Here is a 61907-nt window from a genome sequence, read left to right on the forward strand (position 1 = left end):
ATACTTGAGTAAGGATTAAAAATGATTTTTGAAAGATTTGGAGTAATGTTTTGATATTCGAATAGTTATATCGAATATACTTAGAAAATCATTTGAAAAATCTTAAAATTCATTTAACTTAATTTGTTATATCGAAATATCAAAATGTTTTCAACAATCTCCCTCTTTTTGATATAACAAAATATTTTAGTAATTTTAAGATTTTGAAATCAAGTTTTGAAATTACTCCCCCTTACTTTAACACTTCTCCCATTTATCATTTAAAACACATTTAACACTTCTCCCCCTTTTTGTTAAATCAAAAAGACATTTTAAAGAATTTAAACAAGGTTTTGAAATTATTTAGCCAATTGATTATATATAGTTTAAGCTGCTAAGATCACAAGCAAGAGAAACGTTAGCCATTAGTTCCATAATCAATATTCATAATTAATGTGACAAGGCAAAATTGGTCATATTGCTAAAATTATGTAAATGATACAATAATGAATAAATCACACCAAATATATAAGTTCACATCATCCATAAATCCAAACAAATTCAAAATCAATCAATCCACAAATTCAAACATCCAAACAAATCCAAAGTCACAAAATCAAACAATCCAAAAAGTTGAAGCAATAATCGTTTAGTTCAAAGTTTTAAAGCTAAGCACAAAATCACATATTCGGATCAGGAGGAGGAAAACGACCTCGCATAGTGGCCATTTCGTGAGTGAGTTCATTAATACGCGTGTTGGTTGTTTCGTTGTTTGCACACATCTCCCGAAGAATTTCTAATTGTTGAGCTCCCATTGTGGATAAATGAGACTCTATAGAAGTAAAGCACAAATCCATGGTAGTATATCGGAAATCGAATGTCTCCATAAAGGATTGAAAATATGGAGGCATTTGATGCTTTTGTTGTGCTTGCTCCTCGGGCTGCTCAGGCTCATCTTCGGCTTCATCGATGTCTCACATTAATTGCTCAAGCTCGGGATCGTCATCAGCTTCTGGTGGAGCTCGTTAAGAACTAGCTCCCGGAGTATTTGTAGAAGATCGAACCCATTCATCGGTTTCCTTATCCTTTATCCATCCCGCTCTCGTTAAGGAAAGAAGATTAATTAGTTTCTTAAGGGGGAAAATGACATCTAGACCGACTCTAAGCCCAGCTTTGGAAAACAGATTACTCAAAATGCAACCGTAAACTAGAGATGAACATAGTTTCTTGTTAGGAACAAGATTTACGGTTTCAACAATTTCAGCAAAAATAATCTGAGGTAGGTTTATTTTAATATTGTTTTCAAAACAATGTAACCACCAAAGATCTAAGGCTCTAAGAGTAGAATAAAGACCTCCGAATGGTCGAAACCACCAAGAAATCATTAGATGAAGAAAACGTTCATGAAGGTCTAAGACACTTGCACTATCCCTTCTTTTATAACGAGATCCTAAGATTTGTTTTTCATTTGAAATACCATCATTATCTAATCCGAATGTATTGGCTATCTAAGCCGAGTCAATATATAAGAATTGTCCTAGGAGGTAGGAACGAATTATGGTTTCGGTTTCAGTTTGGTTTTTAACACAAACGACATTAAAATAGAAAATACGAACAAATTGATGGTAGACAATGGGTTCAAGATCAAAAAGTTTATCAAATTTCCACTCTTGTAAAAGAGAAGATATTTAAAATTAATATCTAACATAGCTTGACGAGAAGGAATATGTTCTTCTCTAATTTTGTAAGAGTCGAAATATTGATAATACCAAAAACGATGATTTCTAGGACCAGGATGATTGAAGCATGAATTTTGGATAGTCAAATTAGGATCAATGGGATTAGGATTAGGAATTGGATTTTGAGGATTTTGAGGTGGATTTGGTTGACGGTGTGAGCGACTAGATGATGACCTAGCACATTTAGGATTGGACATAGTTTAGGAAATCGGAATAGAATGGATAACCTGCAATTTAGAAAACACATGTATGCAATTCAATCAATCTCAAAACTCAATTGAGTCCTCAATATTTCAAGGTTCTCTAAATCAATCCTAATGGGCAAAGTTTTTGAAAACTTTTGAAAAATAAGGTTTTGAGAAACAATATATGTATAGTTTTCATAACAACATAATTCAATCAAAACACAATAATTTGGAAATCAACATTTTTTTTTATTTCGAAAATTTGGAAAATTCTTGTGTTTTTGATGAAATTAGTTGTAATATCTAGTTTCTAATCACTAAACAATCAATGTCCGATCTAAAGTTCATCCTAGAACTAATTAAAACTAGTTCTATGTTCATAAATGGATGAAATAGAAGTTTTTGAAAAATACCTTGAAGGATTTCGGATTTGAGTGAGATTAGATGAAGTTTGCACGTTTTTGATGATTCCAACAGGTTTAGAAGATGATTTTTGAAGTGAATTACGATTTAAAAACGTTGATTTGAGGCAAAGATGGAGATTTGAGAGTATAGAGGGTGATAGGCGGCAAAGAGAAAAGAAGAGGGTTTTGAGGATTTTTGAGGTTTTGCCCGTGTTATAACCAGTACCGCAGGGGGGTATCGATTCCCCTGTGGGGGGAATCGGTTCCCTCATGGGGGGATCGATTCCCTATGCACCAAAATGCTAAAATCTGATTTTAAACACCCAAAATGCTAAATTAATTTCCTCTAGTGGTATTAGCAACTCATGTATTGAAAATTAATCATGTTCAAACAATTAAATTAATCTTTAAACGATATTTGAACATAAAATTAATTTTTCATCAAGAATCATAAACTCCCCCTAACTAATAGCAATGAATGCAATCAAAAATTACTATTATAAGCATTTTTCATTTATTATTAAAAGTGCTAAAATTATTTTAAACACTAAGTGAAGATAGGTTAGTCAAACCTAATTATCTCCTAAGTGTCCAAAATCTTTCCTTGTCTAAAGGTTTTGTAAAGATATCCGCTAATTGGTGCAAAGTATCAACAAATTCTAGAACTACATCTTCATTAGTGAAATGGTCTCCAATGAAGTGATGTCTTATTTCAATGTGCTTAGTTCTAGAGTGTTGGATGGGATTTTTAGTGAGACAAATAGCACTAGTATTGTCACACTTGATAGGAATGGTACCGACTTCAATTCCATAATCAAAAAGTTGTTGTTTCATCCATAAAACTTGTGCACAACAACTACCAGCTGAAATGAATTCGACTTCAATAGTAGATAATGCAACACAATTTTGTTTCTTTGAAAACCAAGAAATTAGCATATTTCCAAGGAATTGGCAAGTACCGGAGGTGCTTTTCCTATCTAATTTGCATCTTCCATAATTCGTATCAGAAAAAGCATGCAAGCTAAAGCTAGAGTCTCTAGGATACCAAAGTCCTAAACTAGGAGTGTCTTTAAGGTATCTAAAGATTCTCTTAACAGCTAGTAAATGTGATTCCTTAGGGCATGATTGAAATCTAGCACATAAGCAAACACTAAACATAATGTCTGGTCTACTTGCAGTTAGATAAAGTAGAGATCCATTCATTGACCTATATAATTTAATATCTATACATTTACCTCCTTCATCTAAGTCAAGCTTTGTTAAAGAGCTCATTGGAGTGTCACGAGGTTTGCCATTTTCCAGTCCAAACTTCTTGAGCATATCTTTGACGTACTTAGCTTGATTGATGAAGATGCCATCTTTTCTTTGCTTGATTTGAAGTCCCAAGAAAAATGAGAGCTCCCCCATCATGCTCATCTCAAACTCACTTTGCATAAGCTTAGAAAATTCTTGGCAAAGAACATCATTAGTAGAACCAAATATTATATCATCAACATAAATTTGAACTACTAATAAATCTTTACCTTTATGCTTTAAAAACAATGTAGTGTCAACCTTCCCTTTTGAAAAACCTTTTTCAATTAAAAAATTTGACAATCTTTCATATCAAGCTCTAGGAGCTTGTTTTAAACCATAAAGAGCTTTTGTCAATTTAAGAACATGGTCCGGAAATTTTGAATCTTCAAAACCCGGAGGTTGTTCCACATACACTTCTTCCTTTATAAAACCATTTAAAAATGCACTTTTAACATCCATTTGATATAATTTAAATTCATGAAAACATGCAAATGCTAATAACATTCTAATTGCTTCCATCCTAGCTACGGGAGCGTATGTTTCATCATAGTCTATGCCCTCTTCTTGAGTATACCCTTGAGCAACAAGTCTAGCCTTGTTTCTCATTATATTACCACTCTCATCAAGCTTATTCCTAAATACCCATCTAGTACCTACAGTAGATTTATTACTAGGCCTTTCAATTAATGTCCATACTTTACTTCTCTCAAATTGATTTAACTCTTCTTGCATAGTCATAATCCAATGTTCATCATTTAATGCTTCTTTAATATTCTTAGGCTCTATGCATGAGATAAATGCAACATAATTACAAATATTTCTAAGAGAAGATCGAGTTGTTACCCCTTTGGATGGATCACCTATAATTTCACCATCCTTGACATAGTTGTACTCTCTTGGATAAGATACTTCCCTTTCTTCAATGGTTGGATTCTCAAAAGGATCATGAGTTTCCTCATTTTTTGTTTCTTCCTTTGATGATGGTTCTCCAACGTCATGTCTAACGTCATTTGTATTTATAACACCTACATCATCATTCATACAAGAATTCTTCCTCGGAAGGGGATTATTATCGAAAACAACATGTATAGACTCTTCTACAACTAAAGTTATTTTATTAAATACTCGATAAGCTTTAGAATTTAAGGAATAACCCAGAAAAATTCTTTCATCACTTTTAGCATCAAATTTGACAAGGTTCTCTTTACCGTTGTTTAAAACAAAACATTTACATCCAAAAGGATAAAAATAGCTAATGTTAGGCTTTTTATTTTTGAAAATTTCATATGGGGTTTTTTTTAAAATTGGCCTAATCATTACTCAATTTATAACATAACAAGCGGTATTTATGGCTTCCGCCCAAAAAAAATTTGGCAAATTATTTTCACAAAGCATGGTTCTAGCCATTTCTTCTAAAGTTCGATTTTTCCTCTCAACAACTCCATTTTGTTGAGGGGTTCTAGGTGCTGAAAAATTATGGCTAATACCGTTAGAGTTACAAAATTCAGTAAATCCAAGATTTTCAAATTCAGTTCCATGATCACTCCTAACACTAGTTATAGAGTAACCTTTTTCATTTTTGGATTACTTTTGAAAACGTGATGAATTGTTCTAATGCTTCATCTTTAGTACTTAAAAATAGAACCCAAGTATATCTAGAATAGTCATCTACCAAGACAAATGCATATTGTTTTCCACCCAAGCTAGTAGTCCTAGTTGGCCCAAAAAGATCTATATGGATCAATTGTAATACTCTACTAGTTGATACGTCATTAATGGATTTAAAAGAAATTCGCTTTTGTTTTCCTTTAGCACAAGCATCACAGATTTTATCAAATTTAAGCTTAGGCAACCCTCGAACTAAATCACCTTGAATTAGCCGTTGCAAAACACTCATACTAGCATGTCCTAGTCTCCTATGCCATAACCAACTATCATGTTCATCCTTAGCAACTAGGCACAAATTAGTCATATCAATAGAATCTAAATGCACCATGTATATGTTTCCTATTCTATGACCAACAAGCATAATCTGATTAGATGCAATGTCAATGACTTTACAACCATTAATATCAAACATGACATTGAATCCCTTATCACAAAATTGACTAATACTTAATAGATTATGCTTTAATCCATTCACATATAAAACATTCTTAATTTGTATGGAAGAGGTATTACCAATAGTACCAATACCTTCAATGTGACCTTTTGAATCATCACCAAAAGTCACTTCTCCTCCATTTTTGGTGTTAAGCTTAATGAACCGGCTTTTGTCTCCGGTCATGTGTCTTTAGCATCAAACTATCAAGGTACCATGAGTTTGAATTTGTTTCCCGTGCCTTATAGCAATGCTCTTTTTCCTACAAACATAGATTAATTTCTAATTTTTGGTACCCAAATTCTTTTGGGTCCATATTCATTAGTTTCCAAAATTCTAGTCCCCTTAGGTATCTATTTGTGTAGGATATCCTTATCTGTAGTAGTAATGAGCTCTTTAAGAACCCATATACTTCTAACGATTTTTCCATTAAAGGTTCTTTGGGGACCTCTATGATTATAGTTTTTAAAACGTTTTCTAACAAAGTTGGATTTAGAATTTTCTCTCCACATTCAAAACGTTTTGTTCCAACTTTATCAAAAAAAGCTTTAAGATCATCAATTTTCTTTTGATGATCATCACTGACCTTTGAAAGTAAATTTTGTAAATCTAAATTTTTCTTTTCAAACTCTTCTAGTTTGATTTGCAAATCTTTGATCTTACTTTCAAGATCGTTGTTGGTTTTGGATATGAGCTTATTTTCATTTTTCAATTTTGAAACATCTTTTTTATATTTTAAAAATAATTTCTCATAATCCGAAGTCAACCCATTATATTCCTCTAATAGATCATCATAGGATAAATCATCAAAATCAGATGAGTTAGAGGTTACCTTAGAATCTTCCTCGAATGCTATCAAGAACAAGTTTGCTACTTTTTGTTCCTCTTCATCGGAACCTTCTTCGTCGCTCCATGTAGCCATATGAGCCTTGTGCTTATTCTTTGATTGACCATTTCTCTTCAATTGTGGGCAATCATATTTGACATTCCCCGGTTTTTTGCATTCATAGCAAATGATTGGGTCCTTCTCTTTTGGATCATTTTTTAGGCCTTCATTTCGTTTGAATTTTCTTCCTCTGTAAGGTCTCATCATTTTTCTGAACCATTTGGCAAACAATGCCATTTCCTCGTCATCGTCATCTTCATTCGAATCGCTCTCATCTTTTGTGGATTTGAGAGCAACTCCAATATTTTTCTTCTTCTTCTTCTCCTTCTCCTTCTCCTTTGGTGTCTCTTCAATCTTATCAAGGTCCACCTCATCTTCAAGCATCATTTCATGATTGAGGAGTGACCCAATTAGCTCTTCAAGAGTTAAGGACGTTAAGTCCTTAGACTCGATGATTGTCGTCTTCTTTGATTGCCACGATTTTGGGAGGGAGTAGACTAACTTCCTCACAAGCTTTGCATTTGAAATGATCTCTCCATATGACTTGAGACCATTGACAATCGTTGAAAATCTATCCGTCATAGCTTTGATATCTTCATTTGGTTTCATCCTGAAATTTTTATAGCTATGTGTTAGAATACTAATTTTAGATTTCTTTACCTCATCGGTACCTTCATGAGTAACTTGAAGTTTGTCCCATATTTCTTTGGCGGTTGTACACGATGAAACTCTTCCGTATTCATCTGGTCCAAGAGCACAAAAAATGATATGGATGACTTTGGAGTTGAGCTGGAACATTTTTGTCTCTCCTTCACTCCACAATCTTGGATGAGTGAGAGGCTTGATGTATCCTTCTACTACGACATTCCATGCTCCCATGTCACTTGCTTGAATGAAGTACATCATTCTATTCTTCCAATAGGCATAGTTAGCTCCATTGAAGAAAGGAGGCTTGTTGACGAGCATCCAATCGAGACCGCAGTCGAAGTTTGAAGCGGAGGCCATTGATGACTTTGATTATCGATATAACTCTTCCCGAATCGACTCAAGAGGTGATTAAACCTTCAAATGAGTTAGGCTCTGATACCAATTGTTGAGTTAATCGATTGACGGAATCGGCCAAGAGGGGGTGAATTGGCAATTAAAATTTTGGTGGAAGCTTTTGCAGAAAATTGAAAGTAATTGCACAGCGATTTAGAGTGGTTCGACTTTATCAACCAAAGTCTACGTCCACTACCTTAGCTATTCACACTAAGGATTTTCTAACAAATTCACTAATTTGTTCTTTCTTTTGAGGACAAAGAGTAACCTTACAGCTCCCTCAAGAATTATACCCCAAATTCTTGAGCACACTCTTTTTCAAAGAGAAATACACAAATTTGCAAACTTACAAGGAAAACCTCACAAGGTAAGATGTTTGCACAATTCTAGAACAAGAAAAGAACACTCACAAATAATTACAAATGAGAACAAATGGTGTTCTTTGAAAGCAAAATGAATATTGAAAGGAAAATTGGCTTGATTTGCACAAACTTGGTGTTTGATGCTTTCTCTCTTGTTTCTCTATGATTTCTTATTGATCAAAGGCTTCAGAACTTGTTTAAATACACCTTGAATCACTTCTGAATATTGGGGATGATTAGTGAAGATCATATAGCCATTTTAGTGTGAAAACAATTAATAAAACAGGTTGGAGCGTGGGGGGAATCGGTACCCCCTATGGGGAATCGATTCCCTAAGTGTAAAATTCAAATATTTCAACCGTTATACAAGGGGGGAATCGGTACCCCCTCGGGGGGAATCGGTACCCCCTTGGGGGGAATCGGTTCCCTCCGAGCATACTGGAATTCTCGGAGCCAAACCATTCAGGGGGGAATCGGTACCCCCTTGGAGGGGAATCGGTTCCCTCTGAGCAATCTGGAATTTTTGGCTTTGAAATGGTTCGAAATACTTTGTAAAATTATTTTGAAATTATTTTAAGATTAAAACTTAATTTTACACTTGAGTAAGGATTAAAAATGATTTTTGAAAGATTTGGAGTAATGTTTTGATATTCGAATAGTTATATCGAATATACTTAGAAAATCATTTGGAAAATCTTAAAATTCATTTAACTTAATTTGTTATATCGAAATATCAAAATGTTTTCAAAATATGAGAGAGGATATAAGAAATATATGTGTTACGTGATATATGTGGCATATGTGAATATGGGAAATGATATGAAAGAGAATGCTCATGTTATGTGAAATGAGAGCTAGAGGTATAGTTGGTATGCCAAGAGTCGAGGGTTACCTATGTCCTTCGGGATATATGGACAGGTCCTTCGGGACATAGATTTCATATGCCACTCAGTGGAATTATACGAGCTATAGTGACAGCATAAGTGCACAACCTCAATGTACTCACATATCTTTAGTTCTCACATGTGTACATGGGCTAATAAAAAGGTTAACAAGAATACTATATGAAATATGTATATGTGATTTGTATTATGGAATGGATTACAAGATTTATGTAATGATATGTATTGCTTGGTTAATGTAGGATATAGTAATTATTAAATGTTATGTATACGCTTATATTAGTATAAAGATTAATGATAAGATTTGTAATAATGGAAGTGATTATATATGAGCATGCATGAATGGATATATGATTGGGTGTGATATCATAATATTTCATGTTCATGCATGGTTAGAAGTTAGAGTTATATCATAAGTTTTATATGCCTCACTAAGTCGTCGACTTAGCGTGTGAGTGTTTTACACGTAGGTTTCGGAAAGCGAGAAGAGAAGTGAAGAGAAACAAGACAGGTTAGCATATCCTTTAGGAAGTTCATATCAGAAAAGAAACGAGTAATATGCATTTTATTTATTGTAAATATAGTTGGCATGTAATAATAGAATTGAGTTGAATATGCTCTTATATGCTTTGTAAAACTAATTGATTTTAAATAAATGAAAAGTGATCATTTTCTTGAATTGTGAAATTAACTTTTTAGTTATTTCGTAAAGAAAAAAATGTTTGAAAAGTCAATGTGACGCCTTGGTCTCGGACCCGGGTCGGATACGGGTTGAGAGTGTTACACATTCTCTGATTTCCCCAATCCTCTTGCTCTGAGTCTTATATCTTCTCCTTTGTGCATGACAATACTCATTCCATGAAAGGATCCTTGTCCCCAAGGATCAAAACCTAATAATTGTGCTTTAAGCACAATATAGTTTACCTCAATGACGTTTTCCAACCTTAAGTTCATCCACTGCAGGTTATTGTACTTCTTCTCCCTATGTTTGTCAAACTTCATAGTAGATTGAACCTTCAATTGTCCTTTATACCCAAACTTGAAAGGCTCCAATGAGGTAATGTGTTGATCTCCAGATTCCTTTTTAACAAACTATCATAATTCACTGTTTTCACATTCGAGGACTCATATAACAAGTTATATGCTACTAACCCCATGCAAAGTAAAGAAATATAGGTACCATAGACCATTGTTGCCAGCCTTAATCCTTTTCGAAGAGCAAGTGAGGTTTGACGGTAAGACCAAAACTTCAGGTAAATTCTGTCATCTGTCTTTATACCTCTGTCTGTCAATTTTATTTTAGCAAAAAAATTCAGTTTTGCTTGAATCTTCTGAAAAAAATTTAGATTCAAAAGTTGTTGTTTTGGTAACTGATTGTTGTTGCTTTCTTTGTTGACTTCCCATATAGTTATGGCATTCCCCTTCCCTTGAAATGATCATTGTCTCCAAGGATCAAACAATTTCTTCCTTACAATGATGTGCATCCCATTTTGTTCAGTCTTTGTGGAAAAAAATTGCATATAAAACTCACATTTCTCGAGCAATGCCCTTTCCAGTTTAAGCACCCACTTGGTACCAGTTTGATTTGTTGCCTCGGATTCTAAAGATAAATCACTTGGCTCCTTGAAACCATGATTAATCCCAACAGACCTTGAATCAAGTTTTGAATAAAGAAACTTGTTCAAAGCATGAACTTCAATGCATGCTGCTCCAATATCATCCAAGTCTCTTCTTACATCACCATTTGGAAGCACATCTCCAGAAAACCTAGGAAGTGTGATCTCTAACAAGACCTCGATAATCTGATTTGAATAGCCATCTCTAAATGCATAATGACGGGCCATTATGCCAGAGAGTAAAGTAAATTTGGTGACAACAACAGTAGCAAAATCTGACATGGCAAGAGATGCGACCTCCTTAATAATCATAAGCATATCTTCTTCAACTCCAAAGTTCACGCTTAGTTTGCAAACCATGTTTTCAACTCACATAATCTTGTCCAACATTGTTCCTAACTTTTCATGGAAAATATTCCCCTTCAGTTGACTACAAAAAACCTTAAATTTTTTAATTTGTATTTAGCTCATAGAAAAATTTGGCATTTTCATATCGAGCTCTAAGAACAACTTCATTTCCTTTTATCACCACCATCTCATTTAATTGCTCCATTTGCCACTGCAATGAAATAGGGCAACAACTTTCTATTATCATCATTAATAGGAAAATACTTTTGGTGTTTATGCATAACCATAGTCAATTGATCGCCCAGAAACTCTAAGAAAGGCTCTTTAAACTTTCCAAGAACTGAAATAGGTGCTTCAACAAGATTTACAACCTCATTGAACAAGCTTTCCTGGAAGACAATGTTCCCTTTGACACTGTTTGTTAATAAATGTGAGTGCTCCAAAATTATTTTCTTTCCATCCTTAATATCAATTCCAACACTCTTTATTATACTAGGATAAGATTTTGCACTTTCTACTATAATAGCAACTTTTGGAGTATTACGAAGACCATAAGATAAGTTTCCACTCAAAATCCAAACAAGTGCAAATGGAACCACTGCATCTCCGTGGAGGGACATGATCCAACGAATATGTCTACTGAAAAAGACCTGTGAGTTCCAGCGCATGGACTTCAAGAAAGATATTTTAGCAAGCATTCCAGGTAACTCGTCAGATAAAACCTCCAAAGCAATTCGGGAAAATTCTTTTACACAAGCATTAATATACTTTGTTTTACCATTTGTCTTTCTGAACATAGAGTCTAGTGGAATAACATATCTGTGACAAAAACCTTCAGCAACCTTTGTAGAATTTCCCTGTAGGTCAAAGGCTTTCAAAATAGGAGGTTCCCGAACCTCAAGTTCATTCTCGGCTTGCTTAAGAAATAGATTTTCAACAGATATAATTACTCTCCTATGAGTGCCAAAAGAATGTATGCCACCATGATTCAATCTACGTTTATCCAGAAGTTATGACACTATATATTTAAGTTGCTGACCCGCACTAGCTATAACATAAGGTGGCATCTCTTCAGTCCCAATTTCAGGTACAAATAATCTTGGATCATGGTGTACATTTCTCAATTGATGATGATTTCTCCTCCATCCTGTATCATAGTATGTGGCAATTCTATTTCTTAGTGCATCTGGAATCTTCATTTGATTTTGAAGTTGATGTCCCTGTTCAAAATTTAACTCAACCCTCATAACAACCTTGTCATCTTTTATGGTTTATTTCTGCTACAGCCGTGAATCAACCTTCATGGAACCGGTGATGGATGGGAATACCACATGATCTACTTTCGCTGACATTTTATCGAACACTTGTGAAACATCATATGTTTCTTCTGTTGTCACTGATAATATTTTTTTAGGAAGAAGGGTTTAGACTCACCAAGTGAAAGCTGACCCATTTTTTTCTCTCCGTGAATTTGCTCAGTTTTAGGGCTTAGTGGTTATTGATCATCTGTCCTTCCTGTCAAGTCCCTTAGAATCTGTTCCAAACAACACTTGTTCATTGCAATCCTTATCTCCCGTACTGATTTTGCTTCACTGGCTTTAATAAGTCTTCAATTTGTTGTTGAATCGCAGAAAAAACAGAGGATGCAACCATTGCTTTCCAGGAGTTGTGCCTTTGATACCAATTGTTATTATCTTAAGAGAAATAGATAATTATCGAGGGAAAATAGAGAAGAGAAGAGAGAATTCATAAAAGAAACGTTCATTCAATACTTTCCTAAAAATCATCTCCTTAGTACATGGTCTTATTTGTTTACAATGTACCCATAACTAACCCTACAGCTGGAGTCCTTGTTGTACTGGGTATAATAACCTGGATGAATAAGCAAATTGTTTCCTATCCTTAGTGGGCTATAGAACGTGTAGCTCATTCCCAATTCTAAATGCTTAACTCATTCTTGATTTCCCTAATTCTCTTGCTCCGAGTCTTATCTCTTCTCCTCTGTGCATGACATGCTACTCCTTGGTAGACTACTTTATGTGAAGCTTCGTACTCAATCCCCATATGACAGATATACATGTTTCATTGGATAAACTAAGTCCAAAATTATTTAATTATAAGTTTAATAATAAATAAAATATTATTTTACAAGTAAATTATACAATTAAAATATTATTGCAAATAAATTATTATGTCGTTAAAATTAAAACGAACATCTAATGTGTCATAGTATAATATTTTTTTAGTCTGTAAAACTTATCCATGGAATACCTTTTGCGATCGAAAACGAGTTGACTAACGCTATTATCGAAGGCGATGCTTTGTCCGTTGTAAACAGATTTACAAACCTGCATGAAGGCGTCTTTGTGATCGGATTAGAGCTCAACGAAGCACACGAGGTTATGACGAACCTGAGTGTATTCAAAACGACATTTAACTCAACGCTATTGGAATTTAAATGAATTCCTAACTTTAAAAAAAAAAACGACACGTGAGAAGGCCAACATCGAATTTCTCACAAAAATTTTGATTGCTAATTGTTTATATGAGAAGTCAAATAGGTTCACCAACAATTGCTTTTAGTCTAATGGTTAGGATAATTGTCTTCCATTAACAGACCTGGGTTTGAATCCTTTTAAACACAATTTTGTGTCTCCATCTTTAGCTTTTTTCTCATATTTGCTGATTTCAAGAATGCTCATTAATCATTTTATCATTCAGTTATAACTGAAAAAATAAACAACTTCATACACTTTCCGCTCAATTATATAAACCCGTAAACTTTTCTAAAATCTCATATCCTGTACCTTTTTAAAATCTCTCGCTCACAGCTTCTCATTCTCGAATCTCATTTAAAGAAGCTTAGAGAGTACCTTGCAGAATATCTTGATGAATATTTTGTTACTTTTCAATAACACTAATGATTATTTTCTTACTTTCGAAATGTCAGTAGCGAAAAGAAAAATTTACTCATACTTCAGTGATCATTTATGTAGTTTATTCTATATAGAACTATAAAAGAAAGGGCTCAATCAAAACTCTTCTTTAAGATCCAATAATTCATAGTAAGTGATAAAAATGGAGAGATATGAAGAAAGTGAGAGTTAAACAATATATCATTTGGTAGGCATTTAGAATCTATTATCCATCATAATGTAATTTCGCGCTTACACCTTAATGGCATGTTTCCTCATTGGAAAGTACATCTCCCTCTCCGTTTTCAAAGATTGCTGCATAAAAAATAACACAAGAGCTCAATGTCAAATTAACCATTGTGGAGTTCGGACTTATGTTGCTGACATGATTAATGCGTAGTAAGATGTAGCACAGAAAATCCAAAACATGGTTTAGGATAAGGCAAAAAACAGAAATAGACAAATGCGTATGGAACACAAACAGATCGACCATTTACAACCCAAAGTTGACAAGCATTAAACATAAATGAAGACAAGATTCATAAAACAGCTTTCCACTTCAACAGTAGACAATATTTGAACATTGCATTATCTATGTAGTTTTTCTGCTTATGCTATTTCATATGTTGCGTCAACCTTATGCTATATAGATCAGTAGGTAAGTCAACTCAAGGACCCTTAATTAAGTTCAATGATTTTATCAGCTTGATCAAGGTCGTAAAAGAAGTTAACTAGCCAAAACAGATTTAATCACATCAAGGAGCAGAAATCACCGATTTTCTTCGGATACAAACAACTACCACAATCAGACACAGTTCAATCTCTGTATGGGAACAGGGGAATAAATTATATCCTATAGGGCATCTTCTCATTCACGCTTTATTGCTCTACAATGTACCAAGCACAAACATAAATAGGAATGGAACTCGTCACAGAACACTAATTACGTTCAACATGCTAAGCCGATGGAAAAATGAAACTACTTGTAGTAAGTTAAGGCTGGAAAAGTTAACCATAGTGCCAATCAAGATTATTTCACTTTCATAGTTTCATACATACACATTAACACAAAATTACTAAAACGAAAGAATCTGGAAATGCCAATAAATTAAACATAAAAGAGCTCTCAAATTACAACAAAAGTTGAATTACGTAATGGAATTTGCCCATAAATAACCTGGTGTTTGGTAAGGCGGCGGCGAATGGCTCTGGTTTTCTTGGGACGGAGATCAAGAGGCAAAAACTTCTTCTTCTTATAGGTTTCCCTCAATGCAGCCTTCTGCTACTGGGATATCACTGTCAACACTTGTGCAATTGATAGTCTCACCACCTTACTAAAAACAAAACACCTAAAGAATCAAAAAAACATACTAAAAGAGAGAGATTTTTCTTAAAAAATGAAAAATCAATAAGTAAAAGGAGGGAGAGGGAATTGACCTACATTTTGGAGAGCTTGTTGGGGGCACCACCAGTGACCTTGGCTACACGAAGTAGAGAAAGTTCAGCCTTCAAGTCCTTGAGCTGGCTCAACAGCTCTGTCTTTGATTTGTTCCTTAATTCGTGAACCTTAATCCTTGCTATAAAACAACAATACCAGAAAAGTTAAAAAGGGATTAGCAAACAATTGATAAAACTAAATCATAAACTGAACAAAAATGGAGTTTTCATAAGCATTATTATCAATACTCATGGTGTCTGCCTCTATTTCTCTCTCTGCGGGGAAGAAGTCCGGAGTAGGGATGGCAAACGGGCAAGTCGGGTGCGGATACCCCATCCCCCATCCCCATACCCACCTAATATTTTTTAATCCACCACCCGCTCACCACCCATGATGGGTACAAATTTTCAAATCCACACCCGCCCACGCGGGTACATTTCCAAATCCATCCCCACACCCACAACCCACTGGTGACGTACCCGTCTAGACTCGCCTGATCTAGTTAAGTGTTAATATAGATCTTAAAGTACATAAAACACCATAATAAAAGACATAATTAAAGTTTAGAAACATAAATGACAAACACATAATGTTTTTGTTCTTTGGCACAACATTCTAAAATTTCAAGCAATACTTATGACATCTGATACTCGAGTATTACAATCATTATTCTCTATTTCCTCCAATAGAGAGCACTCCAATTTAAATTCACTACTGCCTACATATATAATAGAAAGTGGGCGGACGGGTGGATATTTAGGTGGGCGGGCGGATGTGGCGGATGCGGGACGGGTAATGTCTTAAACCCATTACCCGCCCACTACCCGCGACGGGTATCACTTTCTAAATCCACACCCGCCCACTAACCGCTAAATTTATACCCATCCCCGCCCCAATTGGAACGAGTGCGGTGCGGAATCCGCGAAACTGTACCCGTTTGCCATCCCTAGTCCGAAGAGAGTTTAGCGGTTTTAATATAAGTTTGCAAACAAAACCCTAATTAGGTAAAGCGGGAGAAAGGATAATTTCATTTGGGTAATTTACACATATAATCACTTAACTTTTTTATTCATCCTAATTTAGTCATTCAAGTTTAAAACCTTTCAATTTAATAACTAAACTTTATACATTGAATTTTTTAATCACACATCCATTAATTTATTAACAGAGTAATGACGTGACACTTTAGTTCAAACTTTTATCAGTTATTTGAATTTTAAATTTTTTTAGTTTTTCATTTATTTTTTCATTCCATCGCTGATGTATATTGCTCTCCTCAAGCCTCTTTTCCACTTCACTTATTTTGCCATTGTAATTCAACAGAGAACATTTTATACGGTCATTGTTGTTATCCCATCGCTCCTCTTGTATACTTCCACGAAGTCCTCGAAACTGTTAAATCCATCTCCATCAAAATCAACCACCCAAACATCTTGAGCTGTGTTTCCTTGCCCTAGAGCCCTCAACATGGATTTGTCCTCTTGTTTTCTTGTTTGGAGGGTCTCGGAAAGGAATTTACGTTGCGTCAAAGTAAACTCCTCTTGCTTTCGATGCTCATGGACCATACTTTGGAGGTCCCTCTACATTAGGGGATGTCTAGGTTGGAAGCCAGATGGTTCATAGATGCGTACGAGAAGAAAAATGACAAAAAATCCATTATTTTAGAACTTGCTATATTGGATTACAGCATAGTCCAAGCTATTCACCAAGACGATCTAAGACATGCTTCAGCGTAAGTATATGCATACTTGCAGACAAGTTCGAAATATACATCATATTTGATTTTGGTTGTGGACTTCAAAATTCTAATCAGGTGGTGGAAGGATCTCGGTCTTTGCGAAAGGCTGAACTTTTCTAGTGATTCTGCATTGATCAGCGTATGATGTTATCCGCAAGATTAATTCAAAAACTTCAATATTTATACACTTAAATAAAAAAGTTAGAATCTATTTGGTATTATTTTTCTCAAAAAAAAAAATTATGCGAAAAAGTATTTCCAAGAAAAAATGATTCATTCTACTTTGTAAAAATGAGAAAAAGATCTTACTATTTACAGTACTGCCAAAGTGAACCTTAATTCTAATTACTTAATGAGAAAAAATTATGAATTATATTTGAACACACATAACAGTAAGTTCTTCCTATGTTATTTTCTTCATTCATAATATTTGAATCTTATACTTTATTTGATTAGATCCAATAATATATTAGTATTTTTTTAAAACAAAATCCATATATAATTAATTTTTTAAAATATAATATCAATATCAGACAGGTTTTGGTTGAAATCCAAGTAACATTTCGCTTGATTTGTTCAAGAGAGTGAATGAGGTAATTCGATTGGTTGAAGTTTCAAGTAATTCAGTGAATTGCATTCTAGTAGTTAAATTGATGGTGCAAATACTTTATGTACAATTTTTTTAAAAGTAAAATGCATGTGACAATGGAGATTCTTTCTATTATATATTATTAGAGGGAAACTTTACCCAGAAAAAGGTTTAAACATATACAAAAAGAAGTGCTTTGTAAAAGAAGATAAATATACATATATAAAACTGAGTTCTTTTGCAGCACAATGTCGTTCGAGGCAACTGCTTAGAAACATGTACCCACTTCTCTGCTTTTCTTTCGTGTATATACATATATTATATATAAAATTAGTTCCTCTTAATCTGCCAATTAATTAAACCCCCACATCTTTAAACGCATGACTATATATATACACACACACAGGGTTAGGATCCATTTATACTATGTAAAATTCTTTAGTTTATACAAATTCATGACCGTTGGATGAGTTGAAAATAGATGACTGAGATTGACTCATTGTTTTTTTTTTCCAGTGAATATCTTCTCATTTCTTACTGTTAATCTCAGGCATCTATTTTCACTCATCCAACGGTCCTAAATCTATATAAAATTAAAATAATTTTACATTGTATAACATTATCCTATCCCATGACAGAACTGCCATGGATAAATTCTGCTATATGGAAAGTTTGATATCCTCACTCTCCTTCAGCTAAACCAGATTCCTTGTTTTATTGGATAACAATTAACTATGCCTTTTTGTTTCATTAATTGTTTCTAAAAGAGACATCATCATTTCAAAACCCCAAAATGATATGGTAATGATGCAAATTGTGTTGGTGATGAACTGCTCATTCGTATATAATAAGGTCTAGATGAGTCCCCACCAGAAAGCTTTTTGATGATCAAGAAGCTACGTGAAGTTGATCAAAGTGGTCGACACCAAATGCTCTAATCAATTTGCAATCGATGATGGAACTCGGGATTTCAACTCACTGTGTTGTAAAAGGGACCCTTTGACCCACCAGCCTGCCTTCTTCTGATGAAAATTGGAAACACCATGCACATTAATCCTAGCCATAATCATTACAATCAATCTCCATATACAGGAGATGAATATCACAAGCTGTGATTGTTGGCATTCCATGCTTAGGTCCATGATAAATTACACCCTTATTCATGCTCTAAAATAACCCAAGGATATAATGTTAATAAGTTGTAGCCCCATGATACAAGTAGTGGTACTAATCATGTTTGAATACATTAGAATAATGTCAAAAGTTAATCACAACTTTGAAGGTCCAGAATTTAATCACATATTTTTCCGGTGTACGATTAAACAACACTTTTCAAGTGGGACCTAACTGCTGCTTTTTTCTTTCCATGCCCTCTCTCCCTAATCCACCTACTTTAAATGAAGATTTAATTGGCCTCACCTCTATTTGTTTCAGTTTACCTTAAAAACTTGCATCTTCTCCAAACAATGAAAAGAATGGATTTTTTCTGTGCTTCTCAAGCTTCAACAGCCATCTGCTCTAGCCTGGACCATCGTTCCATGGTCCGCCGTGGCCATCGGCCCATCGACCGCCAACGTTCTAAGCCTTATGCACCTTGTTCATCAGAATTGCCCATTATTCCAGGGCTGCCTCACCATGAAAAGAGTAGAAAGAGCTCTGTGAAGCCAAGCGATGTACGTCGAAAAAATTCAGCTGATATCTATGATCTAAGGAGTCCTCCTGCTCCTGGTTCCTCCAGATATCTTCTAGGCGATACACCTTTTATTGATTTGTTATTGGACTCCGACCGCGTCTCACCACCGGTAATGCCAAACCGTTTAAGCTCTGACGAGTCTCCCTCTTTAAAATCGTCTTCATCCGTCCTGTCTCGTCACCAGGTTAGTCTTCACTCTCTCTTCTTTTCTTTGACCACAAGAAAAAACAGTTCACATAAGCTTCCCAAACCCTTCCTGTTCTGGTTCAATGGTTCCGAGAAGGGAAAACAAGGGGCACTTAAAATCTCTTGATTCTTGCTAGCAGGTGGTGGTTTTGAGGGTTTCAATCCATTGCAAAGGATGTGAAGGGAAAGTAAGAAAACACATCTCAAAAATGGAAGGTGAGTTTCCAACAGATAGAAAAATGGCTACATTCATTAGTTATTTTAGCATGAAACAATAACAAGATTAGTGATATGCAGGAGTGACATCATTCAGTATAGATTTGGCCACAAAGAAAGTGACGGTGATTGGAGATGTAACTCCCGCAAATGTTCTAGCAAGCGTTTCCAGGGTGAAGAATGCACAGCTCTGGCCATCTGCAACAGTAGCAAGAGCAGCTCCATCTTCTCCAATGGTGATAAAAAATAGAAAACACTAGGGTTTTAATTTCTTTTTCTTTAAAAGAGTATGAACTATGGCATACCAGCAGATTGCTTGTGTGTTTCCCTTGTCTAGATGCATGCTTAGATCCTAATTCACTGTTCACATTTGAGTTTCTACTGTAGACTAATCAAATGTAAGCTTTTTTGGGGAATGTTGTCAGACATTTGATAAAGATGATGTTTGGTGCTCTTGTGCTTTCTGATGGAATCATCACAAAATATACCCTTTGTCAGAATTAAAAAAATCCTTAGCTTAAGCTGCCATGGAATCTCTAAGATGATATCCTCCAACAGTGGTGGGTTCTTAATTACAAGTTTCCATAATGAAGGGTGAAGGAATCTGAAAATTTTGCAGAAAAAAGTTTGCATGATTGCAATTCAGGATTAGATTACAAGGCCATTGAGTGATACCGATGAACTGGTACTGCTATGATAAGTGCGGTTCGTGAAGATTACTTGAAGAATTTAGGGAGACAAGTAGTGTAAGTGTCTGCAGTTGGTGAAAGAATCAGACCCTTTCCTTTTGTTTTTTCCCATGTCATTAACTGAATTCCTGGTTAAAGTGGTCAAAATTTTGGATCGTTAAATAACAAATGTAAAGCCCTCATTGCCCATCTTTGCGTCTAGAGATCAAATTTGTGATAATAGATTATCCAAAAAAAAAAATTTGATAATATCCACATTTATGTATAATTTGTCAAAGCAGTGAAGTATCACTTATTTGATCATCTTTATTTATAAGATTACTCATATCCTTCAGAAACGAATAGATTTTCTTGGACCTTTGACCTTTCGATTCTCTATTATTGGATTGTTCAATAAAGGTAGAGTGGTGGGCTCGGTTTGTTATGTGTATGAATTTCTCCACTCTGTTTTTATTTTTTATTTATAATATTATTTCTTAAAAAAAAATTGAGGGTAAACATCGATGAAAGTATAAAGTCATGTAATTACTAGAAAAAAATGATTTACAGTTTAAATTTTAAAAAATGAAAAAAAAAATGTTCTTAAAAATAAGAACTGAAATTACCTATGTATTCTATAGTTTTAGAGGAGTGTGTGGCTCAAATTTAATTAAAAAATGGACTTAAACAAAAGAGAAATTAAAGAAACAAATATCATGGAAAGTCGAGAGACTAAATTTTAGAGAGAAAATTTATTTTCAAAATGATGAATAAAAAATGCATAAGTATTCTACAGTGGTTAGGAGCATACAGTTGAAATTTGTTAAAATAAACTAAAATAAATAAGAAATAACGAAATAATGGACTAAATTGTAAAAATAGTCAAATTACTTAATTAAAGATAAAAACGATATTATTTTAATTTTTTAGTTTTTTACATTGATAAATTTTAATTAAATCATTAATTCAAATTAATTTGAATAACACAAGAAATAATAATATATAGCTGCCCTTAGTTCAACCTTGGTGGCATATCATTTTCCAAGTGTTGGACAAATATTGTACATGCCTTCCCCACAAATTAAAGCAAATGATGAAGCCCACTATTGGTTGCAAGTCCATGCCTAATTTTCCCAAGAGTGGGCCCAACTTTTTATGTTTTGTTTCTTTATTCTTTTTGCCTTCTCCTTGTTTTTATTCTATTTTCTTTGTAAAATATCACACTTTAGATTATATAGATATTTCTTTTATAACCATCACTGATTAATTAATTAATTTTATTTTTATATTAAAAACTTATTATAATTTTGATTCTTTTAACCTAATTTGTTCTTCGGCATTAAAATTTTTAATCTGATAAATCAATTGATAATTAATAAAATTAAGTAAATATTATTTTAAATATAATTACATGAATTATTTAAAAAAAATTAAAAATATATTTCTTAAATCAGTTCATTATTTCCTTTTCTTCTTGTTAAGATTTTTCAATTTGTTTGTTTATAATGATAGCGCCATCGGGATGGATCGAGGGAGTGTTGGGGTACGTCACACCCCCTAAAAATTTTAAAACCTCTTATATTTTAAATATTTTCCTTATCCATAGGTTTTATAATTTTACACCTAATGACATAAATTTTGCGTCCGTCCCTGAGTGTCATCAAACTTTGATCAAGTTGTTGTCAATTGGTCACTCACAATTTATCATATCTTTTAATATATTTTCATCTATCTCTATTTTCTTATTTATCAGTTGTTCTGATTTTTATCTTCTCTAATAGTATTTTTTTTAGATTAGATTTAATTCTTTTCTCTTTAGTTGGCCTATATTTGATTATTTTATTGATGTACCTTTGTCTTGGACTCTCGGATTGATTCTTTCATATTTATAGGCGTCCACAATCATCTTAGATAAAACGGTGTATGAGTTGTGCTGAGTCGATTGTCAACGTTCCTTATTGTTATATATATTTATTAGGTTAGAATTGATGGTATTTATCTTTCAATATCGATAATGATGATTTTTTTAAAATCATTTTACCCTATTTTTATTCAAGGATTAGTTTGTATTTTTTAATATTTAAAAGAAAAATGATATATTAATAAGATTAATATAGTTTAATTTTTGTTGATTTTTCTTCTTAAGATTATAATTTTATTACATTTTTTATCAACTCATTAAAATTAATTACTATTATTTATATAAAAAAAACTAACATATTTTCACGTGAAAGTGGGAAATTTTCCAATTTATTTACCTCATTGATGATTTGAATAATTGTATTATCCTTTTCTTTTCTTTGTCTTGAATGAGTTGGTACCTTATCTTTTGACAAATGTTGGACGGCATGATAAAGAAATTCCTATAGAAAAACAAAACAGTTGGAAAGCGTGGGTATTTAGTGATATTATTATAACATCTCCCCATGAAAAATTTGGCCATTTCTGATAGGAGTATACAAAAAATTTCATATGATCGATTTGATCTATTAATTTATTGATTTGATTTAAAAATTTTAATATTTTTTTATTTTGGATAATTTGAATTAAATATGAAAAAATAAATAATTGAATCAGATACATATTGATAAAAATTTAATTTTAAATTATCTAAAATTCTAATAAAAATAAGCCTTTAAAATTTTAATTTTAAATTATCTAAAAATTGATAAAAATGAACCTTTAAAATTTTTTATTCATGCTCAACAATCTCCGTTTACCAAGCCTTCCCTAAAGTAAAAATTGAAATACCTAACACCCAAACCACTCGCCAGCCGGCCTTTTACCTTCCGGTAATAACTTGCAAATTGAATAATAGAATTTGCCAGTGATTTCTTCTCAAATTTAGATATTAACTCAATTTCTAATTGGTAGTTACATTAAATTTTATTATAATTCTAGTAGTTAAAGATTACGTGTTAACTGATCACTTTGACAATAAATATGGATCATGTCTTAATGTTTAGAATGATGAGAGAAAATTATTTTAAAGAAGTGAAGTATCTTTTTTGGGATCTCTATAATTTTTGAGGTTTATCATGCATAGATGATTATATAAAAAAGTTAAAAGAGTATTCTGAGATACATTATCATGTTTTAGAATACACGTATTTGTATTTCTTGATATCTATATTTATAGTAAATTATTATTCTTCTCATATGTGATCTCTATGTTTTTGCATATCTTATTTTACGTTGATTTTGCTTTGATTATTTTTTTTACCTAAATTCTTAATAAATAATTATAGACCTCCTTTCGCCTACATCACCACCTTCTATCGTTCTTTCAATCATCTTCTGTCACTAAGCAATTCCCATCGTACTTAATAACTTCACTATAATATCATTCAAGTCGAGATCAAAAAACTTTAAAGGTGGAGCAATTGTAACAATTTCATCATTCCTTGAATGAGCAAAAAAGTTTTTATTCGAACTAGAATCAGAGTGTCCTCCAATCAAGCTCAGAATTTTTTCAACTACAACCTTCAGTTGGTGGGATTTCATGAATGGGATTCACTAATGAAAAGTGGTGCTCTACATGTATGTTGACTCGCCTATTACAAGCTCTGACTTTTATAAAGCCAGGCTTAAATCATTTTAACAGCTCCATTAGCTTAAAAGTTCCTACAAATGAGAAAAAACACATGTACTGAACCACTCCAAACGCAATTTCCCCTGCTCCACCATTGTTTTAACTCATTCATCCATCATCAACAACTATATATATATATATAAATCCTACAAATTCATGTTTCCTCAAGAAAAAAGCCTTCGATTCTTGTCATTTTCACCAAGTTATAATGGCCAAAGAGCTACGCATTAAGGGCACATTGTACCTCTTGCTCTTAGCCATCACCATGAAATATTATTCCAATGGAGCAAGAGTCGTCACTGACGATGACACACTCCCACCTCTTCCACCGTCCGGAACAATACAAATCTACCCGGTCCTGGCACCCGTAGCTCACACGGCGCCAGTAGTGGGTGCCATGCAGGCTGCGACCACTAGCACAAGTGATCAACCCACACTGTCGTTCTTTATGCATGACATATTCGGTGGCTCAGCTCCATCAGTAAGGGTGGTGAGCGGGATCATTCCCAGTAACCCTCAAGTCAAAGGAATCCCTTTCTCCAAGAAACGCAGTGGCATCGTCGATGGCAAAGCACTCCCAATTGTCACTCAAGGAGCAACCTCACAGAACCTCTTATTAGGAACCGTAACCGTGATCGATGATGAAATGACCAAGGGGAATGAATTAGGATCTTCCATAATCGGGAAAGCTCAGGGATCTTATCTGGCAAGTTCAATGGATGGCAGCAGACGTACCAGAGCTGTCTTGGGCATGAGTGAAACTAAAAAATAGGTCCTTATCAAATGAAAGTATATTCTATTACTCCGAACAATTAATTTAAAATTACATTAATAAATCGTAGAAAAATGATTAAATTAGGGACTTAAATTATAAAAGTATGATTAAAAAATTCTACAGGTACAAGGTGAGATTAAAAAAAATTAGGGGTCTCAATTTTAAAGGTAAAAAGTGAATTAAAAATTTGAGGCCTCAATTATAAATGTAAAAAGTGAGACTGACAAAATTAATGATCCCAATTATAAAGATAAAAAGTGTGATTACAAAATTAAGCCTCAATTATAAATATAAAAAATAAAATTAAAGAAAATGAGAGTACTAAATTATAAAAATAAAAAATATAATAGAAAAATAGGGGCCCTATAAAAAATGGGGGCCCTGAGCGGTTGTTCAGGGTGCACCCCCTAATAGCCGGCCCTAAGTAATGCAATGGCATTCACTGCTATGTCCATGATGAAGATGATCACAATAAAGACGACGCCATCAGTTTCTTTGGGGTGAACCGTACAGCTGCAGTAAAGTATCCGATAGCTATAGTCGGTGAAACAGGAAAATATGGATATGCACAAGGGTTTGCCGTTGTTGAGACCCTTCACCACACGAATCAGTAGAAAAAGCATGTAATATTATGAAAACTTAAAACCTTCTAGTTCTTTCATATTAACATCACTTGCATAAACAGAAAGAAAAAGCCTTTATGGCCTAAACATCGTAGAAACCAGAAACCATGTTTTTGGGGGGGAAAACAAAAAACTGAAACTAGCAGACAACTTAAGAAATTTGTTTCTTCATTGTGACGGTGGGAAGAAGATGGCATCATTGGTTCTCTTAGACCGGAAAAGCTTCTCCGTCTCAGCTGGAACCTTGAAAGCTGCCTGCAATAGCTCAGGGGATATAGCCTTCCATGCCCCAATGCTTCCAGCTAAGTGAGTGAATACAGGGCTGCAAACGAGAATCATAACATTATGCTTCACAATTGGAAAACTATTACAAGCAAGCTTAATTAATGGATTTGAACTCTTGAGTTTTACAACAAGTGGCTTACTTGGGAGTGGTGATGATCGAGAACCACGACAAACCCTCTGGATCAGCAATTTTCGAAACAACAAAGAACCTGGGCACAATCAATAGGTTACCTGGTTTCACAATGGTTTCCAGGACCCTTTTTCCGTTGACACCGACAACTTGGAGACGGCCACTTCCCTTGACAATATAGGTTACCTGCAAAGCTGAATCACAAGAGAATCCAGGAGAGCACATTGCATTACCTTCCAACCTAACCAGATCAGCACCAAGCCCCACCTGACCAACCAAAGGAAGATTTTTTGTGGTCAAGAGTACAACGTTTCCAGCATTCTTAATATCAGTATCCAAAGGAGCTTCCTCGCAATTCAAGGCCATCCCTTTTCGATGATCAGGCTTCGGTTCAGGCATCTTAACCTTGGCATCAAGCTTGACGATACCTTGACCTTGCTGGTTTCCGATGAGGGCCTTAGCAGTGTCATCATCTACATCCCATGCTCTTTTAACAAAATCGGTTGTAAAACCAGTGAAGATGCCATTAGTGCCAGTCAAAAAGAAATCAGTGAACTGGCCTGCCTTGTGGCCTTTAGAGGTATCTCCCATAAAGAGGACCTCCAATTCAGTATCATCCTTGTTATACCACCAGGTGATAACACCAAAAGGGAGTGCAATGGCATCACCCTTCTTGATTGCGACCACTTTCTCCTCGGATTCGGGGAGAATAATTCCAGCTACACCAACCCCTATATCAAGAGATCATACATAGAGAAAAAAAAAGATTACAATTCAACTTGTTGCAAATTGATAATTCAATAAAAACTTATCAAAGCTAAGCTATAACAAGAATGCAGTTCTGGGAAAGAAACCACATACAGTGATTGATCAACAACAATTCATCGCTGTAACATTAAAAGCAAAGGATTGATTTGGACGCAGAACCGATGCTTTCTTTTTATAGAATAAGACAATAGTTACAGAAAAAAAGATTGGTTCTTTCTCTGATAGATAGAAGCAACAACAACAAAAAACACTGAAAGATTAAAGAAAATTACATATTTTGGTAAATAGAAAAACCCAAAACCAGAATTCGTTAGAATAAATCAAGCCTGTCATTTTCACAAACACACACACACACACAAAAATGGATAAAAAAGATGCCTCCGTAGTGCTTGAAAAAGGCCAGAAAAGGAATAAATACCTTGGAGAACATACGCAACCTTAGAAGAATCCGAATACCGAGGAAGGGCAAAGCCGTTCTTTCCAAGGGCCAACTTGGCGGCACCAATGTTGCCTTCACGAAGCATGGGAAGTTCACTGGGGCACCAAGCAGAGTAGCTTCCACCATCGCCACCGTATACTTTCTTAGCCAACTTAGGAGAAAGATCTAGTTCCATCTTCTTCTTTCACAAAACAAATAAATCCCAAAATCCCTTAACACAAAAAGAAGAAGAAAAATTGAAGCAGAGAAAGAATCACTGAAGTGGTGAATTTTTCAAGTGTGGTGGATGGATATTTATAACCATGAGAGCTGAGATGTATATATCCGTATCTATCGTGATAGTCTAATTCTAGAGTTTACGATAATCTAAACTTTTAAAAAAAATCATTGACTTTTCAGGATTTTAATAATTAATTACTTTAATTGATTCAAAACTTTGATTAGTATAGGTAAACAATCAATTATTTTAATTCAGATTTTATTAGTAATTATGTATCTCAACTAATTTAATATTTTAATAATTAGATAATAATGGTTTAATATATTAAAAATTATGGTTATTATTTTTTTATAACAGGAGAAATTATTTAGGATAGAATGTAGGAAGATAATAAACTATCTTATAATTATTTATTTGATTAAATTTGTTGGATTATCATTATCTATTGCTATAAATTATTTGTTCAAAAGATCGGAATTTGTTATCAATCAAAACAGATATTCTTAAAAAATATATATTTTTTAAATTATCAGATGAATATTTAATTATGATCAAATTTGTTTCAAATTAAAATATTACAAAAATCATATATTGAATATCAATTTAATTATTACCAGATTTTTTATTATTGTTATCAATTATTTATAGTTAAATTCATGTTAGGACTCTTATGTATTTTAAATAATTTAGAATTATATTTATTATTTATTTTTTAAAAGAAATTTAGATAAATTCTATTTTATTACTAAGATTTTAAATCATGTAATCATACAACACTGAAACAATCGGTTGTTGTAGTTCGTCTTCCATTGAGATCGAGAAACATTGCCTTATTCTTCGAAATATTTTTCGTCTTTCTCTAACACCATTCGTTAGATGTCGTTGATTATAAAAATCATCAATTTGAAGTCAACTTGATAACTTTATAAATGTGTCAAAAGAGGGGTAGATATTTGAGTAATTGGAAGGGACAAGAGAAAATGGTTCGCATGCGACGGTATATCGAGCTCGAAAAGGCGGTCAAGTCTTTGGCCCTCTGCTCCATTACCGGAAGAGAACAAGAATGAAGTATTGAATGATTTGAAAACAACTGAAGAATGTTTGTAGCATGATGGAGATGATCCGCATATACCGTGAGGCATAACAATGACATTATCTTGGTTGTGTGCATTTGATTAAGGACGAGTACAATTCGATTTTACTCGAAAAATAATTTTTTTAATTTTGGTTTATTCAAGTAAAATTAACTAAATCAACTTGAATTTCAGTTCAGAAAATAAAGTACTAATTAATCTATGTAAAAGATAAAATAGTTGCCTTTATTGATCAAATCAACTAGATTTTGTATGACCGCTACCAACCTAATTCCTATACATTTCGAAATATATAAAACTAAAACTAAATGTTTGATAAAATTAAACGTTTGTGCTGCTCCTCGTGCTGTCCACAAGTTTGAACCACTGGCTCGAAGGGTCACATGTGTTGTCTTTATTTATGCATTTGCAACGATTTGAGATAATAGTGTTGTCTGACGCTACATCGAGACAAACGAAGTTGCCATCTCTGAGTTTAGCCGAGAGATACATCTTGGAATCGGATATCATTTCCCATTTCGAATTCGAGCCACTGCAAAAGATGCCGAGTTTTGCCGATGTCCCGGATTTGTCGGCTTGTAAACATAAATGTGTTCCTGTTACTAGTAAAGCCTTCTTGGGGTTGTAACTCCAAGCATAGGAATCGGTGCAGGGACCTAACCGCAACCGATGGGCGAATGATTTCCTTGTGATACAAAGCACCGTTAAGGGAGGGAAGATCACTTTGTGCATTTTGGCTTCTAACAGACCTGGACCTGCATATGTCATTGCGGAATAATGAAAGATTTGTATCAAATTTTCGGTTAACATCAATCTCAAATAAAAAGAAACTAATGTACGTCGGCTTACCTCGGAAAGGAGCTTGGAGAGCTGAAATTCTTTGTATGAAGCTTGAATTCCTGAGTGCACACCAGTTATAATCCAAGACTCCGTAGTTCTCGTTTAACCAGATTCAAGCTCAGCTGCCACACCCAAGAAGCAGTTCAAGTACCTATTGCCATTGACATTGGTTCCTGTTTGATCAATCCCGAGCTCGCTAATGAACAACGGGTATCCTTGATCAAACAAATACCCAGATGTTTTCATTATGTATGTCGCCACCCTACCACAAACTTCGTTTGGGTTTCCGGCCACCCATGTTTGCGGTCCATCGAAGAGTCCATACCAATGCGCCTCGAATACTAGTTTCCCACTAAACGTGAGTTTTACCGGTTGAGTCTGGATGAATGATAAGTCTCTGTCGAAATCAAATCCAGAAAGTATAACGAGAACATTCGGGTTTACCGAGTGCACTGCTTCGGCTCCTTTTTGCATGTGCTTATACCAATCGTTTACGTTCGGTTTCGGGCCTCTAAGCTCGTTCCTCAAGCTCATGCCGACTACATTAGTGACACCATTGAATAAGGTGGCCATCCGAGTCAGCCTGGTGATCCATTGATCCGGATTGAAGTACTTGTCACCGAAGAAACCATAGTCATCAAGATTACTGCAGCACCAACCGGGTTTGCTTATGTGATTGTCAAGTATGACCATCAAATTGTTTTTCCCTAAGCTTGACACCACTGTCTGAAATACAAATACCAATATTTTTATTCAATTTCAATCAATAAATCAATGTCGTAAAGTTTGAGACATGTTTATTAATCGATGCTAATCGGAGAAAACAGGGAGTTGGAAAATCTGTCATACCTGGTAAGCTTTGATGAGGGGAACATCAATGATCGAAGGGTTGTTGGCTTGGATTTCAGCGATGGATTCAACGAAGCCGAGTCGTTGAAACGATTGTCTAACGGTGAGGGATGCCAACGAGTCATTGGTGACAAGGAAGACTGGCCAAGTGTACCTAACGTAGTTGAACCCCATTGACACAATCCGTTTGGCGATGACATCCATAGGCTGCCTGCTGAGCACTTCGGCAAGCATGAGTTCTGAGTGAGATGACCAGTTCACGCACACAAGCTTCACGCGTCGTCCTCCCTCGCCAACAATTCATCGTGAATTCGTCGACAGAGGGAGGGGTGTGACAATGTTAAAGAATAGGAAGATGAGAGAATAGAGGAGGAAACGAAACTTGCCATGCTTTTGACTTGAAGGAGGAGAATAACTGTTGAATGAGAAGTTACTTGAGTGACTTATTTATATAGTTGTTTACGTGTAATGCATTGTCCATAACAAAAGCAGAGCCCCATTCTAAATATATTTGTTAATTATCTCAACTCTAACATATTTATTTATTTATTAAGATTTATTATTAAAATATTAATTTTGAGAGATTTTGTTCTCCCAATACAGTTCAACTCCGACCTTAGTTAGGACCTTTGTGATTACCAGACACTTGGAATAAAAAACCTGAAGCTGATTGAATTTGAAGACCCAAAACTTGTTCCCTTTAAGAAACTACACTGCCAGTGGAACACATAGTCATGTACAAATTATTCAACCTGAAGCTCCTAGTTTTCTTATTAACTCTAACATATTTATTATTTATAATTATAAAATATTAATTTTGTCCTCCCAAAACGGGATAAAGTACAGTCCAACTCCGACCTTAGTTAGGACCTTTGAAGCTTGGTTGATAAAAGCTTTAATGTTACGTGGAAAGGTGGAAAACAACACAGATTCAACATGAAGTACTAGTTTTACGGCTTGGTTGATAAAAGCATGATTTTTGAAGCTAACCCTTGCTACCTGCAGTGCAGCCATACGGCTTCTTTAATTGCTCATCGGCCATCAATGTTTCCTTGGATCACAAGGACTACATTCTTGGCCCATTTCACCTGTGTATTGTCATTGCAACTCGCATCAGTTTGTATAGCATTAACACAACAGTATTGCCACGCAATTATGCCATTGAGAAGGAAGATATTGATAACAGACAAAAAATGGCAGACTTCCATAAACATATCAAGTTTTGTGCATACACATATCTCAGACATCCATCTATTATTTTTTATATATTTAAACAAAGATAGATAAATTCGACATACTGAAACTAGAGCGAGTCCATTCTCGAATTGAGCTTTGCCATGGCCACCATCAGTTGCTCTCTTCATCCTTGTCGACGACTATGTGATTAACCTTCACCGAATGTATAACAAAGTGAAGCATTATACATACTTGTTTAATTTGCCTGGCTTGAAATATGACCAACTTTTGGTGGTGAAATGTTCAGAGCATGAAATGACCCTGGCCTTTAGTATTCCAGAATGTATTACCACTTTCTTCGAATTTGGTCTATAAATCCTTCCAGAAAGGACCAGTTTGCAACCATTAATTGTCATTCCACACCAAATTTCCCGAAAATTTGTCCAAATTCCATTGAAAGCAAGTATTGGTCCAGAAAGTCGAACAACAGTCGTGTTGAGGGATGTTTCGAATACATAACCAATTGGAAATTTCAATAACCAAATATTATATTTTTGAGATGGCACAATATTTGAAGTTTGTCTTCTTATTTTTAGGGTCTTAAGAAGAAAGGGAATACATGATGTTTATAGTGGATTATTATTCTTCTCATTCGTGATCATTATGTTTTGGCATATCTTATTTTACGTTAATTTTACTTTGATTATTTTGATGTACCTAATTTCTTAACAAACAATCATATACCTCCTTTCGCCTAGACCACCGCCTTCATCGTTCTTTCAATCATCGTCATCACTAAGCACAACACCCATATACTTGATAACTTCACTATCATATCAATCAAGTCTTCATAAAAAATTCTTTAAAGGTGGAGTAATTGTAACAATTTCATCATTCCTTAAACGAGGGAAAAAGTTTTTATTCGAATTAGAATCAAAGAGTGTCCTCCAATCAATCTCAGAATTTTTTCAACTGCAACCTTCAGTTGGTGGGATTTACAGGACTTAGTGATCAATTTAATGATCATAAGTAGAAAAATATCATAGCAAAATTAGGTGAAACCCTTTGGATTCTAGTAGATGACATGACGCATAATGCTTTTTAGCCCTTAGCAACAAGGCCATTCAACAATCTGATGCCTAACATCAATATGACGGAGATCATGAATCAGGCAACGTTCAACAGTAAAAGGATTTATATGAATAGTCAAATGCAGCAAGAGAATTATTGGAAGAAAGCATGTAATATTATGAAAACTTTAAACCTTCTAATTCTTTCATATTAACATCACTTGCATAAACAGAAAGAAAAAGCCTTTATGGCCTAAACATCGTAGAAACTAGAAACCATGTTTTTGGAGAGAGAAAAAACTGAAACTAGCAGACAACTTAGGAGATTTGTTTCTTCATTGTGGCGGTGGGAAGAAGATGGCATCATTGGTTCTCTTAGACCGGAAAAGCTTCTCCGTCTCAGCCGGAACCTTGAAAGCTGACTGCAAAACCTCAGGGGATATAGCCTTCCATGACCCAATGCTTCCAGCTAAGTGAGTGAATACAGGCTGCAAACGAGAATTATAACATTATGCTTCACAATTGGAAAACTATTATAAACTGGTTTAATTAATGAACTTGAACTCTGAGTTTTACAACAAGTGGCTTACTTGGGGGTGGTGATGATCGAGAACCACGACAAACCCTCCGGATCAGCAATCTTCGAAACAACAAAGAACCTGGGCACAATCAATAGGTTACCTGGTTTCACAATGGTTTCCAGGACCCTTTTTCCGTTGACACCGACAACTTGGAGACGGCCACTTCCCTTGACAATATAGGTTACCTGCAAAGCTGAATCACAAGAGAATCCAGGAGAGCACATTGCATTACCTTCCAACCTAACCAGATCAGCACCAAGCCCCACCTGACCAACCAAAGGAAGATTTTTTGTGGTCAAGAGTACAACGTTTCCAGCATTCTTAATATCAGTATCCAAAGGAGCTTCCTCGCAATTCAAGGCCATCCCTTTTCGATGATCAGGCTTCGGTTCAGGCATCTTAACATTGGCATCAAGCTTGACTATACCTTTACCTTGTTGGTTTCCGATGAGGGCCTTAGCAGTGTCATCATCTACATCCCATGCTCTTTTAACAAAATCGGTTGTAAAACCAGTAAGGATGCCATTAGTGCCAGTCAAAAAGAATTCAGTGAACTGGCCTGCCTTGTGGCCTTTAGAGGTATCTCCCATAAAGAGGACCTCCAATTCAGTATCATCCTTGTTATACCACCAGGTGATAACACCAAAAGGGAGTGCAATGGCATCACCCTTCTTGATTGCGACCACTTTCTCCTCGGATTCGGGGAGAATAATTCCAGCTACACCAACCCCTATATCAAGAGATCATACATAGAGAAAAAAAAGAATACAATTCAACTTGTTGCAAATTGATAATTCAATAAAAACTTATCAAAGCTAAGCTATAACAAGAATGCAGTTCTGGGAAAGAAACCACATACAGTGATTGATCAACAACAATTCATCTCTGTAACATTAAAAGCAAAGGATTGATTTGGACGCAGGACCGATGCTTTCTTTTTACAGAATAAGACAGTAGTTACAGAAAAAAAGATGGGTCCTTTCTCTGATAGATAAAAGCAACAAAAAAAAAACTGAAAGATTAAAGAAAATTACATATTTTGGTAAATAGAAAAACCCAAAACCAGAATTTGTTAGAATAAAATCAAGTCTGCCATTTTCACAAACACACACAAAAAGAAATGGATAAAAAAGATGCCTCCGTAGTGCTTGAACAAAGGCCAGAAAAGGGATAAATACCTTGGAGAACATACGCAACCTTCGAAGAATCCGAATATCGAGGAAGGGCAAAGCCGTTCTTTTCAAGGGCCAACTTGGCGGCACCAATGTTGCCCTCACGAAGCATGGGAAGTTCACTGGGGCACCAAGCAGAGTAGCTTCCACCATCGCCACCGTATACTTTCTTAGCCAACTTAGGAGAAAGATCTAGTTCCATCTTCTTCTTTCACAAAACAAATAAATCCCAAAATCCCTTAACACAAAAAGAAGAAGAAAACTTGAAGCAGAGAAAGAATCACTGAAGTGGTGAATTTTTCAAGTGTGGTGGATGGATATTTATAACCATGAGAGCTGAGATGTAAATATCCGTATCTATCGTGATAGTCTAATTCTAGAGTTTAAGATAATCTAAACTTTTAAAACAAATCATTGACTTTTAAGGATTTTAATAATTAATTACCTTAATTGATTCAAAACTTTGATTAGTATAGGTAAACAATCAATTGTTTTAATTCAGATTTTATTAGTAATTATGTATCTTAACTAATTTAATATTTTAATAATTAGATAATAATGGTTTAGTATATTAAAAAACTATGGTTATTTTTTTATAACAGAAGAAATTATTTAGGATAGAATGTAGGAAGATAATAAACTATCTTATAATTATTTATTTGATTAAATTTGTTGGATTATCATTATCTATTGCTATAAATTATTTGTTCAAGAAGATCGGAATTTGTTATCAATCAAAACAGATATTCTTAAAATATATATATATTATTTTTTAAATTTTCTTCAAATTAAAATATTAAAAAAATCATATATTGAATATCAATTTAATTATTATCAGATTTTTTATTATAAAATTTTAAAGTTGTTATCAATTATTTATAGTTAAATTCATGTCAGGACTCTTATGTATTTTAAATAATTTAGAATTATCTTTATTATTTATTTTTTAAAAGAAATTTAGATAAATTATATTTTATTACTAAGATGTTAAACCATGTAATCATACAAGGTCTTTATCGAAATCCCCTCTTGATGCAGTGAAACAATAAGTTGTTGTAGTTCGTCTTCCATTGAGATCGAGAAACATTGCCTTATTCTTCGAAATATTTTTCGTCTTTCTCTAACACCATTCGTTAGGTGTCGTTGATTATAAAAATCATCAATTTGAGGTCAAATTAACTTGAAAATCATCCATTTGAGGTCAACTTGATAACTTTATACATGTGTCAAAGGAGGGGGAGATATTTAACTTAATTTCAAAAATTAAAACAAAGTACACAATCATATAGAAACGTCATGGCATAATATAAATAAAATTAATATACAATTTAACCTAAATATTATTTTTGGCAAGTACAAGTTCAATACTTATTAAAGACTTAAGGGACTGCTTTCTCGGGACTTGAAGCTTTGTTTTCTGTTTGTTGTGGAGGGGGCGATGGTGATGGTTTTTTCCAAAAGTTTTTTGCATACAAGGAGCCAAATACGATGACCTGGTCAAGTCATCGAATATATCATCAAGCCTTTGGAATCAACTAGAATGTAGAATTAATGTAGTTAAAACTTACCGCCCCGATCCACTGTTCCCAGCTAAGGGGGTGGCCGAACCACATGCAAGACAGCAAGATGCTAACCAGCTTGAACAACAAAAAAGAGTTGGAAGAATCTCCATTCAAATCAGAAATATAGCATTAGGAGGAAAAAAAAACTTGACTCTACCTGTCTTGTGGTCATGATGGCAGCAAATGCGAGAGCACCGAAATTACGGATCGTGTAAGAAATGAAGAATTGACTGGTTGTTGCTACCTAAAACAAATAATCCCTAAACTTTAGAGCCCCATGGTAATTCTTGATTAATTGGGGACAGTTATAGAAGAACAAGAGTTGATGACCATCATCGGTTAAAGCCTATTAAAACTAGGAACAGTTTTGGAAAAAGATAACTTACAGTTGAGAGTAATACAATATCAAGAAAACAATCATTGTGGCGATAAACAAAATCTACAGCTGGAAGTAAATGTCCCTGTAATACCAGACCTAAAACATATCGAGAAAAATTAATCTCAAGGAGTGATCGATCGGTACAATACAACGCAAACAAATCAAACATATAGGTAAAACAGAAGATAATTCCTATGTGCAAATATAAGGGATTTTACCACTGAAGCTGAGAACGCAAGAACACAACGTCGTGTAGAATATCTGGTTGTGTATTTCCATATTATAGCCTTTGAATAGTTTATCTTGGAATGTGCTTGTAAAGCCATCAAATCTGTGAAAAATAGAATGAGCATCTAAATGCATTGAAAACTATTTCTCCCAAAAGCACTCAGAAATAGCAATGCTAATTGAATTGACATTAAAGAAATACTTCAGCCTAAAGGATCGTTGGCACGAAAGAGCAGATTTCACTAATACAATTGCAAACAATGTAATAAATGCCACTGAGAAATCGACAATTGAGATTTTAGTCTAAACAAAAAACACATCTCTCTTTATATTTTGAAGATTCAGTTACAAAAAAGGCATCAGTATGTATCTGTTATGGTGAGAGGAATAAGTTTCAGATTGATACCCAAGATAACCAACCATCAGAGAAATGCCCCAAACAGTATTTTCTCTTCCTTTTCCGTAAGGACTTAAGTCAATTCCTGCCTACAGAGAAAGCAGAATTAGTTCACATACAACCAAAGTTATGGCACACAAGAGAATCAGCTAATCTGCAACTCAAAGATAAAAGAAAGGATCATTCACCTATAGCTAATAGAAATGCATCATGTATGAAAGCAACCATCAAATAGAGAAAGCTAACCAATGTCGATTTGTTATACTGTGGTTCAATGCCTCACAATTTTAAATATATATCCTAAAGCGGCCTCTTCCACACACCAATCAAGATCTTATATTAAACCAAAGCTTATCATGTTCATGGAAATGAATACCCGTTCCGAATCATCAATGGCATTCAAAGACAAGGAACAGAGTGAGTGCTCTTGACAAAGACAAGAATTTTACCGGAAATAGTATAAATATTGAACAACCAAGGGTCACCAGAAAAGCTACCAAATAGTCAAAACCCTTGTACGTCTTCTGCATGATGAAAGTGCCCCAAATCTGTGTTGAAAAAAAAATATGATGAAAATTGATCAGAAGACTTTGCCAGTTAAAAACTGATAAGAAGAAATGAGGGGGACTAATAGTTAATAATTAGCACACATTGGATGAAATTTTTAAGAGTCCAAAAACTTGCCCAACCACTACGATAAATATATGCGTAAGTCATGCAAAACTTACCATAACAGGTATCATTTTCGCACACTTAGCAAGGGTCTGAACTGGGAAGCTTACATACTTGAGGGCCTGGAAACAGAAATGTTGACGTTAAAATTATTACCATAACTGCATCTAATGGGGCTTATTCAGCAAACTTATGTTCAAAATACAAACATTGTGCAGATTATAGCATAAGTGTATTTATGTTCCGATTAAGGATAGAGCTTTACCTCATACTGACATGTTGTGGTTAAGATGTTTGTTACTGATATGAGGCAATACTTATAGACGGGAGCAACAGGATCCAATGCCTTCTTACTTGTCTAGAAAAAGACGAGAAACAAAATGAAAATTCGAAGTATGAAAATATGTCAAGCCAATCTTGACATCTTTTGGTGAGATGGTTCATCCGTTGGGAGAATTTCATAGGGTCATAAGGCCTGCAACTCCTATCATTTAGCCGAAAAAGTTACATACCACTAAAGAGCCAGCAGAGACTGCAGAAGTTGTGATGCGGTTGCAGAAAACAAGAAACAACGAGTATTTAAAGTATTCTTTGTTTACCCCATAAGGTACTCTCATGATCTTTTCCTGCATGAGAGTAAAACTTCCATCAACCCGTTGTGAAAAAAGAACAGAAGCATACCATTTTTTTTGACAATAACCACATTCACTAAACATGAAGGAAGATCTTCATGCTGCTACTAATAGATAATCATACATTAACGGCTAAACTGTCATTGTCTACAACTCTTAGTATTAATTTACTTACTCCTAAAACAAGGAAAAACCAAATTCAATTCTAATACGGGCCAACTCATCAAAATAAGAAAATGAACTTGCACTAAAGTGATTACACGTGAATCATTCTAATATGTATAAGAAAATTGACTTACATTTTTGTGAGGAAGTACATAAGAATCATTTTGATATATCTATCACCAAAGCAAACATTCCCACTTTTTTTCTTTTACATACAAATTTCCAAGCAATAGGGCATCAAGAGTATCAAGATCCTCCATTGGCAAATGTTTTACTGGAATCGATAGTTCTAGAAGCTCTGGACAAAGATATTAAAAATCTAGTCTTTCCTTTTATAAACATTTCACATGAGAACAACATTTTGAGTAATATAAAAAAGCCCAAATCTTCAATCTTATTTAGGTACAAACAAACGATGCAATTAAAAATTAATAACATAAATCGTACTAATATGCAGACAAAAACAACAAATAAGGAAAGAACCTGTAGAACTCCATAGATTACAAGCGTAATCATGATTCCACTGACAGCGAAAATTCCTTTCCATGTTTTGCTGTCCTTCACCTCATCCGGATTCGGCAATGGTTCGGCCATGGCCCATTCAGCACTAGATCAAAACAGTTTTAGCTTCTTTTTTATTAATACGAGAAGAAAGAGCTTTAGAATGCGCATAGAAAATCACCTGGAAATGAACGGAGGGGATCGAAGCAAAAAAAACCTTTTTATCGTGGGGACACGTGGAAGAAGGAAAGGAACGGCGTTTTTTTCAAAGAGGAGGAAGAAGCGGAAACTCGGGACTGATAAAACAAAGAGTTGTCGTTTCAAGCTTTGGGCAGATCGGAATTAGTGTCGTTTTAAGCCTTCCGCCGCCTCTCTCTCTCTCTCTCTCTTGGGTCTCTCTCAGTGGAAAGACAAAGCTTTTGGCTTTTTCGATGGATCCTACGGTGGGGTGGAAGAAGAGAGACTAGAGGCGTTTAAAAGCATTTGCCACGTCAGCAGCCGCTAATTTTCCATTGATCATTTTCCCTGTTTATTACATGTTTTCCCATCTTAAAGCATGTGACAATTTCTCGAGGATGTGACCATGTAAATACAGGAGATTAAACCAGTTATTACACTGTTTTGTCTCTTTACGAAAATGACAATTCCGCTTGAGATTTGGAATACTGGATGATGAGTCAGCTTCAGTACCATTTGGTACTAGATGTTGAGAAATTGGTGTGGTTATCAGAATAATCATTGTTTTAGAGTAGTAATAACATCGATTATAATATTCACAATAATTTATTATATTTGTAATCATAATAAACGTAATATAACTATAAATACGATTTTAACTGTAATTTAAATATTTGGTTAAGGTTACCCCTTAAACCGTTGATTTCTTTGTTAGCTATACAGAAGACGATCCCAGCTGTCCTTCAAAGGGATTCTCTTCCATTGAGCAGGCATTGACGTCAAGAGAAGGTTAGAAATCACTGCAAGATGTGATTGTTGTACATGATGAAAGTGAGGATTTTGAAGAAACCTTCATTATGGTAGCTTCTCATGCGATTCCTGAGCAGATGGCTTTCATGTTAGGTATGAAAGAGGACCTTGAAAGGCTTAAGCTCCCTTTAATGTCGCCTGAAAGCGAAGACAAAGATCTTTCTTCCCCAACTTTCACAATCAAAGTTGTAAGCTTTCTGGGTACTACCATATTTTAAGCTTGTTCCAATAGTTTAATTCAAATTGGATGCAAAATCCGGCACATCGACCGGACTTTCGGCTAGTTAGTGGGTACACTTTTAGATTTGTTGGCCCATTAATCATAGCCCATTGGATTTTAGCTGATTAAGAAGCTCATTTATATAAACCCTAATTTCCACTTACCCGCCTCCAGCAAACCCTAGTGCCGCTCGCTTCCTATCCACAGGTTTGCCTTTCGTCTCATTTCTTTCGATTTTATTGTAAAAGAATTCAAGCTTATTTGTTTTGTAAATCTTTTACTGATTCAGGGTTTAGAAGGGGTTGAGGCAGCAATAACCAATGGCTCCCAAAGGTATTTGGATTTGAACATGACCTTAATAACTTTGTTTCCACTCGTTTTTTCATTTACACTTATATTGGCAATACTTGTTCCTGTTTCGATTTGTTTGTTATGCCTCTCAAGTTAAATATAAATATTTTGGATTGGATGTTATTTAGGTTGAATGATTTTACCATTGGACTATTCTGGTTTATTGTTTGCATGCTAATGAACCCTGTGAATATGTCAATGGATATAGTTTTTAGAATTCATTTCAAGTGATATTTATAGGATATGGTTTTTTGGAATGGTACTGGAGATGCATTGCTTAGGTTTCTTCTAAATTATCTGGATTTTGTATATTATGCAGTTGAGAAGAAGGCAGATCCAAAGGCACAGGCTTTGAAGGCTGCGAAAGCAGTGAAATCTGGACCCACTTTTAAGAAGAAGGCGAAGATGATCCGAACCAAGGTCACTTTTCACAGGCCAAGGACCTTGAAGAAAGATAGGAACCCCAAGTATCCACGCATCAGTGCTCCACCAAGGAACAAGCTTGATCATTATCAGATTCTCAAGTTTCCCCTCACAACCGAGTCTGCTATGAAGAAGATTGAGGACAACAACACTTTGGTGTTCATTGTTGACATCCGGGCGGACAAGAAGAAGATAAAAGATGCTGTGAAGAAGATGTATGATATTCAGGCCAAGAAAGTTAACACCTTGATCAGGTAAAAAAACTTCATTTTTGCTTGTTAACTTAGATCACTTGACACTCATTGGGAAACATATTTGTTATTAGAAGACTACCTATGGAGAACTGAGAATAAACAATGCTTTGAATTCACCATAACAGTATCTGGCATATATAGTTGCTTATGATTGTGTTCTTCATTTGTGGTTTCTTGATGAACCATTCATTTAGCATTTCTTTGTTTCCTTCTTATGCTCACAACATTGTGGACATTGTTATGATGCAGGCCTGATGGCACGAAGAAGGCATATGTTAGGTTGACTCCAGAGTACGATGCCTTGGATGTGGCAAACAAAATTGGAATCATCTAAGCAGTTGTTGACTAGCTTGTTTTGAAGGGTTTATTTTTTGTTTTTGTTGCAAAGAGAGACAGGTACTTTTGGGACTAAGCAGGAATATTTAATATATTAGCTTTTAATTGGTTCAATGGATGAGTTTTGGCTATTATTACTTGAGATATAATCTCTTTGATGACTAGTGAAATGCGATTGCATTTTAAATGTCGACTTGTGATCAAATGGTACTGCCCAACCATTCCTTGTCGTAGTCCTCTCGTGTCTCATCGCATTGGCCTTCATTTCTCTCTCAAGTATTGTCTGGGTCACTAGAAACCAATGTTGGTGAATAATGCTGTGCGTTGTCGTTGAGCACTAAAATAATCTATGTTATTTTTGTGATTAAAAAAGTTGATTTAAATTGATTTTATCAGATAAGATTTATTTGAATCCAAATTTAAAAATTGAAACTTTAAGTGTGTTTAGATAATCAAGTGTAATTACAGTAAATGTTAATTCTTTATATATGTTTTACTTGAGAAGTATAATTATATTTTAATATTTGTTATATTTAATAATATTAGTTATAATTACATAATTTTAATTTTTAAATAATAATAATTATAAAATTAAAGAATATATTTACACTCCAAGTCAAATTATCATGACTTTTCAAACATGTTCCAAATGATACAAAATAGATCAAAATTAAATATGAAATTTGCAAAATTATTATTTCATTATTCGGTTAAATATTGCAAATTTGAATAATGAATAGTTGAAAGTTCCGTTGTAGTAGCATAAGTTTCAAATATGATGAAATTTTAATGTCTTCCAACTATTGCTATTGCATTCTTACGATTTATTTTATTTTATTTTATTTTTTATCTTAATTTTCTTCTGTTAGAAACGTGATGAAAGAGAGTATTGTTCTCCCTAAAGACGTTGAGTAGCAAAGAAAAAGAATAAAAAAACGTTCTCGTGTAACAATTTTTAGTACCATTCAAAGAGATATAAAAGAATAATCACAACTCAACTAGGATAGAATTTGAACCTATATTCTTAGGAGACGTTGATGGATAAGGATGATACAATTGGACTAATTTCAATCATGGATTTAGATATTCAAATTCTTTATTCAGTGACTAATGTAGAAGAGTTTCTATTGCATGTGTTTTTTTTAGATTTAAATCATATTATAATTTTAATATTTAAGTTTAAATATTATTTGAATCAATTTAAATAGATAAAATATTTGTCAACATCTGAAGTGGAATCTATATTGAAAATTGCAATCTCTAAATGGAAATGATATTAGGTACTCTTCTGAAAAACGAACATTAAAAGAGTAAAACATGAAAAGCACAGGTGTGAAAGCAAATCAAGGAAACATGGTGAAGTCTATCGTGGTCTGGAGGAGCAAGGTGGAAAGTTGGGTTTATTTGCTGCAATTGAGGTCTGAAAGAGGCATTAATGGCGTCCCCATCACTCTGCCTGACAATCACCGACTTCACCCTCCAACCTTTTCATTCTCTTTCATTTTCATTCAACGCTTGTTTCTTCTCCAATTTTACTTCTTCAATATTACTCTTATAACTCATGATTCCTATTAATAACAAGTTTCTCTTTGATGATTGGTTCCTAGTGGAGTTGAACTGGATTCATCCTGGTTGACTGAGTTTTGTAGAGCAATAAAAACTGGGGGAAATACATTTAAAAGGAATAAACTTCAAGTAATTAAAAAAAGTTTAAAACGGCTATGATCCACCCTTCATTCAATACAACCCCTCAAAAAGTATCCAAATTACACCATCATCCCTCAACTTTTTTATCTTTACAAAAAATGAGGCCAAAGCTTCTTTCAAGCCAAATTAAATCCTTTGCCGCTTTGTCACTGTGATTTGAGTGTTAGCACAAGCACTCGTACTCACAATGGGTGAGTGACTCAGTCCTGAAGCAGAACCAGAAGTTGCAAAGCTCAACATGGCCGATGAACACATTTGATGAGTCCCACGAGTCATTTTAGGACACAATGACGAGTTCACTCGTTTCCGAGTCTCATTCTCAGTTTTAGAAATGGAAACAGGGGGGATTTTGAAAGTCTCGGAAGGAGGAGGGTTTCTCCATTGAGGAAGAGGACCGGCAACAAGCAGCGTCGAAAGGAGAGGCCCGGCTTCCATTACAGCCTGCAAAAGCTTCCCTTTTTCCGGCAAAGTTTTACCCTTTGCAAGGTTATTTATCACAGCTGTTTCACCATTAAACTTGGTCGTCATCACCATTGAAGGAACCAACCCAAAGGGTTGATTCAAAAGCCCCATTCCACTCGGGTCATTCATTTTAACGGCGGGAAAATCCGGTGAATTAACGGCATCAAACAAAGAATCAACAGGGGAAGAATGATTATTATATGCGTCTGATAAACTGTTCGATTCAGTGATGCTGGAGTTTGTTTTGGCTGCAATCATAAACGGGGTTTCACATGGCATTAACTTGTTGAGTAGCTTCTGCAATTGGTCTCTGGCTTCATCTCTTTCTTGGTAAGCAAGGTTCAGGAGATTGAGCATGCGCTTCAACTCCTCCTTGTATTTCCTTATTTGCTCATTCGCTTCCATTTTCGAAGAGTGTAGCTCCATTGCAGTGTATTGAAGCTTCAGTTTCAAGTCATCAAAACTCTGTCAAAACATAAAAATCGAAAACCATTAACTTCAACATAAACAAAGAACAACATTGCGACAAAACAGAAGAAGAAGAAGACCCACCTCTTGATAATTCCAGAAAGAACCCAAATCTTCCATTTTTAAGGTACTGTCCAAGATGGAAAATCAAAAGCAATGAATGCAAAGGGAAGAAATTATGAAGGGGGAGAGGGAGTTAAGGAAAGGTGTTTAGTGAGTGATTTATAGAGCAATCAAAGGCAAATAAAGTCAAAATGTAAGAGATGGGTCTTCTTCTTCATCTTCTTCTGGCTCTTTCTTTTTTTAACTCAGAGGAACGAGACAACCAGTCCACATCAAGGGGGAAATATGAAAAAGTTATGGAAAACTCTGTACTTTCCAATTAGAAAATTTTAAGTAAATAAATGACCTTTGGGAGATTCCTTTTTTTATTTAGCATTAAAACTCTTCCCATTGTTTCAGGATGATTGTCCCTTCTTTATTTGCATTAAACTTTATGTTCACGGTCAAAGTGATTTTACTGGAAAGTTTTGTTGTGCGGCTTTTAAAAAATGATTAAAAAATAATATGATCGGTTAAATAAGTGATCGGTTAAAATTTAGATCGATTATGTTATATCATTTAACCGGAAATATTATCAAGCACAATAACATATTAAGTAGCGCTTATATAATATAATAGGTAGCGCTTATATAATAAAATAGGCATTTAACCAGAAATATTATCAAGTACAATAACAAATTAGGTAGCGCTTATATAATGTAATAGGTAGCACTTATATTGACATATTTTCTCATAAAACCGGTAAATTTAAACCGGTTACATTATAAATTGACCTATTACATTATGTATATCGGTTTCGATATTTTCGGGATCGATACAATTTTAAATGTATCGACATTTTATGCGTGCAACTCGTTTGTGCTTTATTTTGTAAAAAAGTATCGACACATATTTAAAGAGTGTCGATACATAATGTAGATCTATTTGCTAATTAATCAGTATATTTTAACCAGTTACATTGTAAATTTACATGTTACATAATAATTATCGATTTCGATGTTTCGAGGATCGATACTTTTTACAAATGTATCGACACTTTATGCATACACCTCGTTTGCCATTCATTTTGAAAAAATGTATCGACACAAATTAAAAAAGTGTCGATACTTTATGTTGACCTATTCTCTCATGAACCCGGTATATTTCTACCGGTTACATTGGAAATTTACCTATTACATTATAATTATCGGTCTCTTTGATTTTGGGATCGATACTTTTTATAAATGTATCGATACAAATCTAATAGTGTCGATACTTTATGTTAACCTGTTTTATAATTAAACGGTATAAGTATATTGGTTACATTGTCAATTTACCTATTACATTATAATTATTTGTCATTAAAATAGTCTAATTTTACCACCTACATTGTAATTTTACCTATTACTTTAAAGTTATTGAATTATGTAGTTATTGTACATACCTGAATATGTCCTGCAAAATTTAATGTTGTACCCACCCTTCAACTACCACCACTACCAATACCCCACATCACATCCTATTGAAAGCACCACTGAAACATGAATGAACATTTACTTACATACATCTCCATCAACTCCTGTTGGGACCACTGAAATTGCACAACAAAATTTTTGCCATGGATCATACTGATGCAGACAATGTTAAGCCAACTGAGGAATGCCATAAAGTACATAATGTTGATGAATCTGACATATTGGTTGGTAAGCTATTCTCTTCACGTGATCAAGCTTGGTACTTTTACAAGGAATTCGCACGGGAACATGGGTTTAGTGCACGTCGGGGAACAACACGGCTTGACATGGAAGGGAATGTGAAGACACAAGAATTTTGTTGTTCCAAAGATGGGTTTCGAGTATCAAAAGTCAATACCGTTGATCGTCAACGTGCTCATACGCCAATCACAAGAACATGATGTAAGGCTAGAATCGTAGTTACAACAACAAATACAAACGATCAGTGGGTTATAAGTAAGTCTTATCAGAAACATAATCATGCATTGTGTACACCTGCTATGACACCATTTATGCGTTCTAATAGAGGTGTAAGTAAGGCTGGTATCGATGAGGCAACAACATTGAAAGAGGTCGGTGTTGGCACGTCACAAGTAATGAACTATTTAACGCAACAGGCAGGGGCTATCATAATGTTGGATTTACACATAAAGACCTCTACAATGCACTTCAAAGAGGCAAAGCAAAGGAAATCGTCGATGGGGATGTGAATGCGCTTATTGCTTACTTTGATTATAAGAAACATGATGATCCCGGGTTTTTTGTGACATACTTGGTAGACGAATCAGGGGCGTTGCATAATCTTATTTGGTCGGATTCTACATCAAGATCAGATTACATATGCTTCGGTGATGTAATTGCGTTCGACATAATGTACAAAGATAATTGTATGGTCGACCAATTATGCCTATTGTCGGTGTCAATCATCACCATAACACAATTGTGTTTGCTACTGCCATAATCACTGACGAAACGTCCCAATCTTTCGAGTGGGCGCTACAGAATTTTTTAGAAGCCATGATGAATAAATCGCCTATTTCAGTTGTCACCGATGGGGATAGGGCAATGCAAAGGGCTATCAAATCTGTTATCCCTAATGCTAAGCACATATTATGTTCTTGGCATATTTCTCGCAATGCACAAGCTAACATTGGTGACCTAAAATTTACAGCAGCATTCTCAAAATGCATGATTTCCTGGTGGACAACCGACGAATTTGATATTCAATGGCGTTCAGTTGTTTCAGAGTTCAACGTCGAAAAGCATCCATGGGTGATTGAGAAGGAAAATACTCGACACTTATGAGCACAAGCATATCTAACCGGTCATTTCTTTGTTAATATTCGCTCAACACAAAGATGCGAGTCTATGAATGTTTCACTCGCAATTGCACTGAAACACAATAAGACATATTTAGATGTTGTTCGTGCAATTGAAGATGAAATTAGTAGATTGCGTCTGAACGAGTTGAAAGCGGATTACTTAAGTTCCTAGACGAAGCCCTTCCTGATCACAAAACTGGTTGAATTTGAAAGTCATGCTTCTGAGATTTATACGCGCGAATCTTTGCATGCGTTCCAAGAAGAACTTCAACGGGAGACATTGTACCGGATTCAGGAAAAGATTGAGTCATTATCAGATGAATGTCAATATTGCTATGGATCGATACATTTGTATAAAGTATCGACATTTTTTAGGCGCTATTACTTCTTCTCTTTTAAATTACGAAAGTGTCGATACTTATATTAATGTATCGACACTTTCAATATATCCGGTAGCCTTTTACCGGTTTTATCATTTCGAGACCTGTTTTGTCATATTATTACTTGTTATATTGCTATGGATCGATATATTTGTATAAAGTATCGACACTTTTTAGACACTATAACTTCTTCTCTTTTAAATTACAAAAGTGTCGATACTTATATTAATTTATCGACACTTTCAATATATCCGGTAGCGGTTTACCGGTTTTATCATAATGACACCAGTTTTATCATATTTTTACCTGTTATATTACTATAGATCGATATATTTTTCATTTGTATCGACACAAACCGACAAGCTAAATTTTCCGGTTACCAAATTTTTTAATATTTTCTTCATGATTTCCACCTATAACATTATGCTTTTAAAAACTTACTGTAATTTGTAAACAAGCTTTTACTTCAGGGGAGAAGGATGCATTGACCGTGACTCTGTAAGTTGTTCTAATCTTTTATGGAATGTTATTAATTAATATTTAAATAAATAATTTAAAATAGACTTATTTTTGTCTTGTCCTCTCGATTCTCGAGAGCTTTGTCTTGATTAATTTAAATCAATTGTACAATCTGATTTTGGTGGGTAAGTCTCACAACGTAGATCTTTTAAATACACAATACCACGTAAATCAATCCCTGTTAGAAATTTAAAATATATTTTAAAAAAATACAGTTGTCATTAAATAATAATTCAATTTAAAATTAAATTAGTGTTACTTTTGTGACAAGTGAGTTAAAAAGTATTTTTTTTGAAAAAAATATTATTTTAAGAGACGATGGTGTAAATTAAAAATATATATTTAAATTTTTTAATATTATAATATAAATTATGTGAATTTAAATTATGATAAAAAGTATATAAAAAATTAAATTTATAATAATTACGTTTTTCATAAAAAATTATAAATTTTTAAAATCATAAATAATTAATAATTCATATAATGATGCCTTGATGAAAAAGTTACAATTTTACATTATAAAATACACATCCATAATTTCATAAGGATGTCCTAGATTGCATTATGAACTGCCCAATCATGTGATTGTCTCACTTATTCTGCTTAACTTTTCCTGCAATCTCTCTCCATTCCTATGTGCGCACTCACAAAAATGCACAAATCAATGAAGGCTTGGAAAAAAAAATATATAAAGAAGGTTATTTTCATGTATTCAACACGTTTTAGAACATCCATCAATAACAGTAATTTTTCATGTTTTATTTACAAAAATATTACAAATAAAATATAAAACATCAACAAGAGTAACTCTCTCTCTCTCTCTCTCTCTCTCTCTCTCTCTCTTTTGACGAATACATTAATAATTATATAAAAGAATCCCACCAGTTTTGTAGGCATACATATATGCACTGCATTCCCTTAATCCAACCTGAAAGATAAAAACCTCCCTCTGACAGAACAAAAGAACATGGATAAGGTTGTATGTTTTTTTAAGAAGAAAACAAAAGTATTTTCTTTAACCCCCACAATGTTCCACATGTTCTCTAATATTTTTTGTCTGTATAGATAAACTCTTTGTAGGACGAAAACTCCCATACCCAGCTTCATTAGCCATTAGATCCCTCCTCCTCCATTATTAATAATGTCATTATTCCTTATTCCACCTGTTAATCTCAAAGTAGTACACTCGAAGCTGTGCATCTGGAATAATAGAGAGTTTTTCCTATATTTAATTATTACAATTTATGCCCTTTGTTTCTTCGTTATTTTCAGTATTGTGGTTTCATGCACGCTTTGCTTTTCTTAGCTCAAGAAGCTGACGAATGCTGCTGAATTTTAAATTAGACTTGACAAAGATGAAAAATTAAAAAAATAAATGAAAAAAATAGGTTTCATAATACAATGAACCTGGTGAAGTGTTGGACTGCACGAGAGTTTGTATTTAAATCATTTTCAATCTCTTGCTTTTATCTGGTGAATTTTGTATATTTTAAAGTTTTACGGTAGTATTTAAATTATTTTGTAAATACTTAATAAATTATTAGATTTAATGATAAAATACATTATATTATATGGTTAAAAAAGAACTTATATTTAAATTTTAAAGAAAATATTTTTAAGAAAAATATTTAAAAATCTTAAACATATTTTTATAAATTAGTTATGAAAAATACCATTTTTTGTAAGTTTATCGATTTGAATAATAATTTGTAGTTTACAATTTTTTTTGTAAGTTTAATATTATAAAATCTATTTTGGATGAGTTATAATAATGAGTTGACCCCTAATCCTCTAGCTTTGTTTGTTAAAAATAATTTTAAAAAACTTAATTAAGTTGAAAAAGCAACAAAACCTAAACCCTTACACACTTCAACTATGCCATCAAGTTTCTGCTGGGCTAATATCTATTGTTAATTGATAGGCAACGATGGATTTTCAACTCAGTAAAGAGACTTTGGATATTAGTATTGATATTTGTGTATGTTTATTAAAACAACAAATATATTTATTTAATTTTTTAAAAAAATATTATATTTATATATTATAATAATAAACTATTAAATATTCCCTATATAAGAAATACATTAACTTCAATTTAACTGTGTTAGTTGAGGGAATAGAACTAGGCTATATATAAAATGGTAATAGTGACCTACTAAATAAATTATAAGGATACTTATGTCTCTGATGAATTGTAGTAGTTGAAAATAAAATTGAGATTAAGAAACGGTCCAATAAAGCGGAGACCAAGTCCCGGTTTTACTATTACACTATCTAGTTTCCAAACAAGTAACGACTTTACCTGTCGAACACTGGAACTATTCATGCGAACCATCAAAATTCATCCATTGTCATTTATCACCGAACAAAAAAAGGAATTCCTTGGAAATAAATTATGTATGCTTTACTTTTATCATACTGTGCCACGAGCATTTTAGGTGCAAACAAATTCAGATGCATTGCATTGATATCATTTAAAACATCGAGGTGAAATAATTAAATCTTCCAAATGAAATGAAATTAGAAAAGGAGAGATGTTCCAAATAAAAGAAAGTGGGTGGGGGGGTATTTGGAAGTACTGTGGTAGCCAATTGGGATGTCATTTTATGGACTTTGGGCACATGGCGGTTAGGTATGGGTCATGTGGGCACTAGTTGTGAACAAGCGACAAAGCAGAGTCGCCGTGCGGAGCATGAGCCATGTGCTAATGATTTCACGACACTTGGCGTGTAGACCGTGGCTAGTGTGGCACATGCCAATGCTTCTCTCCTCTTCTAAACCAGAACCGGTAAGTAGCTCGTGCCTCACCTTGCTAACTACAAACTTGACTTGGACAATTTGGACCCAACACATCTAAAAAATCTCTAAAACTAGAAAACTATACTTCACTTTTGTGTTTATGGACCACCTATTAATCCAACCAACACTATTTCCATCAATCTAGAGATTTTTAACAAAGTTAATATCTCAACATTTTCACAATTAGATGACTTCTACTTAAGCGGCCAAAATATCAAAAGAACTTAATATATAAGTGTTAGAAAGGATTTTCGTTACGAGATATTATATGTCCGGCAATCAATTGAATCTTTGAAATCAAATAAATTTCTAAAGTGATTCTATTAAATTTAAATTTAAGATTTTATTTCGCATTCCTGGTGATTAAGTAATTCACTAAAAAATAGAAGTATTCACATCATTATTTTTAGGAGTGTTAGATTTTTTTTTTTTAAATTTTTTGAGAAAGTCACCCAAATATTTTCGGTTGGACAATTAATTGAATCGTTAAAAATTAATTAGTATTATATTTTTTGAATATTTGTATTGAATTTTTAATGTAAGATTTTGGCTCGTACTCTTCATGACTTATTAAATCACCTAAAAATAAAAATATTCATATTAGCTTCTTTAAAAGTACGTGAGATAAGATTTTAAGATTAAGATTAAGATTAAATATAAATAATTTTAAAAATACGAACTGATTGTTGAAGATTTAATTGTTTGTTGAACAAACAACACTTCAAGGATTTTTCAAAAGAATATTAAAAGGAAAAAATAAAAAAATTATTTTAATACTTTTAAATTATCAAAATTAGACATTAAAATTCTAAAACATCGAGAAAAAAGAAATCATAAAATATTGACAATATTAAATACAACCTATAAAGAAGATAATTGAAATAACATCCAATTATCAAATAAAAAAAAATCAATCTTCCATGCTAATTAATTTTTTTCATGATTAATAAATTAATTAAATTAAATTAAATTCTAATTAATGAATCCGGTTAAAACTAAAAACGGCATTGTGCAGGGACTGTGTAGGGGTCAAGTCGACGATATTGATGAGACATGATTGGGTTATAACCATTGTTTCGCTCCCATAAATTCATTGGTCTTCAAATGTAAACAAAACGACTTCGTTTTCTTTTTCCTTTCCGCCGTTTGTCACGGACCGTACAAGAAGGATTACTCTGTGCCTGCCCATTTCCCAAAGAGAAGGGAAAAGTTTCATATGCGACATGCAAATTCTTTCAACTATGGATTTTTCATAATCTGAATATGAAATATATAATAATGCATGCAAAATATCTAGCTGGCGCTGCTATTCAATGGGCGTTTACTCCTCCATTTCACCAGCATGACGGTTAAGGGTTAGAACTAAATTTTCTACATGTCTGCAATCCAACCAAACTTGTACTGTTAATGCTATAGCTGATCTCATGTGCTTCACGATCATAATATCCAGCACAACAGTAAAATATTATATTTTACCACATTCGTGATATAAAATTATATATTTGACCCGACCTGACCTACTAAGTTCTAGATGGAATAGAAATCATATTCAAGAACATGATTGAAATGGTGGCCATTGCAATGGTTCCCTGTTAAACCAACCTCTTACGGTCGACAGAAACTTGTCAATCTCAATACAGATTTGACCAAAGAAAACGAAGGGATATGCAATGAGAACATTCCCTTTCGGATCTTTCACTTGGCATTGATTAATAGAACAAAAAACCAGTCTAAAGTTTGAACAAAGTTAATGAAGTAGGAAATTAATTAAAGCAAAAAGGGTAGACACACTCATCCTCTGCATTAAATTCCACCACAAAGTGGTTGCATGGCGGCATTCAGATCAATAATCAAAGCTGATACCTTTGACCATCATAATTCTGAAGTTGAACAGTTGCATTAATTGGTATGGCTGAGATGACGAATAAATTTGATGGTATGTGCATGTTGATGTGAAAGAGAAAATATCAATTTTCAAATAAAAAGAAGATATATTTTAGAATGCACATTCTTGGGCTTTGAGATCTCTCTTCGTTGTCTACTTCATGCTCGTTATTTTAGTTTTTCCCTTTGTGGTAATTGATTTTTAAGAAATCATCAAGTATCTTTAATTATTATTTTAAAAAGTAAATAAACATACTACGACTTATTAATTGAAAAATCGAGTTTTTTAAATTACATTATCTTGATCACAATTTATTTTTTTGAAAGAGGGTATTTTGTATTAAGAGAATAACAAAATAAACCACCTCAAGGACCTCATTAAAAAACTTCCCTAATCCTAGATGGAGGAAAAAGAGTATACCTTGAGGTGGTAAAGAACAAATACACATAAGATTATAACAACAATCAAACCATAAACTCCAAACCATCACATAATAGGATCAACACTGACACCAACAGTATGAAAAGAGAACACACAGAGCAATATACACAAACAACAAAACCACATGAATGAACCTTAGCACTGGAACGAGCAGGCACCAACACCCTGAGCTTGACCTAAGGCACATCACTTAGAAATGGATACTCGCTTGCAGAAAGCTCGGACACGGACCGAAAAAAAGTACCAGGGATCGAATACTTCTCGATAACTAACCAGCTGGCCCAAACGGAAACCACACAATTTTAGAATCCAAAAGAAGAGTGAACACCAGACTCACAAACACCCTCTTCCAAGTAGCTCCAAAACTGAACACCCAAAGAAACCGCCAGTGCTCAGGACGCCCCAGCTTCTTTATCACTCCCCGGTAGCCATACGAAACAAACCCCACAGCAGAATTGATACCTCCATCTGACTTGAAAGGAATTTAGACTTAGATACTCAAATATGCTTCTACCCGATCCTTCCACTCAACCTCGAAAAACAGAAACTACTGCTAATAGAGCTTCAAGAAACCTGGGCACTAATGGACAAAGAAAGGGGCAAACCAAAATGGGCACAACAAATAAACTATCTCTGACTAATAAAAAGACCCACCAAAAAGACAGTATGGGCACAAAAAATAAACTATCTCTGACAACTTGCGAAAAACCACTAAAGGAAGCATGCGGGAATCTCGAAGCTAGCAGATGCAACAAACCCCTCCTGCAACCAAGAAAACTGCCCATCACCGACAACAACTGAAAACACCATTCCACCACCGGCCCATGAGCCAACCATGCACTCACAATCTTCTACATGAACCTCCGAAAGAATAATAAAGGAAAACACCCTACCCTTAATGATAAACGTGCTTTTCTCAGGTACCACCGACGCCCACTGCACTACCAGAATCAATCTGGCTATATCGAAACAGACTCTAAACCTTGCTACTTCATGAAATGAAAGAAACAGAACCCCACACGACCCCTAAAAGGATGAAGAAATAAAAGTACCACACTAACGATGAATCATCTATGAAAATCCCAAATTTTCTTTATAGATCTCTGCTCAAACCCTACTAAAAAACCAATTCGAGAAAACAGGTTCAACATCGGTTAACTCTGCTGATCCAGCTCACCATACACTCCAATAAACTGGATAACCACCATCAATAATAGCCTAATAACAACCCTAACACCAAACTCAACTGCCAAAAAGACTGGGAAAATGACATCCTCGTTATACAACCTATGCTTATAGCAACCAGACAACACTCTCTCCACCGAAAAACAATCATACAAAACCCTCTAAAAACCCTGCAACATAGGTACTCCGACTAGAGAAGGTGGAGCGAACTTTCGAAAACTGACAAAGAACAATGCACCTGAAACTAATATCCTAAATTGCTGATTCTCTGAACCAAATGCATGTGACCGACCACCAACGACAATCCGACCACCCAAAACAACCTTGAGAGACCTGGCATATCTAGTAGTCGGATCCCACACCCTCTTCACCACGTTGCCAGAAACATAACTAAATATTTTTGATTCCGAAGATAAAACAAGAAAAACTTTAATAATAAACTCCTCCAGCAACCTCGCATCTGCCCACAGGACCGCAATACTGGCTTCATGCTTGCTACTGAACCTAAAACACGAAAATATGGATCCAATCACAAGGTCTCCATCTGCTTCAAAAAGCAAAGCACATGAACAACACTGAACCCTACTCCATGAAACTTCCTAAAACGTAGACGGGAGAAGAAGCCAAGCAATCAACTTCTTTGTTCTCTCTCTCTCAATATGTCTTTAATTAACTTGCAACTATGGAGCTCCTGAGCCAAATGTATCATCCAGGGAGGCTGCTTTGGTGACTAGGTATAAAATTTTAATCTTAACTGTATGGCTTTCTTCATTTAGTGTGCGATTGTGATCTTACGTTGTAAATTTGATTACGATTTGTTATACTTCTTACATTTCTTCGTAAGATTGATTTCACACTTTTGGAGAATATCTTATCTTGATCACAATAATTTTCATTAACTACCCTTAACCCGTATTCGTACCCGAATACAAGTTAATAATGTAACGCTTTTCGTATAACAATTACTGTTCGAAAACGGTAAAAAATTTATTTCTTTTAAAATTTTCAAATTTAATCATTTAGACTCAGACTATTTAACCACATAAAATCATAATATAATATTTTAATTTTCACATTGCATTCGATCTCGCATAGTATATGGGCAGTTTAATACTATTTCATATCGTAATCTAAAACTGTTTATTTTAAAACTTAATTGATAATCTTTATAATATAATATTTTACTATCCTCATACATAACCATTTAGTATCTTATCATATTTTCACCTTTCTTTATTTCTTATACTATATCATTTCCCGTTTGAGTATAATTTCTAGTATTTTTCTTTTTACAACGCTATACATAAAATATTTGTAACATCTATAATCAGATTTATTCTAAAACATGTTTCTTTGGTTGTTGTCTCCCGCCACACGACCTCCCACTGACAACAACTTTTATTATATTATCGTCATTACAAAAATATACATATAATTCGTATGTAAATTCAAACCAATATAATTTATAATCTATAATATTCAATGTAATTTATGCTATGTTTATAACATTTTACTGAAAAATGTAATAATTAAACTTGTATCGTTCCTTATCATATACTTAATTTTTTTCCTGTACCAATCCTTTCACTATATTATTCTTTTTCCTGTATCATTCCTTTCATTGTACTGTTCCTTTTTCTGTATTGATTTCTTTACTGTATTATTTCTTTTATTACATTATTTCTCTTATTGTATTGTATCTTTTACTGTTTTGTATCTGATGTTGTATTGTTTCATATAATATACTATTTACTGTACTATTTCTTTAATTTCATTTTATAGCCCAGTACATAATCATGAGAATGTATGATACTCGAGTCTCATTGAATGATCTTTGCAATATTCAATTATCACTCCACCTTATGCACCACAAAGGTACATGAGTCATATGATTGATATGTATTATATTCAATTATCACTCCACCTCATGCACCATAAAGATACATGAGTCATATGAGTGGTATGTATTGTATACAATTATCACTACACATCATGCACCACAAAGATACATGAGTCATATGAGTGATCTGTACTGTATTCAATTATCACTCCACCTCATGCACCACAAAGGTACATGAGTCATATGACTGATATGTATTGTATTCAATTATCACTTCACATCATGCACTACAAAGGTACATGAGTCATATGAGTGATATGTAATGTATACAATTATCACTCTACATCTTGCACCACAAATGTACATGAGTCATTTAAGTGATTTGTATTGTATTCAATTATCACTCCACCTCATGCACCACAAAGGTACATGAGTCATATGAGTGATCTGTACTATATTCAATTATCACTCCACCCCATGCACCACAAAGGTACACGAGTCATATGAGTGATCTGTATTGTATTCAATTATCACTTCACCTCATGCATGACAAAGGTACATGAGTCATATGAGTAATATGTACTGTATTCAATTATCACTCCACACCATGCACCACAAAGGTATATGAGTCATATGAGTGATCTATATTGTATGCAATTATCACTTCACCCCGTGCACCACAAATGTACATGAGTCATATGAGTAATATATACTTGTTCACTCTACATCTTACATCATTGACTCTCATGTCTTATACACTGGACTTTTATTTATGTCTTATATCTTTATTAATATAAAATATTTAAAGAATAATTATCAACTTCATACATTATTTTAACATATAGTAATACTTTAATTAACTTAATAATTCATGTTCATATAAATGTTTTAAAAGTATTATTAACGGATATTCAATACTAATTCCTTTTACCAAATCGATACTAACATTATTTTTTACAATCATTCACTCAACTTTTCAACATTTCACATTTAACCACTAATAAATTTTTCTTTCAATTATAAATTCAATATTTAATATATATGCAAATTAGTTCCTTAATATTCAACTTAAATCCATATAAACTATTTTCACATTATATTAAATGCAACACATTAACTTTACCCAATTGTCGTTTCACCACCAACTTTCCTAAAACTTACGAATTTGATCTCTATCTTATACAACTTTTCACATTAAACCAAATCTCATTTTAACTATTCAAGTCTCTCTAATAATTATTTAGACTTTACACATCATCTCATACTCAATCTACTTTAATCCCTAATTTCTCCATATTTATAATTTAGTTATTTAGTTTATATATTCTTCCAAATTTGATTCTAAATCCATAATATCATAATTTCAACCATAAGTTAAATTCTTTTAAATTTTTAATTCAACTTTTCTATTTTGTTTAATATAGTCCTTCCTGTCATTTAATCCTAAATTCACAAATATTCCAATTCACCATCTAGACATCAAATTTAGCACTCTAACTTTTAATCTCATCCTAATACATCAATTATTAAACAATTACACGTTAATCCTCATATTTCTCAATTTATGCGATTAGATCCCTATACTTTCACCATTTTCTAAATTGGCCCAAGTCATATTCTAATCATATAGAATCACTCATTCATAATTTCTAAACCTTGTAAAATTTTACCACAAATTTTTCTTATTTCTTTCCTTTGGCTAAATACTTTTAAGTTTTCCTAACATTGTTTCTATTTTGATTCCAACATAAATTCACCCTCTAAGCAACATTTCCATGAAATTATCATATTTTCCACATAAGATAAATGTCATAATTTTCGTGCTAAGATAATAGAGTTGGCTCATTTCAACCAATTAAAATAGCATATAACAAAAAAAATCACAAAATGCATAATTTACCACCATTTCATATATTGACAGTTTGGACTACCCTCAAAGAAGTATTTTTCTATATTAATCTATACACTTAAAAATTATTCCGTTTGTACCATTAAAAACTAGACTAGAATAAAAAATCTAACCATATAAGGAACTTCTTCTAATTCAACTTATACATTTTATGGCAAATTTTTCAATCTAGCTTACAGAATCTGTTTGGAGCAGAATCTGCTGCCCAAGTTTATGACCTATCACCGATTAAAATTTATATCTTTTTGTATACACCTCTAAATCATTATCCATTTATTTTAAACCAAACTAGACTGATTTAGGAATCCAACGATATAAAAATTGTCTTTTGTTTATTATTTTAGAATTTATAGTGATTTTCTAAACTTACTGCCCATATTACCAATTTAAACCGTTTTCACTAATTTGCATTTTTAACTTATTCACTCACTTTTATTAGCTTATCAAATGAACACAAATGAATAAATTGAAGATCCTAACATCATCAACATAATCACCTTCAGCACAATACAATAATTTTCAACAACTACATAATTATGCTTTAATTTCTCAAGTCATGCAAAATAGGCTCCTAATACTCTCCAACTTATTTCAAACTTGATTCATCAAGTAAAAACTCATTTCCAATCAATTCTAATCATTCTCAATCAAATTCAAAGTAAAATAAATCAAATTCAACCTAGTTCCTAACATATCCATCAATGGCCAAATCACCAGACCAATCCCTCCAACAATGTTTATTCAACTTTCATGCTTAATTATAACCCTACAACACTCCTAATATCAAAATCTAACTTAATTTCTTCAAATTCTCAACTCCCATTCCTCCACCAAAATCACAACTTTCACCATTGAAGCATGAAACCAATAAATAATTACACCAATTGTAGAGAATTTAATGGGGATTATTTTCTTATTTCACACTTTAGCCCAAAATCTTACTAAATGTGATCAAAAATGGAAAATAAAAGAAATTGCTCACCTTGGCTATGAGTTTAAGCAAATTTTTGGAAAAGAATATACTCCCGAAATTTCTGGAAAAAAATCCCCCCAATTTTGACTTTTAAAACCAATAAAAAAATTTATTCATTTTAGGCCAAAAACCCAAATTGCCATTAATGAATTCCCAAAATTACAACCATGCCACTACATTATCTCTATTTTAATATTTTTAAATAGGTGTAAAAATATTATCTCTCAAATTTTCTTTTTGACTCTCCAATTTTCCAAAATTTTATTTTAGTCACTATATTACACTATCTCACTTTATAGTGCAATTCTCACAAAATTCCACCGATCCAACTTAAATTTCTCTATTTAAAAATATTCATATAATTTTTCCAACCCAAATATGCCTTCATGCAAATTTTTATAAACTTCCGGTTCGAACTGGTTATTTCAATAATATATCAAACTTTATCCTTTAATAGACTTTTATGCAAACTCCGTATCAAAAATCTAAAACTCATTAAAATAATTATCTTGGGCTGAACTACTAATTTACAAATCCAAATATATATATCTTTTGAAAATTTACATTATTAATCGCTATACTTTTACAACTTTATACTTTAGTCCCCAAACTTTCAAAATTTACACTTTAATAACTAATCAAAATTTTGGGGTATTACAATGACAACGTTTGATTGGTTGAACTTAAAAAATATAAATTATTATAAAAATCCTAAAATTCTCAAATTTGATCATTGAGGTGAAATTTTGATTTATTTTTTTTAGTTTAAATGTTTTAGCGAATTTGAGAATTTACATCAAACTCTTTACACTTTCTAAATTCATATCATGGTTGAGATTGTTAGGATATTTGTTCTTACTCAAATTGACGAAGATACAAAATAAAAAGAAAAGTAAGAAACCCTAATTTGATTGAAAGTAGAAAGTTTATTCCATTTTATGTTGATTGAAAGTCAGAAGTCTATTCTTTTTTATGTTGATTGAAAGTAGAAAGTCTATTATTTTATGTTGATTGAAAATAATAAAACATAATTTTAGCAGATTTCTTGCTAAGCATGCTTTCGTATAATCAAGTAATTATTCATATAAAAAAAATACTAGAGGTTAAGATTAGAACTCAAGTCGAATTCTACAAATACTTTTATATTGCTCTATTGTTTACATTAATGAAAATTATATTTTTCTGCTCATAGTTTTTTCCCATTTTTTTAAAATTTTGATGTTTATTTTATCGTGCGGTCATTATTCTCATGGTTATATTTTAACATTTTTTATTTTTTGAAAATTGATAACATGATTGATAAATAAAATATAATTTTTGAAAGAAAAATAAAATATAATTTTGTTTTCGTTAACGAGAATATAAATCGCATTTGGTACCTATTTTCTTATAAACGCAAGAAAAAAAATAAATTCATTAAGTAGGAACCCTTGTTTTCATCTTTTTAACTTTGTAGAATATTTTTATAGAAAAAACCAAAATTTTATTTTTTTCAATTTTCACATATTTATATTTTTCAAAAATTATTTTTAAAATTTTCAACCAAAGATGTTTTATTACTTACTTTTCAATCAATTGGTCTTCGTGGTAAAAGAATTGTTGTTATTCCTTGAGGACTCGGGTTCTAGTACCATAGATGTCAGGGGTGTGAGCATTCAATGTTGAGAGGTTGAGAGTTATCTTTAAATAGATATTGTCTTGTACTTATTCTAGATTAATAAAAAAAGTGAAATTAAGAAACCACCATATTTTCATATATTTACCAAATAATTATAGATTATCTTTTTGATGAAATAATTATAGATTATTTAATAAACTTATGTTGAATTTTTTTTAACTATACAAACGTGATGAAAAAATAAATTACCTTGAATAAATATTTCAGAAAAATAAATAAATAATAAATAGTCATTTCTTGATTTCAGTTGTGAAGTTTAAAAACTCTACTTTGTGAATGATTTAAGGAAAGATCGTACTAAGATAGGCAGGATTCCGTCCAAAGAAGAAAATTGGGCCTTCTTCAAACTTTACTTTTATCATAAATTTGGGCTTTCTGCATGCTCTATCAAATTTGGGTCGAGAGATTACCTAATTAAGATTTACATTTTGGTCTCATGTTAGTTTGATTCCATCTAAATTCAAAGGAAACGACATCGTTATTTAACTTTAATTACTATAAATTTCATCACTGAAATTTATTCTTTTTCCTATTTTACTCACTAACTTTAAAAGTTTTCAATTTTCTCACTAAACTTAATACATTAGGTTTTTTGTCACTGAACTTTACTCTCTCCCCTATTTTAGTCAGTCCGCCGTTAAATACTTAACGGCGTTGTTTTAAAAAACAAAATTTTTACCAAAACGATGTCATTTTGCATATATATATATATAACAACCCATTTTAAAATTGTTAATTATTTAAAGGTCGAGTGACAAAAAAAACTTAATGTTTTAAGTTCAGTGAAAAAATTGAAAATATATAAAATATAGTGAGTAAAATAAAAGAGAGTAAAGTTTAGTTATGAAATTTGTAATTACCCTTACAAAATATATTTTTGCAAGTAGATGGACACTGAAACGAGCTATTGGTTTTGGTGGAGCTAAATATAAATTTGGACATGGAAAGGATATAATCTTTTCAACTATCCTTGAATTAAATGTTAGGACACGCATGAATTAAGTGACATCGGTGATAAAAGGATGTAAATGTTCAATGTTAAGTGATTGCGAGTTATATTTAAACAGATGTTATATTGTACTTATCTCATATTAATAAAAAAAATGTATGGGATAAGTTGACTCATGTTTGGCCCTCTTTCTCTTCCAATTTTTTTTGAGGTTTTATTCTCTAGTTCACCTTCAAGTTAATGGGCTCCTACATAGATATAGACGTACAATTTCATGTTAGGAGGAACGGACTTTTAAAATTTTATGAGGAGACAATTTTTTAATAAATAGAAACAAAAATAGATTATCAATAAAATAAAATTTTATCAATGAACTCAATATTCGAATCCTAGATCCTGCATCAAAGTATTTGCTCTATTTGGTTGTTGCGGTTGACTTGCTCTTTGATGTACAATGATGAATGTGGTAACATGTAGGGGAGAGGGAAAAAATATCATTTGATTATAGTTGAAACTTGCAAGATCGTGGACTCAAAGTCATATCACAATGCTTGGCCTACAACCGTAACAGGATAATATAATTTATTTTAATCTAATTGTTTGACTATCTAATGATTTACTTCTACTTTCACCTTAATCGTAAGCTTTATTGGATTTTATATTTTAAAAATACTTATGTGAATTAATTAAACTTAATTATTGATTCATTTTATATTAACCATTTTAGCTTAACCTAAGCTTACACATGAACGTGAAAGTAAATCAACAAACAAAATAATATTATTAGTCTTAAAAAAATTTAATGGACCCA

General features: G+C 33.3%; 7 protein-coding genes and 3 pseudogenes across 9 annotated transcripts; 3 read left to right on the forward strand and 7 right to left on the reverse strand.

Annotated features, from left to right (window-relative positions):
- Window positions 1–10331: 10331 nt before the first annotated feature.
- On the reverse strand, window positions 10332–12058 carry LOC120174952 (annotated as a pseudogene).
- Window positions 12059–13980: 1922 nt separating this feature from the next.
- Window positions 13981–30924, reverse strand: LOC120174976 (annotated as a pseudogene).
- Window positions 18954–20053, forward strand: LOC120174975 (protein SODIUM POTASSIUM ROOT DEFECTIVE 3-like). 2 transcript variants are annotated; one of them, XM_039181696.1, is made up of 3 exons: window positions 18954–19416; window positions 19556–19634; window positions 19716–20053. In XM_039181696.1, the coding sequence occupies exons 1-3, from the start codon at window positions 19006–19008 to the stop codon at window positions 19892–19894; spliced, it is 669 nt and encodes a 222-aa protein (XP_039037627.1). In that variant the 5' UTR covers window positions 18954–19005; the 3' UTR covers window positions 19895–20053. The 2 variants fall into 2 exon arrangements, with proteins under 2 accessions (XP_039037627.1, XP_039037628.1); XM_039181697.1 differs by having other exon boundaries at window positions 19559–19634.
- Window positions 24103–25283, forward strand: LOC120174953 (dirigent protein 9-like). The gene is made up of 2 exons (XM_039181679.1): window positions 24103–24649; window positions 25120–25283. Exons 1-2 carry the CDS (start codon window positions 24103–24105, stop codon window positions 25281–25283), a joined length of 711 nt encoding a protein of 236 aa, XP_039037610.1.
- On the reverse strand, window positions 25281–27181 carry LOC120174972 (glutelin type-B 5-like). The gene is made up of 3 exons (XM_039181693.1): window positions 26894–27181; window positions 25718–26438; window positions 25281–25614 (listed from the first exon to the last, which is right to left on the reverse strand). The coding sequence occupies exons 1-3, from the start codon at window positions 27087–27089 to the stop codon at window positions 25461–25463; spliced, it is 1071 nt and encodes a 356-aa protein (XP_039037624.1). The 5' UTR covers window positions 27090–27181; the 3' UTR covers window positions 25281–25460.
- LOC120174955 lies at window positions 28550–31281 on the reverse strand (annotated as a pseudogene).
- A 1059-nt stretch (window positions 31282–32340) lies between these two features.
- On the reverse strand, window positions 32341–34200 carry LOC120174974 (glutelin type-B 5-like). The gene is made up of 3 exons (XM_039181695.1): window positions 33923–34200; window positions 32754–33474; window positions 32341–32651 (listed from the first exon to the last, which is right to left on the reverse strand). Exons 1-3 carry the CDS (start codon window positions 34116–34118, stop codon window positions 32633–32635), a joined length of 936 nt encoding a protein of 311 aa, XP_039037626.1. The 5' UTR covers window positions 34119–34200; the 3' UTR covers window positions 32341–32632.
- Window positions 34201–35271: 1071 nt separating this feature from the next.
- LOC120174973 (UDP-galactose/UDP-glucose transporter 5B-like) lies at window positions 35272–38860 on the reverse strand. The gene is made up of 12 exons (XM_039181694.1): window positions 38634–38860; window positions 38435–38558; window positions 37667–37780; window positions 37420–37512; window positions 37211–37276; window positions 36932–37030; window positions 36492–36571; window positions 36076–36188; window positions 35865–35953; window positions 35636–35722; window positions 35485–35553; window positions 35272–35409 (listed from the first exon to the last, which is right to left on the reverse strand). Exons 2-12 carry the CDS (start codon window positions 38543–38545, stop codon window positions 35296–35298), a joined length of 1035 nt encoding a protein of 344 aa, XP_039037625.1. The 5' UTR covers window positions 38546–38558; window positions 38634–38860; the 3' UTR covers window positions 35272–35295.
- A 928-nt stretch (window positions 38861–39788) lies between these two features.
- LOC120174931 (60S ribosomal protein L23A-like) lies at window positions 39789–41035 on the forward strand. Of its 2 annotated transcripts, none has more exons than XM_039181656.1 (4): window positions 39789–39865; window positions 39943–39992; window positions 40330–40687; window positions 40937–41035. In XM_039181656.1, the coding sequence occupies exons 2-4, from the start codon at window positions 39980–39982 to the stop codon at window positions 41019–41021; spliced, it is 456 nt and encodes a 151-aa protein (XP_039037587.1). In that variant the 5' UTR covers window positions 39789–39865; window positions 39943–39979; the 3' UTR covers window positions 41022–41035. The 2 variants fall into 2 exon arrangements, with proteins under 2 accessions (XP_039037587.1, XP_039037586.1); XM_039181655.1 differs by having other exon boundaries at window positions 39794–39866; window positions 39949–39992.
- Window positions 41036–42770: 1735 nt separating this feature from the next.
- LOC120174930 lies at window positions 42771–43837 on the reverse strand. Its single transcript, XM_039181654.1, has 2 exons — window positions 43745–43837; window positions 42771–43657 (listed from the first exon to the last, which is right to left on the reverse strand). Exons 1-2 carry the CDS (start codon window positions 43778–43780, stop codon window positions 42857–42859), a joined length of 837 nt encoding a protein of 278 aa, XP_039037585.1. The 5' UTR covers window positions 43781–43837; the 3' UTR covers window positions 42771–42856.
- Between the last annotated feature and the right edge of the window lie 18070 nt (window positions 43838–61907).

Source organism: Hibiscus syriacus, unplaced genomic scaffold (assembly GCF_006381635.1).
Source record: "Hibiscus syriacus cultivar Baekdansim isolate YM2019G1 unplaced genomic scaffold, ASM638163v2 tig00112131_pilon, whole genome shotgun sequence".
NCBI lineage: Eukaryota > Viridiplantae > Streptophyta > Magnoliopsida > Malvales > Malvaceae > Hibiscus > Hibiscus syriacus.

Excerpts from the sequence above, each read along its gene's own strand:
- LOC120174975 (XM_039181696.1), top strand. The coding sequence starts at position 19,006 with ATGAAAAGAATGGATTTTTTCTGTGCTTCTCAAGCTTCAACAGCCATC. Across the intron at positions 19,417-19,555 it reads CCGTCCTGTCTCGTCACCAG|CAGGTGGTGGTTTTGAGGGT; the intron begins GTTAGTCTTCAC and ends GATTCTTGCTAG. Across the intron at positions 19,635-19,715 it reads ACACATCTCAAAAATGGAAG|GAGTGACATCATTCAGTATA; the intron begins GTGAGTTTCCAA and ends AGTGATATGCAG.
- LOC120174953 (XM_039181679.1), top strand. The coding sequence starts at position 24,103 with ATGGCCAAAGAGCTACGCATTAAGGGCACATTGTACCTCTTGCTCTTA. Across the intron at positions 24,650-25,119 it reads CAGAGCTGTCTTGGGCATGA|TCCATGATGAAGATGATCAC; the intron begins GTGAAACTAAAA and ends TTCACTGCTATG.
- LOC120174972 (XM_039181693.1), bottom strand. The coding sequence starts at position 27,089 with ATGGAACTAGATCTTTCTCCTAAGTTGGCTAAGAAAGTATACGGTGGC. Across the intron at positions 26,439-26,893 it reads GGTTGCGTATGTTCTCCAAG|GGGTTGGTGTAGCTGGAATT; the intron begins GTATTTATTCCT and ends CTCTTGATATAG. Across the intron at positions 25,615-25,717 it reads TCGATCATCACCACTCCCAA|CCCTGTATTCACTCACTTAG; the intron begins GTAAGCCACTTG and ends TCTCGTTTGCAG.
- LOC120174974 (XM_039181695.1), bottom strand. The coding sequence starts at position 34,118 with ATGGAACTAGATCTTTCTCCTAAGTTGGCTAAGAAAGTATACGGTGGC. Across the intron at positions 33,475-33,922 it reads GGTTGCGTATGTTCTCCAAG|GGGTTGGTGTAGCTGGAATT; the intron begins GTATTTATCCCT and ends CTCTTGATATAG.
- LOC120174973 (XM_039181694.1), bottom strand. The coding sequence starts at position 38,545 with ATGGCCGAACCATTGCCGAATCCGGATGAGGTGAAGGACAGCAAAACA. Across the intron at positions 37,513-37,666 it reads TCTCTGCTGGCTCTTTAGTG|ACAAGTAAGAAGGCATTGGA; the intron begins GTATGTAACTTT and ends GTCTTTTTCTAG. Across the intron at positions 36,572-36,931 it reads CAATATTTATACTATTTCCG|GCAGGAATTGACTTAAGTCC; the intron begins GTAAAATTCTTG and ends CTTTCTCTGTAG.
- LOC120174931 (XM_039181656.1), top strand. Across the intron at positions 40,688-40,936 it reads AAAGTTAACACCTTGATCAG|GCCTGATGGCACGAAGAAGG; the intron begins GTAAAAAAACTT and ends GTTATGATGCAG.
- LOC120174930 (XM_039181654.1), bottom strand. The coding sequence starts at position 43,780 with ATGGAAGATTTGGGTTCTTTCTGGAATTATCAAGAG. Across the intron at positions 43,658-43,744 it reads CTTTCTGGAATTATCAAGAG|AGTTTTGATGACTTGAAACT; the intron begins GTGGGTCTTCTT and ends ATGTTTTGACAG.